Source organism: Semicossyphus pulcher, unplaced genomic scaffold (assembly GCF_022749685.1).
Source record: "Semicossyphus pulcher isolate SPU_LCO1_2020_fin unplaced genomic scaffold, fSemPul1.0.p SCAF_22, whole genome shotgun sequence".
In the NCBI taxonomy this organism is placed as follows: Eukaryota; Metazoa; Chordata; class Actinopteri; order Labriformes; family Labridae; genus Semicossyphus; species Semicossyphus pulcher.
In genome coordinates this window covers 13,076,420-13,147,406 of record NW_027211696.1, presented here as the reverse complement: position 1 = coordinate 13,147,406, position 70,987 = coordinate 13,076,420, and the positions used below count along the sequence as shown (strand labels likewise).

The 70,987-nt window shown below is 41.4% G+C and overlaps 4 protein-coding genes across 5 annotated transcripts; 2 read left to right on the top strand and 2 right to left on the bottom strand.

Annotated features, from left to right (window-relative positions):
• Positions 1-18,695: 18,695 nt before the first annotated feature.
• On the bottom strand, positions 18,696-27,537 carry dolpp1 (dolichyldiphosphatase 1). Its single transcript, XM_069673379.1, has 8 exons — positions 27,449-27,537; positions 26,643-26,743; positions 26,424-26,508; positions 25,299-25,398; positions 23,106-23,204; positions 22,349-22,477; positions 22,116-22,205; positions 18,696-20,076 (listed from the first exon to the last, which is right to left on the bottom strand). The coding sequence occupies exons 1-8, from the start codon at positions 27,522-27,524 to the stop codon at positions 20,040-20,042; spliced, it is 717 nt and encodes a 238-aa protein (XP_069529480.1). The 5' UTR covers positions 27,525-27,537; the 3' UTR covers positions 18,696-20,039.
• Positions 27,538-30,830: 3,293 nt separating this feature from the next.
• miga2 (mitoguardin 2) lies at positions 30,831-47,503 on the bottom strand. The gene is made up of 16 exons (XM_069673170.1): positions 47,468-47,503; positions 46,283-46,545; positions 45,781-45,991; positions 45,548-45,663; positions 45,317-45,437; positions 43,893-44,020; positions 42,370-42,487; positions 42,006-42,112; positions 41,779-41,891; positions 41,362-41,434; positions 38,922-39,008; positions 38,694-38,792; positions 37,101-37,235; positions 36,960-37,013; positions 36,763-36,879; positions 30,831-35,403 (listed from the first exon to the last, which is right to left on the bottom strand). Exons 2-16 carry the CDS (start codon positions 46,376-46,378, stop codon positions 35,185-35,187), a joined length of 1,794 nt encoding a protein of 597 aa, XP_069529271.1. The 5' UTR covers positions 46,379-46,545; positions 47,468-47,503; the 3' UTR covers positions 30,831-35,184.
• Positions 47,504-48,663: 1,160 nt separating this feature from the next.
• st6galnac4 (ST6 (alpha-N-acetyl-neuraminyl-2,3-beta-galactosyl-1,3)-N-acetylgalactosaminide alpha-2,6-sialyltransferase 4) lies at positions 48,664-55,907 on the top strand. The gene is made up of 5 exons (XM_069673171.1): positions 48,664-48,978; positions 49,097-49,243; positions 51,041-51,450; positions 52,026-52,133; positions 52,621-55,907. Exons 1-5 carry the CDS (start codon positions 48,967-48,969, stop codon positions 52,805-52,807), a joined length of 864 nt encoding a protein of 287 aa, XP_069529272.1. The 5' UTR covers positions 48,664-48,966; the 3' UTR covers positions 52,808-55,907.
• Positions 55,908-58,512: 2,605 nt separating this feature from the next.
• On the top strand, positions 58,513-66,205 carry LOC138602165 (alpha-N-acetylgalactosaminide alpha-2,6-sialyltransferase 6-like). Of its 2 annotated transcripts, none has more exons than XM_069673580.1 (6): positions 58,513-58,588; positions 59,009-59,087; positions 59,846-60,040; positions 62,418-62,830; positions 62,923-63,030; positions 63,737-66,205. In XM_069673580.1, the coding sequence occupies exons 2-6, from the start codon at positions 59,064-59,066 to the stop codon at positions 63,921-63,923; spliced, it is 927 nt and encodes a 308-aa protein (XP_069529681.1). In that variant the 5' UTR covers positions 58,513-58,588; positions 59,009-59,063; the 3' UTR covers positions 63,924-66,205. The 2 variants fall into 2 exon arrangements, with proteins under 2 accessions (XP_069529681.1, XP_069529682.1); XM_069673581.1 differs by having other exon boundaries at positions 58,552-58,739.
• Positions 66,206-70,987: the final 4,782 nt, after the last annotated feature.

Sequence of the window (70,987 nt, the reverse complement as noted above, 5' to 3'; positions counted from 1 at the left end):
TCCAAGCAGCGCTCAAGCATTGTTCCAAATTTGTCGGCGCTGAGTTTGATAAACAGACTGAATGAGTAATAGATACAATAAAGACCTAACCATCGTAACATGTTCACTGCTAACTAACCCTGTTCCCAGCGCGTTTGTGACGTCAGACGGTGACGCAGCAGTAGCAGTAAAGAGACCGACAGGAGTATACTTCACTGGCAATGGGAACAAAGACAATCAGAATCTACAAGTTGGTCTTTTTTCCGGGGTCTGAAAAACCTGCGTGAACAGGCTAAATTTAGGTTCGGAATGGGGTATTGGAGAGCGATACATAAAAAACATTACCATTCTGCTACCTCCACTTGTATGTGACTCTGTCCAATTTGCTCCTCTTCTTCTTCTGAAAGGCTTTCCGGTTCAAACATGTACGGCTAAATTACCCCAATGTTACCACTTGCCATTGTGTAGCATACAGAAGCTAACATAGCAGAATAAAAAAAACAAATCAAAATCCATAAAAATCAAAACAAGCATTCAGCTTTCTGAGTTTGACGGGAAGAGTCGAAGGTGAGCCACAGGTGCGCGACGGAGGGGGCTTCTGGAAATTTGCATAGTGGGCGGGGACTATGCAGATTCTGGAATTTTTAATGAGGGAGAAGGAGGAGATGCCTTGGGAGGATTTTTACACCCAAACATGACTGGAGCTGGTCCTTAATAGTGACAGTAAGGCTGAAACTTGACCCTCGGAAGTGGAAAGATATACAATGGTAAAAAGTGATATAGGATGGTTAGCGTCAGTATAGTGAAGTTGAATGATGTGTACCACCGCCTGTAGATATCCTGTTGCTGTTTTTTAAATCCTGCCATCGGGCCATGGTATTGATGAAGTAGAGCCAGGAGGTTCCCTCAGGACAGGGGAGCTATAGCTCTGCCAAATGTTCTCAGATCTGCAATGCAGTGTGTAAAATGCTAGACATAAATAAACCGGAAAATAATTTGTGTTAATAACGAACAGATGAAAAGGCACAAAAAAAAGGAGCCATTAAGACATTTGCCCTCAAACGTTAAAGGTTTGTTAGCTGAAGTAAAACAGATCTAACGAGGGACTCGTGAAGAGCAGGTGTATCCAATTATTCACATCATAAACAGAGCAATGTGGAGCAGATCTGTGTCTCATATTTTGCTCCACTTTGTCTTTCATTTCTCCGGCTGAGGAAGCGTTTTTTAGACTTCAGGTGCGGCGAATGAATCAAGTAGATTCAGGTACAATGGTGAGCACATTTAGGGAGCCTTCGCTAACATTTTTCACTGTTTTTTGGAAAATTGACATTTGACACTCTGTTTGCTTCCCAAACACACCTGAAGATGATTGATCTCGCTTTGTATTTACTGTAAATGCCTCTCTCTCTCCTCAAACAGACATGTGTTTATTTTCTACCACAAGGCTGAAAGAAATTGTTTTGAATTCTGAACTTGTTGGAGATGAGGGCGGACAGCTGGACACGCAGCTGTCACTCACCTGATCATGTCGGACCTTCCTGCTTTCATACAGCTTCTCTCAGGATGGAGACACCGTGCATGCAGCTTTGTGCTCTCTGTTACTAGCATGCTGTCAAGGTTTTCCCCTGTCTTTTACAGAAAGAGATTGATGCACCAGGACCATGGAATTTAAAAGCTCAATCAATACATCGGTCGCTCAGTACTATTGGGCCAATACTGGCCCATCACAGATCTATACCGGCGTATATTCCCTACTTATTATACTCCTTGAAGCTTACACCCTCAAATTTGAAGGCAAGACTGTTTTGTTGACTTTAGACATCGATATCTCATTAGTGACTGAAAAGATTTCCACCATTCAAACTGCATTTTAAACATCAATTTCCCCTTGTTTTGTTGCAGAAAAAGATAGCTCTTATTTATCTCTAATTATATATATATCTCTTTTTATAAATGGGACTCTGGGAACAAAAGGATGACCCCTCTCTTACAATGTGGACACACCGACCTTGCAAACACAGGCGAAACTAATCACTGAATTTCTGAATTTATTTAGCTGTGGCAGTTTGTATTGCTTTGATTGTTATCTGGTCAGTATGATGTGCTGGTTAAATATCCTGCCTTAAAGGGGCCATATCTTTTTGGTGCCGGTTTAGCTCAGCGGATAAATCGGCGTCCTCGCTGCTGCGGCCCTGGGTTCAACTCCCATCCTCTGCCCTTTGCCGTGCATCATTCCCACTCTCTCTTCCCCTGCTTCCAACAATATCCACCGTCCTCGCCCAATAAAGGCATGAAAGGCAAAAAAAAAAGTTATTTCTCATATATTCTCATATGTTGCATGGCTTTCATAATTCTGGGTGTTTATTGTTCGCAGTGAAAAAGTGAAAACTGCATAATTCTGTGTTTTTCCAGAATGACAAGAGATTCCGAGATTCCATACAAAGTCAATGCAGTGACGAAAATAGACGCAAATTTACGTCATTCGTGCCGCCCGACGCGATACGAATGAGGTGAATGATTGCGACGCAAATTTGCGTGAGTTGAAAAAATTTAACGTCCTCAGCGAATTTGCATCACGTGGTGTAGCGAAAGCCTATCAACATCGAGATTCTCCTGACGCTGTTGGTAACCATGGAGATAAGCCCCACTTCCTCTCCTCCATTCCTGAAGTGAAGGGCGAATATACGCCTGTTATTTAAACGAGAATTTTGATTTGGCGGTCAAACTCGTGCAAGTAACGCGAGGTGAATATTCGTTTCGCGTTCAGTGTGAACGCACAGTAAAAAGGTCGCCTCTGAAATGGGCCATTCAGAACAGCTGCAGGTTTCTACGTAGAACCTTGCTTTCGCTGAAATCGACCAATCGTCATTCACCGTCATTCACCTCAGGCTGCCTTCTTGCACTAGCTTGTAGTCAAGTTAGCTGAACCGGCGTTAGCATCAGTCTGTGTCCTGCGAGTGAGAAGACAAGTCGTTGTCAAGATTTCAACTTAACATTCCGATACCTCCTGGCGATTCTGGCTCGTACATATAAGGCCGAAAAACCGATCCAAGAGCAGCCATGTTTTTGGGCCGCTCCCCCACGGTGGATCGCACATGTGGGGGAGGGGCTACCCGGTCACTCCAAATACTGCCAGCCAATCGTGGCTAAGGTCTGACCTTTGAATGGCAAAACGGCTTGTCGGTTTCAGGAGGAAGGAGAGGCTCCGAAAAATAATTAAATTAAAATATGTACAATTTTTAAAACGAAACAAACTTTACCAACGTGATGAAATTGTGTTACATTAGACATTAGAATAGTAGACAATTGATTGCATAGCTAAAATATGTCACCTTTTAATTCTACACACCCTGTAGCGTTTGAGAAACAGGAGACATCCAAGATGAGAGAGAAAATAGTTGCAGTGAAGGATGTCAGTATGAGCAAATATTCATGACGCTGTCAGAAAGCTCAGGAAATCAGAAAAGCATGTGGACTAAGCTCCCCTGCAGCTCTCAGATGGATCACTGCTGTCCGTCACTGCACAGTTGATGACACGTTCCATCAGTTAAAACACAATGCATGACAAAGAGCTCCAGGAATAACTTACTGTTAAACTGCGACTGTAAAGTACTGCGTATAACCAGAGAAATCTGTGTCCAGTGAAAGACAATGTGTTGTGCATCTAGTGTCTTTTCTTTGTTTGATTTGACCAAATTGAAAAACCAGTCTTGTGAAAAGTTTTCTGGCTAGATGAGAACACGGAGAATATTGAAGCAGCCAGGATTTTTTTTCTAAGAGCTGAATGTCTGACCACAAATCAAGCGACAGGCAACAATGGACCCCGGTTGTGGAAGAGACTCAAGATCCAAGGACCTGTCTCGCTGAGCTACAGCGTTCCTTGGCCGCTACAAGAACATTTTCTGGAGAGACAACAGTCAGTGCAGCACTTCACAAATCTGGACTGTGTGGGAGAGTGGCCAGATGGCAGAAGACAGCAGCCTGGAGTTTGCAAAAAAAGAAAAAGAAAAAAGGCATTGAAAGACTCTAAGTGCATGATGCAAAAGACTGTGGTCTGATTACACGAACACGGATGACTCCAACTTTAATGCAAACTGATATGTTGAGTAAAAACAGGCATCAGCGTCATACGAGCGAAGCACTATCGCGCCAGCATCCTGTTCAGCAGTGGGGACAGGTGAACTTGCAAGGAAGCTCCCTTTGAGAAGCACAAGTGGAGTTCTGTTCTGACAGAGGACAAATCAATTTAAAAGAAATAACAATAACATGCAGATTAAACAGTCCACAAAGGCAACGTATTCCTCAACTAAAATATATGCAAGCAGCTACGGGTGGGAATCGAAGGGTAACTCATGACACGATATGATAGGTGATACGCGGCCCACAATAACGATAATATCGCGATTCTGCGATAATTGCTATATTGCAAGACAATCATATAATAATGCGTCAACATATCTGATTAACTGAAGAATACAAAATGCCCATAAGAAGTGCAGAATTAATGTTTCAAAGATTTTCACACAAATTGAGATAAACGGTGACTCAAAGTGGCAGGGAGCAGGGCGCTGGTTTAGCTCAGTCGGTAGAGCAGGCGCCCCATATACAGAGGCCACAGTCCTCGTCGCACTGATCGCAGGCTCGACTCCCGGTCTGCCGATCATTCGTGCATGTCAGCCCCCACGCTCTACTCCCCACATTTCCTGTCTCTCTTCAGCTTTCCTATCAAATAAAGGCAAAAAGCCAAAAAAATAATCTTTAAAAAAAAAGTGGCAGGGAGCGATGAATTTTTTTACATTTAAAATATTGATATTTGACGCCAGCAATACGATAATTGTCTCACACCAGTTGGGATGATGATATATTGCGATATCTTTATTTTGTCCCACTCCTTCAGAAAACAACTAGATTTAAAGCTGCACTGACAAATTTGTTAGCCGCATGAGGGAGCAAGAAGCTGGAAACACAATATTGACATATTACCTCTTGCAAATGTTTGAGCCAAAATGGGCCTATTTACACATTTAGAAGATGATTTGTTGGGTCTTTGGCCTCCTAGCAAATGTAAGTTCATTCTTTATTCGCTTTGAGCTCCGTTTTTGGTCTCCACCAACTCCAAAAGGAAATGTCTGGTTATTTAGTTGCTAAATGCTCCACTATGTTCACCAGCTAGTCCCTAACTTTGACTGTCTGCTCTGTGCTGCTGGACAGGTAGCAAACAGTCTATTTATGAACGCCTTGCTGCTGAAAACTTGACAGCTGCGCCATAGGATGAAAAAAGTGAGAGACAACCAAAACTCTTATATTTAAGGATTTAAAACGAAAACAATGAGCTGAATGATGGTTGACTGCTCTTAAAGAGCAGCTCCAGTCATGTTTTAAGGCATATAAAATGCTCTGCTTGAAATAATAAATTGTGTATGTTTTAGCCGAAAACTAAACAGGTGTCTGCCATCGTTTAGTGGCAACTTAGCTGAACTTAGCTAGCATGAAATTTAGTAATTAGTAACGCTAACGTTAGTAGTCAGTAGCGAGAAAAATTACGATGACGGTTACAGCTGGCTCACGCATCGGCAAAGTTGTTGCCATAGGTTGCACATAATGATATGCATAGCGTCACCCCGTCCATTAACGAGATTGGCTCCTTAGGTTTGTGACATCACAAACCCTGCCAATCTGAAAACGTGTTGCTCAGCCTGTCCTTGGTACACTGCAGTTTAAAAGCAGACAGGCCCAGCCATGGAGATGACTGCTTATGTTGTCCCTGATATGTCTTGTAGCACATGAAGAACACCACATGGAGATGTTTACAAGGTTAAACACTTGATTCTCACTGGAGGGGGGCTTTAAGAGATAATTCCATTAGTATTTTTTAATACAGGAAGCCAATTTAACTTTGTCAATTTGCTTTAACATACTCTGATAAAAAAAAATAATGGTAATGTATTTATAAGGACAGATAGTCTTTAACTCCACCTGCAAGATTTTTTAAGTATCTCTCCTCTGAATAAAAACTGAACCATGTATTTTTCCGTAGCTTGTCAAAATCCCTGATAATGCACACCTGTGGAAGATCACTTCACTGCAACGTATTTTCTACAGTCCACAAAGTAGGTTGTGCTCAGCCCCATCTTTAGCCGACCTCAGCTGTTTTATTTGACATTTTAATCATAGTGAATTAACAGAGCATGTTCGAGGGTAGATGATTTTCTCTCTCCATAATTTGTATTGCTTCCAAACACTTTCAGAATTAATTCCAACAAGCAGCAAAAATCAACTACTGGACAGGTGCAACTGATGACAATCGGATGAGTCCTAAATATTAAAGTGCTCTAATGTTTGTCATTCAGTCAAAACCCAATTTATATCACGGTCACTTTGGCATTAACAGAACCAGTGCAATAATATTTGGCTATGAATAAGGAAACACCGTTATCCCTATTAAGACAGAGCAGAAGTAGAAACAGGTGATAAAACACAAGAACATTAAGGAGGATCAGAAGCTATTCAAGGGGATTATGATGATGAGGGAGTCCCAGGAACACTGGCTGCTCCTGGCTGGGGTCCCGAGTCTGATCTGCTTCATGAGAGTGGAGTTTAGTCAGTAACACGTGTAAAGCACACAACAAACAGGCACAAAAACAGCTATGTAGAGAAAAAAGTTTGAATTCGGTTCACTAGAGGAGAAATGTAATGTGCACAACAGAGGTTTTATTTACATGAAAATCAATGACCAAGGTACCAGCTGATGCATTTTCACATACTGACTACTACGTTGGTTAAAGTGATAATCTTGAAGATTTTCATGTAAATAAATGTCTGTTAAGTCACTATCTATCGCTGAATGAGGTAACACAATGGTGACTGAGCCTATGGCCCACTGATGAAAGCCATTTGCAGTATTAGACTGGGTGTCTGTGGCAACTTCCGTGGAAAAAATTACAAGTGGCGCCCAGTTAGTGACGTGTTTTCCATCACCCAGCAGTGGTTGGTCTGCCAGAGAGGGTAGGCGGAGCTAAGCGGCTGCTTTTTCAGTCTCTGCAAGTGTTGTGAGTAAACCGTAATCTACTAAGACCGTTGAATCAACAAATTCGACGCTCAGATGAAGGCAAACAGTCTAAAAAGAAAAGTGAGGAAAATCAAGAGTTACAACACTGAATAAGGGAACCAACCGTAGACATCTGGTTAAACTGGTACGTGTGCGCCTGCAATTCTTTTTCATTGCCAAAGGTGCCGCCAAAGAGAATGACCTGAGAACTTATAGAGATTATATCTTTAAGTGATGGAATATTTCAAAAATCCCCATCGAAAAAACTGTTTCTGTGTTGGTGTGTGAACCAGCGCAAAACCAGTTCAAACATGTTGGTAGACACCCCACCAAATCTAGATTTATTTGTGTGTGACCCAACAAAGCGGGAGTAACCTGTTTGCATGTGTTCCCATAAAGAAGGAAAAGGGTGTGACTCCACACCGTTAGAAAAACCTTTCCTGTGCCAGAAACCTGCTTGTGTGTATGACTCCAAAGAGAAGATGTGCATATGCATGGTACCTGACAAAGCAGGTTTGTGTGTGTGACCTGACAGAGTTAAAGTACATTGTTTGCATGTGTCCAGAAAAAGAATGACAAACATGTTTCCGTAAGTGTCAGACCCCACAAAGACAGACAAACCTGCTTGTGTGTGTGTGACCCCAAACAGATAAAAACAGCTAATGTGCGTGTGTATAGTACCAGAAAAACGACCTCTTAGTGTGTCTGACCCGACAAGTTAAAGTAACCTTTTTTCATGCGTGTCCCCATAAAGACAGAAAAATCCGTTTGAGTGTGTGACCCCACAAAGTCAGAAAAACCTGCTTGTGTGTGTGTGACCCCAAACCGTTTTTGTGCATGTGAGGAATAACTAATGTTATTTAATGTATTTCTGCAGGGGAAATTAATTTCTGTATCAAATATATAATGACATCCAATTGTTTGGAGACATTACATTTAAAATAAAAAAATGGGGATCATGAAAGTTATCTAAATTCATCCTCTAGGGACCATGAATGTCTGTACTGTTAATGGCAATCCAACCAATGGTTGTTGTGATATTTCAGTCGGGCCAAAGTGGTGACCCTGACATCAAACCAACTGACAGACAACCATACCCTTCCTTGGAGCCACACAATCTCTTGGCTACAAAAATGTATGCATGCATGAGTTAGTGTGTGGGAGCGTTCAGGCAGCGTTGTTCATCAAAATGGTCTTAAGTCTCTATCAATATTTATTGAGAGATTTTGATTCTTTTGCATCATGAATGTAATAATTCTACAAATGTGAACCTCAACCTGATAGAAAATTGATAAAAGCTTCAAGAACTGATGCTGTTAAACGATCCCTCATGGCACAGTTTGATTAAATGTGACATATTTTAGCTCTGCAATCAATTTTCTATTATTCTAATGTGCTTTTGTTTCGTTTTTAAAAATGTATACAAATTTTAATTTTATTATTTTTCGGAGCCTCTCCTTCCTCCTGAAACCAACAAGCTGTTTTCCCATTCGAAGGTCAGACCTTAGCCACGATTGGCTGACAGTACTTGGAGTGACCGCATAGCCCCTCCCCCAAGTGTGTGATCCCACGAGGGGGAGCGGCTGCACTGCACTGTCCCTCCAGAGTTGGAGAAAACATGGCCGCTCTAGGATCGGTTATTCGGCCTGATATGTACGAGCCAGAATCACCAGGAGGTATCGGAGTGGTAAGTTGAAATCTTGACAACGAATTGACTACAAGCTCGTGCAAGAAGGCAGCCTGAGGTGAATGACTGTGAATGACGATAGATTTCAGCAAGGTTCTTTGTAAAAACCTGCAGCTTAACGGCCCATTTTAGAGGCGACCTTTTTAAAAATGTCATTCAACAATGAACACAAAAAGGTGAAACCTGTACAAAATATGAGAATATCCATTTAAAAGGTACGGGCTGGCTTTTCTTTCACTGTATCATTCAGTTCATGTAATGTATAGGTTGTATGATATTTAAAATCCATGCTGTCTAGTAGATATTTAAGCTATTTTCATTCCGTCACTTTTAAGACATCTTTTTTTTTTCCTACGATGTGGCGAGAGTAAGAGGTCCTTTTTCAAGAAAGTGCTCCTCACCTGTCCGCTGTGGTAACCCGGAGAGAGTTCAGGGTAGCGGCGAGGGCAGCAGACTAAAAGGTCTGGTTGTGAAACGGAGAGAGGAGAGACATGGTGAGGAAATAAAAGGTAGGGTGCTGAAGGAAAGTGACAGCCTGGGGCTGCAATGGAGATGTGTGTTGTCTAAGAAAACAGTTTAAAAAAATATATTTATTTAATATATCTTACAGACAAATATGTGCTAGCTAGCATATCATTTGATTGTAAGCAGCTATAAGAAGTGTTGTTTTAGTGATCTTAACTTCTCCTATGAAGAGTTATTTATAATTAAAAAACCTGTGCCTGCTTTAAACTATATTATATTGTTTTGCAAATGTTAGGAACGCTAAAGTGAAGAGTTCCAACATTTGAATAGGTTACTTTTCACATCTGAGTATTCAATTTCTTACAAGGTTAAAGAACAATTTGCTTTGCTCTCATCTTACTGTTACTGCGTGGTATAAAAAGTTTCCCCCTTTTGCTTCAATCATACCGCAGTGCAGATTTCACCCCCATCTTGCAGCACAAGTGTCCACTCGGTGTTTCTTTGAGATGACATTCTGGGACGTGAAAGTGACTCATAAATTAGAGTACAACTTGTGGCAATTAGATCAACTCCGAAGCCGTACGAGACAGCGCAGCAGGGATCTCACAAAGGCAGGTGTACAGTAGCAGATGTTCTGCTTCATGGACACAATATTTGGTATAAATAGTGCCAGGCTGCAGCTTGAGGAATATTTCTGTGTTGTTGTTTATTTGTTTTATGCTGTGATTTTAAAATTAGAGCAACAGAAGCACCATATTGTGTAAAAATAGAACAACATGTTCACCAGCTGGCCCTGGAGCAGGACCTTACAGAGACTCTGTCGACTGTTTCCCTCACTGTTCTCTCAGGGTCTAAATAAAGACTAACACTGCTGAGGGTGAGAGGCCAGAACAAAAAACATACCAAGCTTTTAAAGAATCCTGGACGTTTGCCTGATATGGGATTTATATATATATCTATGTCAAGATTATAACAAATGTATTGCAGTTATCAGTCGTCAAAGACAGGACAAGACTTAAAGTAACAGTTAAAAATGTCAGCTATAAATATCAGTTATAATAAGGATAGTGACTTCTCTGGGTCGTTCTAAATAATAATTTTATATCACAAATGTATACTGAATACTTTTGACCTTCAGATGTCTGTTTTGTCCTTGAACCAGCCCATGTTCCCACAAGGAAACTTCTACCTCCCGTAACAGACTTCAGGTCAGTGTGTGTCGCCCCCAAGTGGCCAGATGTGATAAACCAAAGACATCACACAGGGGTGTTCAGGCAGCAGAGGCCTTGAGATTACCTGAAAATTATATTAAGGTTATAGTGAGTATAATTTATACCTAAAAGTCATAGAAATAATCAAACTTGGTGCCTTGTATTGTTACATTCAGATGTAGAAAGTACTTTTACACACACTGTGCTTATATTTTGAGGTACTTTATTGTTTCCATTTTCTGTTCATTTTTCTAAACAACATTCATATTTCTTATATATATATATATTATCTTGGAGTTTTACTAGATAGTAAATTCAATAAGATGCATTTAAACACTGCAAAAAAAATATCAAAGTTTTTTTGGGGGGTTTTGTTTGTTTAAAAGTTAAAGACAAGCTCCAGTCATGTTTTTAGACAAAATCCTCCCAAGGCATCTCCTCCATCTCCCTCATTAGAAATTCCCAAGTCCCCCTCCCAGAATGCATATTTCCAACAGGCCCCTCCATCGCTAAAACAAAACACGTCTCTGCCACCGTTTAGTGGTAACTTGATGAAACTTAGCTAGCTTGAAATGTAGTAATTAGTAGTAACGTTAACGTTAGTAGTCAGTCGTGAGTTTGCAAGAATTACGATGACAATTACAGCTGGCTCATGCATCGCCAAAGTGGTTGCCATAGGTTGCTCATAATGATATGCATAGCGTCACCCTATCCATTAACAGGATTGGCTCCTGAGGTTTGTGACGTCTGAAAACGTGTTGAAATCTAGCTTCACTTTGATCAGTTGTAATGGTGAATTTCTACCTCCTAAGGAATGATCTAATAATATACTCTGTATAACTCTACAGTACAGAAGAATTTCAGATAGGCTAGTAGCCTTCTTCTTTACTTGTACTTATGCTTTTGAATGGAGGATTTTGATTTGTTGTACAGTGTAATTATTCATTAATCGTAACATGACTGACCATGTATACCAGCACGTTGGACCATATTTTCATGCCACATGTTAAAGTCGAGCTGAAACGGCATTTCGAGAGTATCTAGCTTCCGTACCGAGTGAAACAGGAAGTGCAGGCAGACATATCATTAGAGGGATTTGATTTGATCGTCGAGCAGTGGGCGTAGACAGACGTTCTCCACAGCGCAGTAGCTAGCTAACTGACCGAGCGTTCTTGGTGCTCTGCGGCTAAATGTTGCAGATTGATTGGTTGAAATTGTTTGGTGCTGAAATTTAGTTTTACCGGAAGAAAAAATGATCAGATTTTGATATAAGAATTCGAAGAAATGGATTTTCTGTATTTTTGTTGGCCTATATTGTCAAATAGATGCACAATATTACCAGGGATGTGATCTACACGGATTAAAATGACATTTTTAATTTCACCTCGACTTTAAAGGGAAGACTTTAAAATTACCAGATCAATAATGTTGCCATCTGCAGCTCCTAGCTGGAATACTTGAGCTAGCTAGCTGTCCAAAAAGCTAGAGACAGCTAATGTTACACTATGCTAACGTTACATCAAGCTAACGTTATCTTAGCTTGGTCAAAAAGCAACATAGTCACGTTATCTAACATTACACAGACAAAGATATTTTTGTTCGTATGTGACTTAAGAAGGTGTAAAAGTTTACACAAACCTTTATAGGCTTTTATGTTTAAATGTGGTGGATTTTATTGTGAAATTGAAAATGCGAAGCACCCTTTTGTCCCTCTGCATAAAAAAGCAGCTGCAGACAGGCTCAGCAGATGTTTGCTCAGATAGAAGTAGGCAGTCTATGATTTTTTTTAGGTTTTTCCAAGTTGGTGGATCAACAGGCTGTGTATGCTATTTACGACTTTGAATCAGATTAAGACAATCATTTGGCTCATGAAATAAACTCCAAAAATATTTAAAAAATATGATTTCAAAGCCAACTAAAAAGACATCAGCGTGGGGAAGTGAATTAATGTGATAATTTGTAAAACCTACTTATACTTAAATTTAAGATCAAGCAGGTTGATTGTGGTCGTTTCAATCCGAGAGACAAAAACAGGAATGTGAGGGCAGCAGTTTGAAGGCGCCTTATGCCACTTCTCAACGCTCATACATTAGTTAAAACAATAGTGTTTTCTGTTCAGACACTTAGTGGAGGAGATAATGGGTCTCCTGCCATTAATTATAATTACTAAAGTCTCTTCAGTGTTTCAAAATGAGTTGGCAGAGTGGATGTAAAACTCAGATTTCCTGATTCCTCTATCAGTGAACTTTTATCCTAAAGGGACGATCTATTCATTTAACAGTCAGACGTTTGCGGGTGTTAATTTAAATCATTCTGTTCAGTTAAACTAAAAAAATAATTAAAGTATGCAGTATAAATGATTAACTTAAAGTGGACATATTTTAGCTCTCCAATAAATGGTTTTTTGAATCATGTTGGTAAAGTTTGTTTCGTTTTAAAAATTTTCAGAGCCTCTTCTGACTCCTGAAACCAATAAGCCGTTTTGCCATTCAAAGGTCAGACCTTAGCCACGATTGGCTGATGGTATTTGGAGTGACCGCGTAGCCCCTCCCCCACTTGTGCCGCACTGCACTGTCCCTCCAAAGTTGTAGAAAACACGGCTGCTCTAGGATCAGTTATTTGGCCTTGTATGTACGAGCCAGAATCGTCAGGAGGTATCGGAATGGTAAGTTGAAATCTTGACAACGACTTGACTACGAGCTCGTGCAAGAAGGCAGCTTGAGGTGAACGACGCTGAGTGATGATTGGTCGATTTCAGCCAAAGCAAGGTTCTACGTAGAAACCTGCAGCTGTTCTGAACGGCCCATTTCAGAGGCGACCTTTTTTAAAAATGTCTTTCTGGAAAAACACTTAATTATGCAGATTTAACTTTTTCACTGTGAACAATAAACACACAAACATGTGAAACCCATGCAGAATATGAGAATATCCATTTAAAAGATATGGCCCCTTTAACTGCGAGTGTCAGTTGAAGATGAGTAACACAAACTTTTAACGATATTGCAATTAAAAATATCACTAAAAGGATTAAAGTCAGTTTAATAAATCTCTGATCTGCTTATGTTGTTTGGTTATATGAGTTAAAGTAAACCTTGAGTGTTAACAAATCTGTTCTTATCTCAGTACAGTCTTTTCTGTAGCTGTAATGTGGCTGCCATCTAGTGGCTCTGGTTCAACAATGTAAGGAATGTACAGTAAAACATACAACCAGACATATAATGACTATTTACCTGCATTTTGTACGTCTTTGCTTCGGGAAAATATGATTTTATCTTAATTATCTTTATAAAATGAATAAATGTTACTTAGAACATAGAGCTGTAGATAGACCTAAAACACACCTTTACTGCAAATCCATTTTAAATTCCAACATTCTTGATATAACTGCCACAGTTTGACCACCTGTAAGTCCTCTCTCATAAACAGTGTGTGTGTGTTTTCATCAAGCTGTACACTGAACATACCCTGAAAGAGAGAAAGAGATGTTGAACAGCTTCCATTTCTCAGAGTGAAACATTTCTCAAAGCTGCTGCTGATATCCTCTGATATTACACCCTGAGATTTTTGCCAACGTCTGCTGGCAGACAAATGACTTGCTGTTCAGCAACATTAGCCAACAAATACAGTAAAAAGACATCTTCAGTGTTTGTTGCAATAAAAGTCTTTAAATATTTGTTTCAAGGACCTGAATCCACGATTTGAGGCGGGTTGGGCCAAACTTTGCAGGAGAGCCAAAGCAGCAAGGAACACAATATTACACACTTTAACATGTGAGATTGCACACATGGGGGAGGGGCTATGTGGTCACACATAATACTGTCAGCCAATCATGGCTAAGGTCTAACCTTTGAATGGCAAAATGTAAAAAAACATGTATAAAATTTTTAAAACGAAATATGTCCCCTTTAAAGGAGCAGTTCGCCCCTGGACAAAGCAGCTGTCAGTCAAAGCTGGTGTTCTATGTTCTCGACAGAATCAATAATATTTGAAATTGGCGCCATAGCTGTGGAGAAAGTTGCACAAACAGCTCGTGGTTTTCGCCCATTCTACATTCCTACAACACCCAGAGTGCATTGCGCCCCTCCCTCTGAAAGGAACGGCTCAGTGAGAGACGCTGGAGTGAAATACTACTGTTGCTGCAGGCAATGGGTCAGAGCGCTACAGAATCCGAAATACAACGAGAATATACCGGTGGATCGTCTAAAAAAATCTTCAGGTCTGCAGTCTACATTTCAAACCTGATGATTTTGATCGAGACATGACATCGGAGGCGGCGTCCTAGATTGACGAAGTGTAGTTTAGCGAGCTCCCTGGCCTCCGCCAGATGACGGGTTTTACGTCGTCTGGCGTAGAGCGTCCTCCAAATTGCATATTTTTTCTGGCTCCCCATAATAGCATGATAGGACTGAGGTTGAAAATCGGCGAACTGGCCCTTTAAGTAATTCACATTGTACACAACAGTGCAATAACAAGTTTCATCCAGCTGATGTCAGTGCTCCTGTATTTTAAACATAAATGGGCATTGCTGGTATCGGATGGCTTTTGGAACTGAAGGTTGTAACATACATCTATATCTACTGTAGACATACGTATAGTTGGCAAATGTAAGGAAAGGTTAACAAAAAGTGTTTTAATTAGGTTACCAGAACAGATGTAATACTGGTTGATATTGTTTCTACGCGTCTCTGTACTCTACTGGTGGGATGAAACACCAGTCTTACAAAAGATATTCCCTTATTAACTTTATTTTTAAAAACACATTAAGTAACCAAGCTACCAGTTGTCAGTCTCTTTATTAGATAAGAACAGTATGTCCCATCAAGTCCAGTACTCATCTCCCTCTTCTATCCCGGTTTGGACTGTGTGGAGTTTCCATGTTCTCCCCGTGCATGGAGTGTCAGTGTCAAAGCTTGTCTGTCTCTATGTGTCAGCCCTGTGATTGACTGGCCATCAGAGAGACACTTAACTTAATAACAAAGTGTAATTTACTTTTGGTCCAGTTATTTTTTTAGGGTTTGATTTGGTGTTTAGATGATGGTGGGGGAAAATGTATTCGAGCACATTTGTCCAAAACGTCAGTGACCCCTTGTGCCCTTTGGATGGGGGCATTGTCATCCTGGAAGAGAGCACTCCCATCAGGGCAGCAACGTTTCATCACTGGATAAATATGATATTTTCCAGGCCATTAAGGGAACACAGGGACCCCAGCCATGCCAAAGAAATGCCCCCGCAACATAACACATCCATCAGCTCCCCACTCACAAGGGGTCAGGCATTCAGGATTTTTCAAATCACAATAAAACACTGTGCACTCTCTTTTAACCGACTGCAACATGGACGCCCCTCACAAAGGCTTGATTCTGAAACACCTCAGAGTTTGGAGGTCTACATGGTTCACATCCTAAACACAAGGTTTCCACAGAAGTGAAACAGTACAGGTCAGAGAAAATAGCTCGGAGAAACAAAAATAGGTCGAGGTCTTCCTCATTTCGTATCTAGGCTGTGCCCGTTCCCGGAGGTGTTTGGGGATAGCCTGAGGTTAGGCCTGCAAAGTGGATCCAAAATGGAATGAGTCCTTTAAATAGGGCAGATTGTCCTTTCTGTGTCTGCAAGTCATATTAAGGAAAGACGGGTTTTCTCAAGCAGTGTTTGGCAGTGATGTTGGGGAAGAGAGTACAGAGGGAAACTCCCTCCACTAAACAAGGAGATTTTTCATTAAAAGAGGACTATTTTTCATTTGCCGCATCCAAAATGGTCTCAGGCAAAAACCCAAATGATTTATTAATTGTTACACATTTTTTTTAAGATTTGTCTATTTAAGAAAATAAGGGTTTCACAATTTCTTTGAAGCATGTAACCATGTAAAAAGATGCTTTCTGTGCATCACCTCCTGGCATAAGTATAGCCCTCATAGCATAACTGCTGAATTCCTTAAGGCAGACAAATCCACATGGCAGCCCGTGGTATGAATCTGGCCCTTCAACAATCTCAATCCTGCCCTTCAATTATTTAGTGGAGAAATATTTATTTCCTGAAAAAACTTAAACTTAACGGGCTGTTAGAGCAGAGAGAATTTAGGTGAGCCCAGTTGAATAAAACAAAGTTAAATGACAACCTACTTCTCATTTAAAGCCCCCTCCAGTGAGAATCAAGTGTTTAACCTTGTAAACATCTCCATGTGGTGTTCTTCATGTGCTACAAGACATATCAGGGCAACATAAGCAGTCATCTCCATGGCTGGGCCTGTCTGCTTTTAAACTGCAGTGTACCAAGGACAGGCTGAACAACACGTTTTCAGGTTGGCAGGTTTGAGACGTCACAAACCTAAGGAGCCAATCCCGTTAGTGGACGGGGTGACGCTATGCATATCATTATGTGCAACCTATGGCAACCACTTTGGCGATGCGCGAGCCAGCTGTAACCATCATCAGAATTTTTGCAAACTCACTACTGACAACTAACGTTAACGTTTCTAATACCATTTACTCCATTTTAAGCTAGCTAAGTTTCCACTAAATGATGGCAGAGACGTGTTTTGTTTTTAGCAGTAATTTTACGAAAGGAAAAGCAGGAGATGCTTTGGGAGAAGTTTTACAAGGTAATTAAACGTATTTTACAGAAAAAAACATATTAGACACAATTTATTATTTCAAGCAGAGCATTTTATGTCTTAAAACTAGGGACGCACGATATAATCGGCACGTTATCGGTATCTGCAGACAATGGCTCGAAAATGTCATGTCGGCATCGACAGATGTGCCATTTTTCTGCTGATATTTTCCACTTTAATTCTGCCTAAATGCTTGATGATTCCCTAAAAAAACTTGATGTAATGCCACGACATTAACTGCCTGTACCACGCCTCTTCCATGAAGCGTGAAGAAGGGTGCAAGATGTCTGGTTCTGCTCGAGGTTTCTGCCTGTTAAAAGCAATATTCAGCACATTGGCAGAAAAACTTCCTAAGTGCTACTCATGGGGATTCATGTTGGGCCTCTCTTTAAATAACATAACAAAGAGTCGGTCTGGACCTGCTCTTTTTGTAAAGAGTCTTGAGATGAGTCTGGTTATGATTTGGCGCTATACAAATAAAATTTGATTTGATTTGATTTGATGTCTGCAGTACGGCAGTTTTTCAAAGTTTCCGAAACAGAAAACGAGGTTGATTTTTTTTCATGTATTTGTCCTGTGCAAAAGGTCAAGTTAGCCTTAGTTGTGGCTGTTGTCAGGATTGTCTCAGGGAGAGCATCATCCAAGCCTGTCTAAACTGTATGAATATTACAATTTTATTTGAAAGAAATGTTACATTTAAATAAATACACTTTGTACATAAGTTTAAGTACTTGTCTTATATTGCCCAGTGAATGTGTACATTTTAAAAAGCACTGTATTATGTTATTTCTGCATCTGCCAGTGGGCCACTACAATAAGAGGAGACATGATATCAATTCCACCACAGGGGAGACTTGATGTTTTGATGCATTTAGGTGGAAAAAAAATATGTGAATAATATATTGGTATTGAAATCGGCAAAATGGGTTGGAAAATATCGGCATATCGGATATCAGCAAAATAACTACCTACCTACTTAAAACATGACTGGAGATGCTCTTTAAGATTAAAGAGTGCAGTGTTCAGACATTTAAATTTCTAGATTTACAAGTCAGATACAGGAAATGGAAATATCTGGCCCCTTGACATGTTGCTGTTTTCAAATTTGACCTTTCCAGAAAGTAATTGAATAGGCTGTAATGTCTTCACAATATAGCGTACTGCAGAGATCGTCAAGATTTGATTTGGAAATGTTAAATAAAAGCATTAAAAAAGCACTAACTGGATCATCAAGTCTGTTCAACTATTAAAAAACAAATTTTTTGGTCCTCATTCAAATTTAGTAGCTACTTTGTAGGCCACACCTCTGTGAACTACAGGCTGATGGGTGTTCATTTTTGCCAATAAAGATTGGAATTAATCACTTTATTGTTTTGGTGTACGTGTGTGCGGGCTAGGGGGGGCTCAGCCTCTCTTAGATACAAGCGGGGGGGCTGCAAGGAACAAAGGTTAGGAACCACTGTCCTACTGTACTTCACCATGCAAATCTTTTTACCAGCATTCTGTCACATTTTATCTTCCTCCTCCGTTTAGGATTCTGTGACTCATCAGGACAAATGAGCTGAGGTACCGTAGCTGCAATCAAACCACAACCCCACACTGACTACAGAGTAAAGCAGACAGACGATCAGTAAATCTGAATAAGGAGTGATACATGTGAAACTGTGTTTCAAAGCACGACGCTTGAACCATCTCTTGTACATAAACACATTTTATTCAGCCTGATATAGGTTACACATGGAAAAAAATTAAATTCTAAGAGAACTACTTCCCTTTGTGGAGCTAATGATATGACAGTTTTAAATCAGCTTCAGATCCCCACCTGACAGCTTTAAACAGGAGCTGCCGTGGGCTGTGAGGATATTAAGCATAATCGCATGCTACAACTGACCTGAGGCTTTTTTTTTTTTTATTCCTTTCAAAAATAATACAAAAAGAAAACGCGTCCCCTCGGCAGTCATTACGTATGTTCTCTCACTAAGTGATATGGAATGTTATTTTGGAAATGCAGGTTTAAAAAAAAAGGAAAGAGAAACGGTCCTCTGCGACGGCAGAAAACAAGAGAAGAAGAAACGGAATGGAAAAAAAAAAGGAAGGAAAATGGATCCCCAGAATTCGGTTCCCAGGCTGCTACTGTGAGTGGGGCGTTCAGGAGAAACACCTCGGTCCAAAGTGTTCAACAAGAAAAACAACCAAACCTGCTGCTGCCATTCAGTCTCACAATCCTCACGTGTGGATATGAAGAGAAACCACGACCTCGATGCTCAATAGTACAGAAGGTACATTAAATTTACACTGCTCGCAGATCAGCTTTGGAGTCTAATATATTAGGACTGACAGTCATAGATACAAAGCAAAGACTGATGAGGGAAAACATGGGGGAGGGTCTTAACATTTAACTAGTGTTAGTCGTCTTTTTTCTTTTTTCACAAAGTGCAAATTTTCCTTTATATTACATCATAACCAATTTTTTTTTTTTTTTTTTAGAAATTGTTCTTTTTCTATTATATAACAATGAAAAATGGAATAAACCTAGCCATAACCACCCCCCTCCCCACCCACTCCCACCAGCTATCCATCAGAGTAGTTAAAAAAAGGAATCACTAAATACATGCTGCAATGACGCCCACCAATATGTCCGACCAAAGCCTCCTTTATAGGCTCCTCCCATCTCTTACAGTACACTGTTACTGTCAGCGTGCGTTTATAGTTAAAATATATATATTAATCTATCATTAAATAGTATGCCTCTTGCACAGTCTTGCATGCACTGAAGAGCATTGTGGGCAAGCTGTACGAGGAGGAGAGGCGTGTGGACGGACTTGCTCAGGCTGTAGGCTCCGGGCCGGGTCCAGGCACTCTATCGCCACCTGTAAACGGTTTCTGCCCTTTTCTCCTTGCAACCACGTCAGTCCATAAGATGGTTCTCCAGTGTGTTTTTGTTGAGTGAGCATTTGTTTGTGTGTGTGTACATGAGTGTGTGTGTGTGTGTGGGGTGTATGTGGTCCTAAACTCAGTTTCACAAAAGTAATGTGCAGATCACTGAAGTTTTGTTCCAAGCTTTCGCTGTCTGTTCCTGGAAGGACAAAAAACAAATGTGTCACTCAAACATACTTAAAGCCTGTCCACACCTGCATTTATAAACACTGTAAGGTCAGTCGATTATATGGCTACAGCTTGCAAATATTTTCAGAGAGATTACATGGCATACAATTTTTTTTCTCCAATTTATCGATAGGTTGTTTGGTTAAAGTGATAATCTCGAAGATCTCAGTTTTGTTCTCTTTGGCGGCACGTTATGGCGATAAACGGTAATTGCGGGAGCACACTTCGCAGATATCCAGACAGTGTTGCATGTGTGACGTCCACGGTTGGCTCTCGCTGCCGGTGGCTTTCCTTTTTAGTCTGTTTGCCTTCATCTGAGCGTCGAATTTGTTTCTTTTTCTTTGGATTTTCACTAACTGTAAAATCCAGAAAATAAGTCGCAGTCTTTTATTGGGGGTATCCCAGAGGGAAAAGGTTTTCTAAAGCTTTTTATTAATAAACAATGTGTATATAAGTTATTTCAAAACTTTAACAATTTATTTTCATTTAAAACACATTCAAAACACACAAATTATAGCCTACCATCTGTTTGCAATCCTGCTAGCTACCAGTGCTGTAGCTAGCGGCAGCTGGCAGCCTACGGTAACGTTGTTTGTTGTGAGGGTGGCGGCTGCAATCGCGATCATGCTGGTGCGTGTCCGTGACGAAGCAATAGCAACAATCAAGTTAGTCCTCGCTTAAAACAGCAAGGAAAGCGGCTTTGCGGTATATTGGAAATAGGAGGCGCTGTAGCGGCTTGGACACGGAAACAGTTTAATGCAGAGATGTGACGTCACCACTCAACAACCGATTGCGCCATAGACTGTATAAAAAGATGGACGACATGACAGCTCCCTAAAAGTGAAGCCAAAACATTTGGAGCCCCCCCTGCTGACCGGCTGCAGTATAGGTCATAAAGCCCGCCTCCTCCATGTTAACAGATGGGACAAGAGTCAAACTATAAAATCAAAATACACGTCAAATAAATTTTTCTCAAACACGGTTTCTGTCATTATAGTTAGTTCTTATCATGCTGATTTATGTCAAAGTGTTCATTTGTCTGACAAGTTTGTTTTTAATTAGTTATTTGATGCTGTAAAAAGGATGATTGACAGCTCTGTTGGCCGAATACGGCTCCTGCAGCTGATCTGTTCCGGATTAGCAGAGTGGAGGAGGATCGGCGAGAGGAGACGTAACAAAAACAATCACTACAGTCATTGAAGTTTCCATATCTGTGAACGTCGGCTTCAGACCAACACGAGAAGCTGTTCTGCTGTTAAACACGCCAGGATCCTTGCTGTTTTACAGTAAATTAAGTGTGTGTTTTGGTTAGCGGAAGTGGCTACAGCGGCTCCACACGCTGATCTGTACTGCGCAGACTCTGGCTCCAAATGATCTAACCATCACAAGATGCCAGCTCCTATCACGGGGGCTATTTTGGCATCAATTCCGTACAATGAGAGCAGATGGAGATGTGTCGTCTATCTACATATACAGTCATTGAATAGCGCCACTGTCTGGGTAAAATACCTCTGTCTAAATTTAATACTGGTATATTTGTCGCACTGGTATATAGGACGCAGCCCACTTTTTAGATGAAAAAAAAAAGTATTAAAAGTGCGTCCTATGCACCAAATTTTACGGTAATAGATTATAAGTTAACTAATAGTTGTTGTAGTTGTTAATTATGTTTCTTTTCGTCTAACAGTTTTAGCTTCAGGGGAGGCATTACAGGAGACAGAATAGATCAATGCCCTTACTACGTTCCACAACATCATCGAACAGCAAATTTTAAGAGTTGCCTTATTTTTTAAAGCTGCTTTAGCCATGTTGCCTAATTCACTTTCTTTCTTCTCTAGTTTAGTATAAAGTGCTCTTTCACAACTCGCTAACTGGAAGAGCAATCCTTGTTATTGTAACAATGGTTCCTGCATTGTCCCTGACATACAAAACATTTAAGAAGCTGAATGAGAGGGGGGAGTAGACACAGTGTAGCGGGTGATTTAATTTGTGTCCAAGGCTGTAACTTACCTTGCCTCTGATCTGGTCACTGTATACTCAAACCATAAGATGTTGGGGATCAGGCTTGTGTCTCGCACCAGGAAGTACTCTGATATTGGCCTATAAGTTGAACAAAGGATAGCAAGAGAACAAGTTATTAGAGCAGCCGTAATGGAGCCGTTTTAGACACTTATTCAGGCTGAGGAGTCGTTGTCTTCCCCTGTGACACCAGAAGGAAGCGGAGAAATGAGGGCACTACTTACCACGCTGCTATTTTTGGGAATAATGGTGTCAGCACCTCTTGTGTGAAAAAGAACCAGATTACGCCAATCGTGCAACCGGCCACTCCGCCATAGAAAACCTGGCTCCAGGTGTGATATATCAGATACACCCTGACAATCAGATGAAGAGAAAAAAAAGAGTATTAAGGAAACAAAGTCCAGCAGTATCACACTTTAATGCCTGATGTTATAATATAATCACTTAAAATATAGACTTTTACGTATATAATAAAATATAAATCATCACTTATGGGCCTCTATATATGTGTGTTGGTGAGTGTGTGTGCAGACCCTTGTGAGACCCTTCCCTCTGCATCTACTCTGTTGTTTTGCTTTGCGCGGGACGTTTTCATGAGGAGCACTGTTGTGGTTCCCTGAGCCAATCACAGCGTACAGGTGAGTGTGGGAGTGGTTCACATTAGCAACTGGGCCCCATTCAGACCGGTGAACATTGCAGAAGAGCAATGCAGAGTTGGCCTTCTTTCTGTTGGACAGGTAGGTGCCTCAAATCGGGTAGGACAAGCTAACTGGCGGTTAGCATGCTAGCGCAACGGTAACCGTGATGCTGTCGGTGTTAGCTCGGCGGGGTGGGCGTGTTCTCGCACGGGAGAGTGAGAGTGAGCTTCTGGTGGCGAAGAGCCCAGGAGGAGGGGCGCAGTTTGAATGTGTTGTTGACAAAATGCAAGGAAAAAATCCTACCTAAGATTTTAGGATTGAAAGGATTGGGTCGGCCACTTACCTGCTGTATGAGACTGATAAGGCCGTGCCCAACAGGATGATGGACAGTATGTGTCTCCACAGCAGGTCCACACATCGAGCGTTGTTCGTTTGATGCATTCTGACCCAAAAAAAAAAAAAGAGAGATCAGCATGAGTTCACAACATGATATCTACCTCATGTTAAGGAGGAATGAAAGCATCTAATGTGTCATAAACAGTCATGTAATTCATGTGAAAATTACAGATATGCTCTGGAATAAAGTAAGTTAACAATGCGTACAATCCAGGGCTGTCACTTTTCAACGTGATATGGAATTCATTCACATTAAATCGAACACTAACGTCACCCCCACCACCATAAGTGCGTGAGTGTGGGTGGTAGAGCGAGTGAGAGAGAACGGAAGTGTGTGTGCACGAGTTACGTGAAGTGTCGGCGACTTGAGCAGCGGAAGAGCAGAGAAAAGAGTGATCGGTAGCTGTATAAACAACAGAACTAGTGTACAGCTTAGGCTGTGTGTGTTAATAACAGGTTTATGTCAAATATCTGCATTTATTTTGCTTAAAAACAAATGATAGGCAGGCTACATCAAGGGCGTAGAATTGGGTAGGGAAATTACTGAATTGTCCCTACAATAATTTTGTGTCGCACTTTCACCCTGCAGGGAGGCTGTGCACATGAGACAGCCATCACTGCCTGTCACTGTAAACAAGGGCTCCAGTCTACAGTTCAGTTCAGACACATCACTGTATATGTATACAGCTGAATAAGATGTCTCATTCTCAAATGACCACTTTCTGCGCCACGTCCGCGCTGTCCATACGCATGCGCTCTCTAGCCCTTTTTACACTGCGGTTCCACCTCAGCACCGTAACGAAGCTCCGTCCTCATGCCACCTTTGTCAATCTACACTGGACCACGCAACACTGGCGTAAAGCGCGAGGTGTAAACAAACAGCACGTGCTTCAAATACATACACACGGCGCTGTTCTGCCCTGCCGGCTCTGCAGTTTACGCAGACGCCGTTTCGCCTCTGTTACTACCTCCGATGCCGGCTCAGAGGCAGAACAACTTCGCCCCACCATTCCGCCTCCGTGCATTTTACATAGACGACGAAGGCGTAATAATCCCGCCTTCAACTGGCAGTGTAAAAAGGGCTTCTCTCTCTCTCTCTCTATCTATCTCTTGCTGAGGGAGTGCAGTTCGTTATCCATACTTATATTAATTAATGAAGCATATATTAATCCGGATATATTTCACTGAAATCCCTGGAGAAATTCAAGCATCTGGTGCGCTTGTGGCATCGATGAGAGGGGCTGTGGCTGGTGCTGCTGACGCGTCCTTGCCGGTAAAACCTTGGCCAAAGTGACCAATAACAGTTCAGATGGCTGGTTTAGCATATTCCTGAAGCGCTGAGGGGACCGAGTTATAATGAATCAGCTATATTTTTTTTACCGGTAAAAAAACGGCAACTACCCGATAACGGAAATCCTGGAACATAATAGAGCCTACGACTCAAGACTCAAGCTGCGCTCCCGTGTCTTCCTTGCTGCTGGCATATTAAAGTAACGGGAGTTAGCCCTAAAGCTAGCTACAGCTTCAGCCCGGAGCAGAACAACAATAAGTCTCCCCTGTGCTTTCTGACTACGGTCGGGACGCTGAAGCAGGAAAGGTTAACAGCGGCTTGGCTCGTTAGTTTCCTCCACTGGTTTGTAGCAGGCAGCGTATTATCGCCTTCTGTTGGAATAAAAGGCACACTACTTTAAACGTGAGAGCATTCTGGGACTCTGGAAAACTGATTACTAATGCGTTCGTGGGCGAGTGTTTTCTGCTGTGCTTTCATTTTGAATTCGATCACATTATTACAGTTTGAATTATTAATATTTCACCAGGTTCGTACGAGATATCGAATTTCGATGGAAAGTGACAGCCCTAATGCAAACATGAAAAATATATCCTCTTCTTCTTCTTCTTCTACTGAAGAGGTGCATGAGTGGTGACACAGTAAATCAACAGTGCTGGAGAAAATGTTTACTCCCTTTTGTCATTTCATATACAAACATGACTGTTATTAAGATCTACTGCCACATTGTAAAAATGAACAAAAACACTATTTGATTACTGGATATTAAACTTTAGCTAGTTGTTGTTCTTGTTAGAGTTTCACAGTTGCATGTTTCCACCCTGAAACCTCTCCAAACACCAACAAGCTTACCTTAAATAAAGGAAAAGAAAGAAGTAAACAACAAAGAACCAGATGAGCTGGGAGTGACTGGAGGGCATCCCATAGTCTGTGTGCAGGGTGCCGTGAGTCCCTGCAGAGACACAAAAGAATCTCATAAACATTTGCAAAATGTTGACGTACATCTTCTAAAGAATACAGCCGCAGTTGGTCTGAATAAAGGCTGCATGACAACATGATATAATCCATTTGAAAATGATTTGTATATTTGTTTCAATTTGAATGATTTTGAATGCCACTTGTGTATGTAAATAGCTGGCTGTCTATGCTCGATACCAACGCCCGATGTTTTGTTCTGAGCCACTGGTCTCTGTTGAAAGAGAGATCTTCATCCCAGTCAGACCACCATACAAAAACAACTTTACTTATATATTAAGATAAGATAAGATCCTTTATTCATCCCACTGCAGGGACATTTACAGTGTTACAGCAGCAAAGTAGATACGGCAACATTACAATAAAGGGCATATAAAAATAAGCAACTTAACAAGTGTATCTTAAAAAATTCAGTCTAATAAATATGCACAGAGCTAATAAGGTAATATGCAATAATATAAGAGAAGTATTGCACGTGTTGAGAAGTGAGCTAGTGATATTGCACATTAATAAAATAAATATTGCACATGTAGATTATGGAGAGCTGCAGCACTCTTAACAGGAGTGTTAGCATACAACTGACAATGAGGTAGTGCCTGTAATATCTTTCTCTTATGGCAGTTTTTAAAAAAAAAAGTTCGATGATAGAATTCTTTGATTTGTCATGTATTTAATTAAGATGAGCTAAAATATATCCCGGTGCTGAATGTCATTTGTTGTGTCTGTTGTAGGTACTACTTTAGACTACTTTCTATTCAGCAGCCTGCTGATACGTGATTGGTCAATATTACTCGGACTACAAGCATACTACAAACGGAAACCAGAACACTTGCCGTCCCTAAAATCCACGTCCCTGCCTCCAGATTCTACATTTCTATGAAGAATCTGTAAATAGAGATAACTGAACTGATAATACGATTGATATCAGAGGCAGATATTCCTGCTATTATGTTGCTTTTGCAAAGTTGCCCAACCCTGTTATCAACTTGTGGCGTCACTTACCTGCACATGGGCGCGGCTCTCTGAGAATGTGCTTCAGCAGCCAGTTCACCCCTTCATTCAGGATGAGCCCACCGAAGAAGGAAATCTGTTTGAAACAAAAACAAAACAGGAGCACTTACAAACATGTGACCTCTTTGAAACCACAATTAACAGTGATGCTCTTTTTAAAAGTGATGCACTTTCTGCAAACACTACTAAAAGTACATGTGCAGAACTCACCGTGTGCAGCTCCCGTTTAAACACTATGAGTGTTACAAAACCCACAAGAATTGCTATGGGTAGGAGGCTGATGTAGGCCAGCAAATGTCCCGTCAGATCACCTAAAACATAGTGACACATTACTAAAGTTAAGGCATTTCATAAACCCCTGTGCAGTCACCTAGCAGTGGTGGGAGTGACACTTTGTGGGACACAGTAAACCCGGATGGTTAAAATATTCAACTCTGAGAACAAGTAGGAAGCTGCTGTTTAGAGGAAGCTAAGCCATTATTTATGTAAACTAACAGACCACACAATTAGGTTTTATGAATTCAAACAGCTTCGTGCAGAGTGGTTTATGCTGGTTAATATTAAACAGCATCAGATCAGGGAGCTAGCTGCAACGTTAGCCACAGCCACGGCTACTGTCCTGTAAGACGAAATAGCTATTAATTTCCACCACGGTCAAAATCACTCTTGTCCGTTAAGAGTGCTTGAATTTTGTCGAATATTTCTTGCAGGACTCGGCATATTCACATATTCCCATGAGAAAATATCAATAGCGATATTAAAATAGCTAACAGGCTAACTAGCCTTCATTGTGGACGTTGTCGCCAACTACGCATGCGCCGCTGTCTCACAATTTGGCAGTCCGGGTTTACATTCCCCGCTGCGCTCGAGCATTTACAGCAGCTCACTATTTGGCAGTAGCACGAGCGGCCGTGTCCATTCAGTAGCACACAAACACACGCACTCTTCGAAAATTACAAAGCGAATGTCGGCTACAAGATCGTTAACAGTTACAGAAATATGTTTAGTTTACTTACCCTCGGGGAACTCTACGTGTGTCAAAGATATGGACCGCCATCGAGGTGGTGCCGAGCACTGCTCTTCCAACGCCATCTTACCCGGACACAACCGGGCTGTCCCAGTGAAACGCCCCAGACACGTGTCTAACCAATGGTGAACGGAGCTCTGTGTTGAAGCGGGCCCCGGCAGCGGAGGGGCCGTCCAATCCCAGCCGCACAACGAAGATGAGATATTTAGCCCATAGAGAAGAATTATTGAATGAAACAACACAAAGGTCCAGCACTTCACATTAAAGCAGTAAACTGAACTCATTGAAAAAAACAAAATGTTTTTATTTTTATTTTATTTTACTTTTCTTTTAATTATTTTTCAGGGGTAAACAAAACAGACATAACATAACATATACATAATATGGACATGTAACGTAAGGAGAAATTAAATAAATAAATAAATACAAACAAAAATAAAACTGAGAATAATTAAATACTGAACATTAAAACAGATGTATCAAGGGCAGCAAATACAAAAATCAATCAAGTGAGACAAAATAGTTAATTATAGATGTAATAATAGTAATAATATCACATAATAAAAAACAATAATAAAGAATAAAAACAAAATACATCAGCATATTGCAAGGTGAGGTTAAAGACAATTATATTCAGAACAGTATTACCTTCTTAAAGGGAGGATTTATTGTAAGGATTGTAGCATAAGACTGCGTTAGCTATGTGTCCCTTAGGCTATAATCCTCTACCTGCAAAGTAAATTTAGACTAACCATACTTTACACAGCATACATTGTGTGTTTTTTATGCATGGGAAGGCCAGCCTAAAACAAATATTGTGTAACTGTCAATATGTCAAGTTTTGTCATGTCATGCTTTGAGTCGGCCTCTCTGCCCTGGATTAGTGTTAGCTGCAGCCTGCAACATCAACATGAGTTAAAAATGGACTGGTCTGAGATATATAGTAAATACTCACACGGCAGACAAACTCAACAACGTCTTCCAACTGACATAAAGTCAGCAGTGAATAACAGATGCACACTAATGGTCAAAACGGGACACAGAAGGTGAACAGCAACAACCAGAACCAGGGCTAATTTCTATTCTCTATAGAAAGGCCAACTGTAAAGCAAAATAACAGAGGAAGCACAGAGAGGATAAGCAGGTGGTAGATATGTACGACCTTTATGTCACTGTGTGTAGTCTCCTGAAGGCTGTGATATAACCACGTCCAGAAAAACAGAAGCTTGAAAACTATGCTAAAAGTTTTGGTAAAGCAGAAATGTTTAAAATGGGGTGTAGTGATTATGTCTCCTCTCTGTTTTTGTTAGTCATTTTTGAGGTTGAGTTACTTTAATTTGAGGAAATACTACGTCCTTAAACTAAAACTGCCTTTCTGCAGAGATAGGAGATAGGTTTCTATACTTCAAATATTACAATAGGTGTGGTGCACCCTCCTCTGGCCTAATGCTGAATCACTACGGTGCTGCCTCCAACCGACCAAGTTAAATAGGTTCCAATAAATGGGAGGTCTGCAGTTCATTTCACACTTATTTAACAGGCCATTTCATATCATAGAGTCCTTCTATGATTCTATAGTTTGGGGACAGTCAAACAAAAAAGAAAATTGTGATAGAGACAGAAAAAAAACTCATGTATGAACAACATAGTCAACTTGTACTTGAGCCCAGGGATGATTTTAGCTAAATGCTAATGTCAGCTAACATTCTGGGCTTTGTTTATATACCCAAACATCCTCACTATTAAAGTGGAAATATTTTAGCTATGCAATCAATTTTCTATTATTTTAATGTGTTTTTGAATCACATTGATAACATTTGTTTCGTTTTGAAAATTGTCTGCTAATTTTAATGTAATTATTTTTCGGAGCCTCTCCTTCCTCCTGAAACGAACAAGCCGTTTTGCCATTCAAAGGTCAGACCTTAGACACGATTGGCTGACAGTATTTGGAGTGACCGCGTAGCCACACTGCACTGTCACTCCAAAGTTGTAGAAAAAAAACATGGCTGCTCTAGGAATGGTTATTTGGCCTTATATGTACGAGCCAGAATCACCAGGAGGTATCAGAATGGTTAAGTTGAAATCTGGATGACTTGTCTTACTCGCAGGACACACACTGATGCTAATGCTGTTGGTGGTTCGGCTAACTTGACTACAAGCTAGTGCAAGAAGGCAGCCTGAGGTGAATGGCCATTGGTCGGTTTCAGCGAAAGCAAGGTTCTACATCAGGGGTGGCCAACCCTGCTCATGGAGAGCTACCTTCCTGCATGTTTTAGGTTTCTCCATACTCTAACACACCTGATTTGAATGTTCATTATCAATGCCCTGAGAGGCTTCAGTTGGTTGATAACGAGCAGATCATTCAAATCAGGTGTGTTAGAGTGCAGAGAAACCTAAAACATGCAGGAAGGTAGCTCTCCAGGAGCAGGGTTGGCCACCCCTGTTCTACGTAGAAACCATAGCCTGTATAAAATCGGACGACATGACAGCTCCCTAAAAGTGAAGCCAAGCCCTCTCTATCGCCCCCTGCTGACTGGCTGCAGTATAGGTCATAAAGCCCGCCTCCTCAATGTTAACAGATGGGACATGAGTCAAACTATAAAATCAAAATACACGTCAAATACATTTTTCTCAAACATGGTTTGTCATTATAGTAAGTTCTTATCATGCTGATTTACATCTAAGTGTTCATTTTTCTGACAAGTTTATTTTTGATTAGTCATTTGATGCTGTAAAAAGGATGATTGACAGCTCTGTTGACAAGTACGTCTCCTGCAACTGATCAGTTCCGGATTAGCAGATCAAAGGAGGAACGGCAAGAGGAGAAGTAACCAAAACAATCACTACAGTCATTGAAGTTTACACATCTGTGAACGTCTGCTTCAGAACAACACAAAGAAGCTGTTCTGCTGTTCTGTTGTTTCCGGTAAGTTGAGGGTGTGTTTTGATTAGCGGAAGTGGCTACGGCGGCTCCACCTGCCAATCTCTACTGCGCAGTCTCTGGCTCCAAATGACGTCACTATCACAACATGGCAGTGCCTATCACGGGGGCTATTTTGGCTTCAATTGGTACAATGAGAGCAGATGGAAACGCGTTGTCCAAGTATATATATACAGTCATTGGTAGAAACCTGCAGCTATTCTGAACGGCCCATTCAGAGGCTACCTTTTTAAAAATGTAATTCTGGAAAAACACGGAATTATGCAGTTTTCACTGTGAACAATAAACACCCAAAAATGTGAAACGCATGCAATGTATGAGAATATCCTTTAAAATTCCTGACTCCTGAAAGGTAGAGCGACAGTTTAGAGAGAAATGTTGATTCCTGGTGGAAGATGAAAAACAATGGAGCAGTCATCAGTTGGGAAAAGGCATCATAAACATATTGTTTAATAACAAAAAATAACATTTAATATGGAGAATCAAAATCAATTTACAGTTTGTGCTGACATGTAATCGAACAATAGAAAAGACAAAAGGCATGAAGAGGACACTTGTAATGTACGGCAGTGATTGCAAAAAAATAAAGTCATCATTCTTTCCATATTTTGGCCTTCTGAGAATCCTATCATCTATTAAATATACGCTAAGTAGGAGAGTCCATGCCTAATTTGTGACTTTTAAATGATTACATGTTCCTAAACATTGTCTTTAGTCTTATGTCTATTTGGGATTTTCAAAACTAACAACTAGAGCTGACTTTGTGTCTAAATGTTGCAAGGAGACACTGTTCACATGCAAAGGCTGTTGGAGGAATTCATCTCTAACCATAAACTGTCAAGACACAGAAAAAGCAGAAAAATATGCGAACACAAGACTAAACATTAGCATAACTGCATTCACCTGCACGATGCATACTGTTGCACATACACTTGATACACTACAACAACAGGGGAGGACGTTTTTTAAAGCATTTTGTCGGGGATTGGAGCACACGCAGTCAAACGTTAAACTTTGAACGTTTCAAAGATGAAAACTAAAACTTTGGATAGAATGAAATGTGTTTCCATAATACATGTTTGTGGAAAAGATACTTTCTCTACTGTACAGTTTTTATGCTCTCTAGTTTATCAGTCATATGATGCAATAAATAATTCAATATGTTTGTTAAACTCTTAAACTGGTTATACATAAAGGGCTGTTGGACATTCCTGTATCTTCCTGCTTCTCTGATAAAGTGCAAAATGCTTAAAAACACAAAGCTGCACGTCTGTCAAACAAAGAATTATACTATATTCTGTAAAAAGCTCTATTTACAGACACAAACAGAAAGAATCCCACAGTGTCGACCCCTTACAAAGCGAGAACAGTTTAAAAGGAGATTACAGAGGGTCTGTATTGCGATGTGTTCGAGCAAAATGAACCTCTCTGTGCGCTGAGTGTCAGAGGTGTGCTGCAAACTAGAGCAGGATTTGGATTATCGAGACAACATAGCACTTGTATGATTATGAACGACAAAGAGCTGCTGTTTTGTATTTTAAAACTATTGAAATCAAAGTACTTTAAAGTGATAACCTGGAAGATTTTCATTTAAATAAATGTCTGTCACTAAACCACTGATGAAAGCCTTTGTGTTTGCAATATTACAGACTGGGTGTCTGTAAGCGGCGCCCAGTTAGTGACGCGTTTTCCATCAGCCAGCAGTGGTTGGTCTGCCAGAGAGGGTAGGCGGAGCTAAGCGGCTGCTTTTCCGGTCTCTGCAAGTGTTGCGAGTAAACAGTAATCTACTATGGCTGAACAAACAAAGAACAGATCGATGACTACAGATACAACTTCAACAATAAGTGAAAATCTAAAGAAAAAGAAACAAACTCGACGCTCAGATGAAGCAAACAGTCTAAAAAGGAAAGCGACCGTCAGCGTGGAAAATCAAGAGTTACAACCGGAGCCAACCGTGGACGTCACACATGCGACACCGTCTGGATATCTGGGAAGTGTGCTCCCGCAATTACCGCTTAACGCCATAAGGTGCCGCCAAAGAGACAAAACTGAAATCTTCAAGGTTATCACTTTAAAATGTGTAACACCCAAAATGATTTGACAGAAATTCATCCCTTATCTCATTCATGCAGGCAACAATAAGCATACATTCTGTTCTTCTAATGCCGTTATTAATAAATAATCTTTTCATGAAAATAAGTCAGTATTTCTGAAACAGTCATAACACAGATCTGCTTTTACAGTAGTGGAGATTTTAAGATGGCAGAGAAAAAGGGCAACTAAGTGCCCCTTCTGCGTCTCTGTGCTCGGACAGTATTTCACAAAGAGCTGCTCCGATAGCAGCACCAGTATCGGTAAGACCTCTGACAATGCCTAATATGCAGTAGGCATTTTAGTCTGGTGTAAGCAGAGAGTGTAATTGTAGGCAAAGCTAGCAAAATATAAGCAATCACCCATGTTATGTATATTTTTTGTATCACACCAGTATTGGAGGGGTAGTGGTATCGGCCAGCACTCGAGTCTGTGTGTCGGGAAGGAAAAATGTGACGATTCTAGTTTCACATATTGGGAGAAAACACAAGCAGTCGGGGGTTATAATCAGTGCACTTGGTATGTAGGTTACAGTCTGACTGTACAATGCCAAGCTCTTCATTATACGTCTCCATGAAATCAGAAACAAATCAACATCCTAGTCTAGTAGATGGCACTGATTGTGTGTGCACTTTGTTGCAGCCATGAACACAGCAGCAGGCCCTTTCTTCTCGGTGGACATTGTGATGTTAAAGAGAGCAGAAGTGTGAATAATACATTAACTAATGGTTGTTTAGCTGAGCCGCCGTTATTGTTTTAGATAACGCCTGGGCTTTTCTTTCTGTGACGAGTCAACATGCCAGCTGACAAAGCAGCAGATTTTTTCTGCTTTTAGATCCGACTTTTTTAGAGGTACTCTTTTTATACTGAATGTGCTGAATATTATTTTATCATAACGTGTGTTTGATCCTATTTCTGATAAAATGAAACCATTTAATCTAATTGTCTAGTCTGGGAATTAAAGCTTAGCAAGTCGCATTAGTTAGGCCCAAATGTTTGGAAGAAATTCAAGTGTCTCAACCACTTAAAAAATAAATTAACTGCAAGAACGCCTGCACAAAAAACATAAAGCACTGCATTACCTTACATTGATTTCAAGCTATATTGTTGGTTATTACTTCCTGAGAGCACCTTCACAAACAGAAGAATGTGACTACTAATAAAACATGTCTTATTTGTGCCTCTGTTTTAGATAAAACCACAGACTGTATAGAAAGATGGACGACATGACAGCTCCCTTAAAGTGAAGCCAAAACCTGCTGACTGGCTGCAGTATAGGTCATAAAGCCCGCCTCCTCCATGTTAACAGATGGGACATGAGTCAAACTATAAAATCAAAATACACGCCAAATAAATGTTTCTCAAACACGGTTTCTGTCATTATAGTTAGTTCTTATAATGCTGATTCGTCCAAGAGTTAATTTTTCTGACAAGTTTAGTTTTAATTTGATGCTGTCAAAAGGATGATTGACAGCTCTGTTGCCAAAAATCCGGCTCCTGCAGCCGATCTGTTCCTGATTAGCAGAGTAGAGGAGGAACGGAGAGAGGAGACGTAACTAAAACAATCACTACAGTCACTTAAGTTTCCACATCTGTGAATGTTCACTTCAGACCAACACAAGAAGCTGTTTTGCTGTTAAACACGCCTACGTGCGGGATCCTTGCTGTTTTTTTTTCAGTAAGTTAAGTGTGTGTTTTGGTTAGAGGAAGTGGCTACGGTGGCTCCGCCTGCCAATCTCTATGGCTCCACTCTGGTTCCAAATGACGTCACCATCGCAAGATGGCAGCGCCCGTCACAGGGGCTATTTTGGCTTCAATTTAGTACAATGAGAGCAGATGGAGACCTGCGTCCATCTTTATATACAGTCATTGGATAAACTGATATTTATGTAATGTTGTGTCAGATTATATCTGAGGGATCACTGTGACTCCGACATGAAAAACATGTCAGCACCCTACGCTAATTTTATATGATGTCTTCTCGCATTTAACAAAGTCTATTGGATGTATCGTAGTGTGTACGATCAAACCGAATTGGAATAAACACTTGTTCAGATATAAGAGTATTTAGGAACAACTAGTGATGAGACATAATGTTTAAGTCCTTCATCACGCAGCACCAGCCTTCATCCGGCCAAGCCTGGATTTACCACGGTTTTAACAAATATCCTCTCAAATTTAGTTTAAAAAAAAGATACAAATGCACAATATTGACGGACTCTGACACCATTTGTGTTCACATCATAATGAAGATGTCAAACCGAAGTCCATGTGGAGTAGTACTGGTATAGAAGGCCAAGTCTTTGTGTCGGGAGCTCTTCTGTCAGGTATGTTATGGAGAAGTGTCCATGTCACCCACCAAGGCAGAGACAAGTCCTCACATGTCTCAGATCACATGCCTACAGTAGGTATCTTGATACGCGACAGCAGCTGATGACAAGAGAGAAATTGAATCGTATTATCCAACAGTCTCCTTCGTTAGCTCGAGGGCCGGTGGTGCTGTAGATCTGGTGAAAATATATCCTCTTACAGTAGCTGTGTTTGATGACCACACATGAACGAACAAAAAAATGGAGGGTCTTTTGATTCAGTCCAGTCCTAATGGAGACACAGATTAAGTGTGGAGCTGCGAGTACTTCCCGTTCCATACTGGTCAGCGCTCACTTACGGTCTGTACGGGCGCAGTAAGGCCCTCAGTGAGCGTAGTCGTCTTTGTTGGGCCCTGCAGAGCATTCTGTGTCTCTGGGCAGGGCGCCGTTGAGCTCCATGAGGCTATCGATTCCCAGGTAGCCCAGCAAGATCTCACTCCTGCGATGGGAAAGGTTCAGGATGTCCTCAGCCAAGCACTGAGCGGAGGTGAAGCGGACCTTGTCGTGATCGAACATGTCCTTAAGGTACTGCACGATTTGTTGCTGTTTAGGAAAGCAGTGGAAAGAATCACAAGGTCATTCACTCATCATGTCAATGTGGGTTTGGAGATAACAAATATATTACAGAAAGTACAGAGATTGTGTGGGGAGTCTGACAGCGACTGAGTTGCATTTTGGGAAGTGAAGGAGCTAGAGGTCCAGGGACGTGACGCGTTATAGGGAGTAAAGATCTGGTTATCATGTTTCCAAATGAGTATTCTTCTTTTTATGTATCTTTCAGAAGCCTCTTAACTTTGTGAAATTCCATACTACACTCTACTAAATTACTGTGTATATTAGTAACACAGTTATTTGAGTTATTACAGTCCAAAGTGGTGGACCCACTTAGGTCCCGATCAGACAGAGCGTGTTTTAGCAGCTGGGGGCGGCTTTTTGGTAGAGAGGGACGTTTTTGCGTGCTGCTTTTGTTGCCGAGTGCCTCACGTTTTTCCGTTCTCTCCGCCTCGTGTTGAAAAAACTTCAACTCAAAGCAGAAAAGAGTGGTCCAATCGGATAAATGGAAAGGCGGGGCTTCAGTGGGGGTGAGTTTACCGAGGTTACCGTTGTGATTGACAGGAGATTGTCAGACTGACCCTGACTCATCCTAAAATCATCACTGAAACAGTCATCATCCAGGCGAAGCTCTTGGGCCAGCTGGTGGTACTCGCCGTGATCTTTCCTCTTTCCAAGGGTCTCATGTACCCACACGGATCTCTAGTTTCCCTGCGTTTAATGTATTTGGGAACAGCCTCTCATCCTCAGTCAAAGACAGAACAAGCGCCCTCCACCTGCACATTCTTAAATGCAGATATGACTAATCTATTGAACACAAAGTCAAGTGTTTTAGCTAGCCAAAATAAAAGGGAACAGCTATGTCAGTTTACAAAATAACAGTAAGGTTAATGACAGCTGATGATTTGGTGGTTGCCTTGACGACAGTAAAAAAAAAAAAGGTGCAGCAAGCTGCTCTTTTTTAACCGTAGGCTTCAACAGAAAAGGCAGTGCAGGACTTTAGATATCCTGATTTTAAGCCCTAGCAGAAGTCGTATCCCAAAAGCCCTGGATCCTCTCCTTCCCAGAAATGTAACTTCACACTGACTTTAACAAGGCCGTACCTGTCTTTTAAACACTACAACCAGTGTGTAAAACTTTGAACTATAAAACTGAAGTCTCAAGCCAAAATTGAGCTTCCCCTGATGCTGCCAACAATGTTATTTACACAGACTTTGTAAATGCCCCTAAAGCCACAGAAGGATTTATACACCTGTTTTGTAGGCCTTATGGTGCTCCTTAAGGTCACTAAATTAAACCTTATGTGATTCAAAAGAGACAGTTTGCAAAGTGTGACGTGTGAGCTCTCACCTTGAAGATTGTGCACACTTCACTCAGGTGTTGCCTGGGTCCCAAAAACCCGAAAGCTAAAACTGGGCTCACGTGTTCTGATATGGCGTAGAAGTGGGAGATAAAACCATCAGGAACCTATAGGGAGGAGTAAGAGAGCATGCTGTCAGAATCTAAAATATACACAACTGTACGTTTTCAAACTGGCTTACACTCACCATAAGAAGACGCCTTTTCGCTTTTAGGACAGACCAGCATGCTGTCGCCAGAGCCTAAGAGGAAAACACAACTCTGTTATTGACGCAACTCGTAAATATCATTGACATTATCGAGGGATTTGTGTGTGCGCGTAAATCTACCGTCTCTTTAAAGCTGTCGGAGAGCCAGCGGTTCCTCAGCACGGCTACCACAGAGGAGGGAGGGCTCTCCAGGTCTTCAAATGCATCCATCAGGATGAAGTCCAACACGATGTCGAAAAAGTTCATACACACCACCTGCAGAGGCATGACAGTGATTGCATTTAAGTTGCACCTATTATTACAATATATAAAAGCGAGTGATAAATGTAGAAGTGCTGTGGGACAATGTTTTTAAGAGCAGGTTGTGTTTGTAATTGACCCTTCGCTTAAGTCCCGCCCCCCTTGGTTACTGTTGCTACGTCTGTCAAGCTTTCGCACTGGCATGTAAATAGTATGGCGTTTTCAGCTGTAATAGTGAGAGATGTTCCAAGGGAAATAGTAGCACAATTCTGGAAAAATCGTTCCCACATGTCAGAGAGAAGTCGACAGAAAGGACTTGGACAGTGGCCAAGGGAGGGGCTTAGTGAAGGGTCAATTCAGGAGACATGATACAGAGCCTTGCTGATGGTTTCATGCTATTCTAGTTGGTGGTAGTATACATTGAGGACTAGATGGATAAGAATTATGCTTAAAAAAAGTGAAAAGTGGGGCGCTGGTTTAGCTCAAATCCTCCCAAATCATCTCCTCCTTCTCCCTCATTAAAAATGCCTGTATCTGCAGAGTCCCCGCCCACTAAAATTACAGCCGAAAACTTAACACGTCTCTGCCATCGTTTAGTGGCAACTTCTTGAAACTTAGCTAGCTAATATGAAGGTTAACGTTAGTAGTCGGTGAGTTTGGAAAAATTACGATGACTGTTACAGCTGGCTCGCCCATCACCGAAGTGGTTGCCATAGGTTACACATAATGATATGCGTAGGGTCACGACGACCAATAAAGGGATTGGTTTACAAGGTTAAACAATGGATTTTCACTGGAGGGGCAAAATAAATAGAGATTTTTTAAAATTAAATAAATGAAAAGCGATTAAATGTTTTATATTATGTCTTATTCATATACTTAAAATACCTCATATCAAATGAATAAATAGGCAATTCAATAAATTAAATATGTCTTATTAAATATTTTCCCAATTGGATAAAAAAATTGTATTACCAAAACACTTAGAACATAGAACAATAACCATATTATATTATCATTTTATGTCAATGTTTTCTAATGTTCTCTAAATTTATTTCACTATTTTTTTTCTACTTGGAAGCTTTTATTCCAACTTATTATATGGATTAAGTAAAAATAACAACTATTTTAACATATTATACAAAATGAATCTTTTATCTAAAAACGGATTGTTTGCCATTTACACAACCACCGTCAGTGTGACCCTAAAGGCAGCTTCACACTGAGCAAAGAGACTGAGCAGAGAGTGTCTTGCCTGTTGCTGCCCGTACTTCAGTTAAAGTTTAATTCAGGTTAGTCCCAGAGTATCTCAAGTTCATGTAATCTGCCTGAGTATCCCTGTTCCCATGAATAAACCAATTAACAACAAACCAAAACCGACAACAAATAAAAGTTCAAACAAAAGTGTCAACAGTAAAAAGTTAAATGTCATTGAGCCACTTGAGAGCATGACAGAACGGCAGTGTTACTCACCCCTCTGCCCTCCAGCTCCATCGTAGTGATGAGCCACGTTTCCTCCCTCTGGGTGTAAAGCAGCATGTCCTCGTAGCTCTCCAGGAAGGCTTTAGGGCTCTGCATTCAAAACAACACAGGAACTGTTTAGTTACAGCAGCGCAAATATGGCCGCTGAAGCAGGAGCTTGTCCTGCTAATCCAATTAGGACAAGTGAATAAGTGAGGATCCATATAAGTAGTGTTTTACCTTGTTTGCCTTCACCATTAACCCTGTAATCATTTGCTTGCCGGTCTCCATGAAAAACGTGCGGTGAGTTTCATCTAACAACAGGACCTGAAAGAAAAAAGCGTATTATCCATGGTAACTTGTTCAACAATATATTTGTGTTCAGGTGTCACAAAGGTTAAGGCCGCAGTGCTAAGAATCTAAAGTCGTAGAGACGCGACCACAGTTTCATCTATTTTTCTGAATGTAAGACACATCGTGAGTCACCCATCCTGAATTCAGCTGCTGTCTTTCTAGTCTTTCTTTTTGACCTTGAAGCTTCAGTCTGTTTGCCACCTGAGCCGAAGAAACCTGACTCACTGCCTGTGGGTGCTAAGACCGCACCTGCACAGAGGCAGCACATACAGAGTCGTTGTGAGCAGAAAGGTTTCTGCTTGGGTGTCATGAGTCCAGAGATGATGATTCCAGCACAAAGATATCTATGCACTGTATGATGACCTGCTCACGGCTGAATTTTAAAGCCACGACATAAAAAAATAGAAACTTTTCTCAATATTTAGCCACTGGACGTGCGATTTATGGCTTGAAAAGAAGCATTTTATCATTACCAAAACAGCCTTTCTGACAGCGACATCAGACAACAGAGTATGACAAACTTTGCTTTCTCTGAGTGCTTTCAGAGTTGAGTTTATTTTCCCTCTTGCCTAAAAGCTACTTGAGACTTTTACAGAACAAGAATAACCATGTTGATTAGGGCTGCACGATATATCGTATGTACATTCCACATTCCTACAACACCCAGAGTGCATTGCGGGCCTCCCTCTGAAAGGAGCGGCCCAGCGAGAAACGCTGGAATGAAATACTACCGTTTTCGCTGCAGGCAACGGCTCAGAGCGATACAGAATCTGAAATACGATGAGAATATACCGGTGGATCGTCTAAAAAATCTTCAGGTCTGCAGTCTACATTTCAAACCTGACGATTTTGAACGAGACATGACATTGGAGGCGGGCGTCCTAGATTGAGGAAGTGTAGTTTAGCGAGCTCCCTGGCCTCCGCCAGATGACGTGTTTTACGTAGTCTGGTGGAGGTTTTCCAGGGCTCATTGGAGAAGTGGATAGCGTCCTCCAAAAGGCACAGAGCAGAATTGTTAGGATGATAGGACTGAGGTTGAAAATCGGCGAACTTGCCCTTTAACAGCGGCAATTAGTCTTGGTGCTGGTTAATGCTGTGGCTACACAAACCGACCGTTCACAGAGCGGATGGGCCGCAGAGTGTTTGCTTTTAGCGGCTACACCTGCAGCACACACACGGCATGAGGTTGTGTGTGGACAGAAAGCAAAAAAATTACCGGCACGCTGATTAAACATACATCTGAACAGTGTTAATGGTATGATGACGTAACACAACTGCTGCCAGCAAGTCTGTTTGTATAATAAAGAAACACATCGCTCCACTTGAACCCTCTGTACTTTTTCATGCAGGTGTCAGAGTCTGAACCGAGAGTGATAACAGGAGAGTTTTAAAAGTCCCAAATAATAAAAAGCATGATTGTTTAATTGTTTATATAAACATGAAAACACACGTCGTTTTTCTGGTATAATTTCCTGTATTTTAAAAAATTGCAATAAATATTGCAGAACAAAGAGATATCGCAATTAGGAATGCACGATATTGGATTTTTTGCCGATATCCGATATGCCGATATTTTACAACTCATTTAGCCGATTACCGATACCGATATTATTTCCCCGCACACCTTATTGCAGAGATCATCAACTCTCTTCTGTATTGGAATTAGCGTACAGTATAATGGTGATACTCTTATCACATTTGGTACAACGGTCGGGGTGACGGGTCCTGAGATGGTTAATCAAGTTTGTAGTGTTGAAAGACTTTGCCTTGGCTCCTCCTCGCATCACCGAAGCTGAGCAGTCATTGCAAATAGCAGTTTTGCGATCTATTTCGGACACTTTGAAAAACTTCCACACCACGGACATTTTGGCTTCTAACTCTCTCATGCTGCAGGTAGACACACGTGACGTCATCACGCTGCGCCGCGCAGGTCTTCTTCGCACCGGGGACATTGCGCCAAGGTCGGGCATTTAATCAAGTATGCAGCAGCCCATTATTTTATCGGTTAATTATATCGGCGGATATCGGCGTGTTGGCTTTCATTTTTAAGCCATTATCGGCCGATACCGATAACGTGCCGATAATAACGTGCATCCCTAATCGCAATGTATGTTTTTTCCAGTATCGTGCGGCTCTAATGATGCCCTTTATTTCTAATCCAAATTGTTACCATTACAAGTCACCAAGAGTAGTGCTATAGAGCAATGATACATGATGAGGTTTCAGGGTTAAAAAATGTCTCAGAAAGGCGAAACACTGCAAGAAATAACATCATCATCCAAACAAAGAGAAAGATCTATGTTCATATGTTTGAGCTCAGACTGACCTGGAACGCTTGTCTCACACAGTGAAGCTTTGCAAGGAAGTCTTGGTCACCAAAACATTCAAGTAATTCAGTCCTGGTAAAAAAAGAAGAGAGAGAGAGTAATGAAGCTTAATGAAGCCGTATTCTTCTGTCAGCCACTTTACATATAAAGCAGAATTTGGTTTCCCTTTTGGTCTCTTCCTATTCTTTGGGGAAACATGGAGCTCTTTAGCTGATAAATGCCAACAACTAACCACTGCAAAAACCAAAACAAAAAGCTGACGGACACCAAACCGCACCGCAGAGCTGAGGCCTGCCGCAGAGCTGAGGCCTGCCGCAGACTCGGGGGATTATTCTTCCAGGGTTTTTCACTCGGAGCGACTCATGTTGATTAGCGCAGCTTTAAGTATTTAGGTACAGATGATACACTTTAGTTACCTCAGAGACCTATAAGCCACTTTGCTCTCCCGGACCAGAGACAGGGCTTCTTCATAGAGAGCTGCCGGCTTAAGTGGCTGGTAGACGTCTTCCAGACACATGGCGTCAAAAAGCTGCACAGAGAAAAGCACACATACCTCAGGGTACACTCCATGCATGCTAAATATAGAAGAGCAGCAGACATAAGAATGTGTACTTTATACAAAGGCAGAGGAAGGGGGGCTCACCTCTGCAGCCGAGAAAAAGGAGTCGTCAGAGGTAACCGTAGTAGCGTCATCGTCTCGCAGCCTGTGGAAACTCTCCACTGTCGGCAAGGTCAGAGTTCCTTCGCTCTCTGCCAAGGAAACAAGACAAATACTAACTAACAGGGAAAGAATTAAAACACAGATGTGTTAAAGAGAGACTTTAAAAAAACATTAGTTTGAATACAGCCCAAGAATCTGGATCAGTCCTAATCCTCCCTGCAGAAGTACAACCTTGTATTTGTCACCCTCCTGAACCATAACAAGCTCTCTTGTTTATTCTTCCAACTTGAGTCCAAACGTTCTCTCCTTAATGAATAACATTTTAAAGGCTCAACATGACTCTCACCAAAGTCTGCCAGCACGCTGTCTGTTGGGATACTGCTGCCAAAATCCTCCTGTAGGTGGTACGCCCTGTGCAGTAACGTCTCCAGCTTCTCAGCAAACACTTTATTACGGACTTCAACCTTCGATGAAAAGGAAAAAAGCATAAGACTTAACATAAGAGCTTAACTCCAGGATTCATTTCATTTCATTCAACTGCACTGCGTTTGTACTGTGTCAACATCTCAAGTACCCCTTTCCCACCATAATTGACGCAGATTTTTCAGACCCGGGAAGACCCGCTTATAAATGCCTATTGTCTCTTTTCCCATTGCCAGTGAAGTATACTACAAACGCACCGGAGACAGGGTTAGTAAACAAAAGTCGCCCTGTCGCCTTATTTCTTCTTCCCCTCAGATCAGAAGAAGCTCTCTCACCTCGCTGTCTTGCCGGTGTTGCTGCATCTTGCACGAAAGAAAGAACATATTCGCTGTTGTATGTTCGTCTGTATTTACGCGACAGCGGCCGGAACTTCAATGCGTGTCATAGCATCACGCCGGAAAGGGGGCGGAGATGAGGATGTCGAACCGGGTTCGGTGTTCCCATCAATTCCGAACGGAGCTGAGACGATAATTACCCGGGTTTACTGCAGAGTCATTTGATCCGGGTCTGAATGCCGATTGTAGCCTTTCCCACTAAGCAAAAAAGGCGAGTGTTAGCGGGTTTTTTGACAAGTGGGAAAGTGGCTAAGGAGAGTTAGTGGAATCCCAACGCCGCCTGAAACTACAATACTGTACACAAAATGGAAAGTAATCCAACCATGTTCAAGACTTACAAGCAGTCTGAGTTTGCAATTATTTGTTTGAAGGCAATCTCAGATCCCATCAGCTACAGTCTGACGACGATAAAGCCTCTGGGGACAACATGCCGGGCGTGTAGCCAGCGGTTAGCGATAAACAACTTCCGGTCAAGACTTCCTTTTCTGCGTGCTGCATTGTTTACAGAAAAATAACCTGTTTTTCTTGTGATTTACTTTAATTAAAGGGTCTTGCCTGTGCTGAAATTTCAACATCATGATGTAGATTTGTAAAAAGTAAAAATGAAGCTTTGTCAGGTCTGTCCTATAGAAGAGGAGACAACTACTTTTAAAAAGCTCGTTAGTGAACGGAGGTCGGTTCGATCTGATGAATTCGAGGAAGTCGGGAAATCTGACTGCTGAACGGCTTTCGTGACACAGCGTCCAGGGAATTTATTTCAAGTTAAATTTTAGATCTAGAACAGATTGTTAGCTGTTAGCATGCAGATGTTTGTTCATAGAGATTAATAAGAAGCTAAATCGTTGCCATAACGACGCATTACATTCCGCCTGCTTTAGCTCTCCACATGGGCTGTTTTTCCTGCATACACCGCAGCCTGCTGATACATGATTGGTCAATATTACTCAGACTACGAGCGTGGAACACTTGCCATCCCTAAAATCCACGTCCCTGCCTACAGATTTGACATTTCTATGTAGAATCTGTAAATAGAGAATAGTTTGATGGTTACCACAGGAAAGTCTGCACACGCTGCCCCCTGCAGAGCGAGGCTGTTGTTGCTGGAGGTCGAGTGTGTGTGATGGCGAATATTCAGGGCCTGTTCCCACTTTTGTAGCGCTTCCTCAAACAGCTCCATCCCTGGCAAAAACAGAGCATGAAGACTTAACCAAACTCAAAAAACATGGAGTTAAACATTGCTATAAGCGAATATGTTGCTGCTGACTTTGGAATTATTTCTTTCAACACAGGTCACTTCTGTTAGTGTGACACTGTTTGTGTGACCTGAGTCGGTTCATGCCAGATCGGTGAAAAAAAGTGACCGGCAAATGGTTGAATTCCAGTAGCAGGATAATCCAAATGCCAAACACCCCTTTGGGTCCAAGAGTCCAACATTTAGCTGATTATACGTTAGCTTTTCCCACAACATGTGAAGGCAGCTTTTATCTTGGTAGAGGAAGTCAGAAAAATCTGTGTTACAACCAGTGTTGGGGTTGCGTTACAAAGTAAGCAGAGTACTTTTTTTGTTGTAACGAGAACGTGTTAGTTCTGCATTTCGAGTTATCTGTTATTTAGTTACTTTTTCATAAAAAGTAATCTGTTACTGGGAAATAAATAGCTGTATTTCCTTTTTCCTTTTGTTGCCACAAAAAAAGAAAACCCTGAAGCACTGTTTCTGTTTCTCTCCTACTTCTCGTCAAGGAGCTGTGTAACATTCAAACGTAAACACAGTTGTGTCAGTGCGCATGCTTAGCTGGCAAAGTCGACGAGCGAGGTGGCAGAGAGGACAGCGTTTACTTTGTGGAAATATTCACATTTTGAATTTGTGGGCGAAAGGGACGAGAACAACAAGACGATGAAATGTAAGTTGTTCCTGGAGGATAAGAGCTTGTCAGCTGCGAAGAGCTCTACTTCAAATGTGAAGAAGCACACTGGTGACGACAAGTGTGTTGTATTGTTTTCACTGAAACAGCTGTGCATAATACTGTATGCCTCTGCCCAGTTCACTGTAATTGCGTCTGTCAGTCCTGTTATTAGGCTGCAGAGTTACAGATTATGGGCCGTAAGCGAGGTTATGCAATGACGGTAGCATTAATACAGCCAAAGGTAGACGTACAGTAGGCTACACGCCATCCTGACAATATAACTGACATGTGTAAAGAGTCGCAAAGGGGGTTTAATTTTTGGTAACGCAAAAGTAATCTAACTTTTCTCTCAGGCGGTAACACATTAACGTAACAAGTTACCTTTTTAATGGCAGTAATCTTATAATGTAACAGGTTACTTTTAAAAGTAATGTTACCCAACACTGGTTATAAAGCTGTAATATAACTATGTTGACAATACAAAGCAGAATAACTTTCACATGATTCTCAAGATGAAAAAGATGCTGCGAGTTCCATTTCTCTAAAGCTTATACTAATAGAAAATACCTACCCATTATATAGAGATTTTCTGCATTTGCATCCTCCGCTGCCCCGGACTCCTCCACCACCGGCTCTGCTTCCCAGGGGGTGGACGGATTAGCAGACTGATTTGGAGAGCTTGGGACCCGCATCTTTGCCAGAAACAGACACACACACACACACGGAGACAGATAAAAAATGGTTTACGAGGGAAATGTTAAGTAAAACTGACGTCAAATTAGTTGTAATGTGTAATACTAACAGATGCCAGGCTGTGAGAGGAACTCGAGTGCTTGCTGGGGGCCAGCGAAGAAATTCCACTCATGGTGTCATTGCTCCGAGTGCTGGGACTCATCATCTGTCGGCCAGTAAACTGACCTGTACAGACAAAAACAGTCTCTTGTCTGCATATTTCTCAGCTAGTAGACACACTCTTAACCACATAGAAAATGTATAGTTGAAAATGCTCCCCCCCCCCCTCTATATCCTGCATACCTCTCTTTAATGACGACGGTCTTCCCGTCTTCATCAGCGCCTCCGGTATTCCCACAGTCTTCTGGCCGTCCTTCCCCTGTGTTGCCTGCTTCCGTTTCCTCCCCCGCCTCTTCAGCTGATGAGCGGTGAGAGCCAGAGCGACGCTGCCCAGCGCCGTGGCAAACAGCACCTTCTTCAAGTTCGGGGTGAGCTTCAGCTGAGAGAATATGGACTGAAGGCAGAGGAGAAAAACATTAACACCGGGCGGCTGTGGCTCAGTGGTAGAGTCGGTCGTCTCTCAATCGGAAGGTTGGGGGTTCGAGCCGTGACTGCTACAGCCACATGTCAAAGTGTCCTTAGGCAATACATTGAACCTTAAATTGCTCTTGCCATCAGGTATGAATGGGCATAGATACAGCGCTACATAAGTACAGTCAATCTACCATTAACTGTCTACACCTGAGAATAAAAAGTTATTCTGTATACATATGCAAAACATTACTGATAATGCAAAGTGCTTTACCTGCCCAAATGTGGAATAGAGAAACACCGGTATCTCTGCCACAGTCATGGCCAAAGCCTGGGCGATGGACATCCCGTCTGGTTGTTTGACTGACATCTCAGATATCGAAATGCCTTCAGGCCACCACTATCTGAAGCTTCCTCACTTTCACCCTAAACGAGGGCTCCTCTTTGCTCTGAGATCAGCCAGCTCAGGGCTTCTTGTTGAAGCGTCTGTCGTCATCCACTCCTCGGCTCCACGCTGGTACTGTTGATTAATTTACCCTACAAGAGATAAGACATGAGTTGTGAGTGGGAGTGTAACAGCCTTCTACTTTAAGCTTGTAGGTATGAAGACTGGGGCTTTGAGAAAATATCAACACATATCTATAGCTCATAATATTTTAATAATTTGAATTGTACGCTTGTATCATGTTAAGCATCATCTTTCCAGATTCTTGCCTATACAGAGCCCAAATACCTACATAACATCAATAGGCACAATTGTCACCAAAGAGCAAAACTCTCCAGACTCAGACAAATCAGAATTAACTTGCAGGGTTCATGGTTCAAGCTGGGAAAATAAAGCTCACATTAACTGTTAAGCAGCAGAGTAGCTTGACAGCCTGCCAGCTACTTACCTATCTACACTCTCTGGTATGCAGCCAGTGGACCAGACTGCCCTTACACCTCCTTTACGTGACAGACAGAAGGTGCTGCTGGCTTTTACTCGCTCTTTGAAGCTGACTACTTTATAAAACACATACTTATACACAAAATAAACGGCCATGTTGCGGTCAGAGGGGACACATGTTTGATAATAGAGAGGCTGCTAGCTGAAAAGACTGACTACAGCAAGCTAGTCAGTTAGCACGTCCCCCGGCGGCTGAGACAATGAATGAACCAAAACTCTGAATTGAAATTGTATGTAAAATGAAACGCAAGTCTTAACTTACGTCTGAAAAAAGATGAATTAATGACAAGCCAAAATCCGCATAAGAAAGCAGACAGCAGCCCCACAGGAGAGCATGCTAACGATAACTAGCATACATAGCTAGCATAGCTCATCTGTCACTTCAAATCACAGCATCATCTGGTAAACCACTGACTGTCGGGCTTTGAGCTGACATCTAAGAGGCTTCAGCAGGTCCGTGTACAGCTCACCAGCTGCATAATTAATACCATAATCCGTCTCATAGGTACATACCGTGAGCATCCAAGTCGGCAGGGAAGGACATTCCTGTGTCACAGACAGGGAAAGCCGCACACTAGCTTACTGTTGGGGGCGGGGCTTTTTAGAAACGCACTAACACTGACAAATCCACCAGCCAATGGAACGAGGTATACGGAGCTTTGCTTCTTTTTCTTGACCAATCGCATAGAAGGTGAGAGGGGCAAAAACTTATACTACCCAATCAGGTCGTAGATCAGATAGCATCGTCTTTACGTGAGCAAAAATCGAAATGAAAAGGCTATTACAAAGTTTCCTGTGGCGCATTTAACAGTAAAAAAATTCAATTAAATTGACACAAAATAAATAAGTATGAGTTATGTTCAAATCTGATAAACTATTAAGTAATTACATACATACAAGCTATTTAATAATGCAGACTCTCGTCTCCTGGACATAAAATTATATTTTATTCTGACATTCATATTTAAATCACCATATAGCCAATTTATCTGCATTTTTATATTTATATTTTATCTTTATGTCTTATAATTGTATATATACTGTATGTACTGTACATACTTGACACATTTCTTTCTTCTATTTATATTTCCTATATTTCTTCATGCTTCTCTTTGTGTCAGAGCAACTTTAACGCCGGAATTTCCCCCCGGATATAAATAAAGTATTTCTAATTCTGAATTGGCTTACAGCTCAGTCATGATATGGTTTATCATATATCCAGCTGCCTTTGTTATATTCAATCTTGTATAATGCCAACCGAAAATATTGTAAATAACGTTTTTGTATACAGCTGGCTGGCTTTTTAGTGCAGTTATTTCTGCGACCTCGAATTGTGGAATAGTACATTTACGAACGGCACATGAATGCAGCATTACGAAGGTGCCAGGTAAGTTAAGTTCAACACATTAATCAAACTGCTTCCGGATATGGCAGCTACCTTTCAGAATAAAAGCATGAGCAAGTAAATATAGGTTTGTAAGTATTGCGTTGTGCTATATTTCTCATGCAGTAACCTAAACCTAAACCTTCAATCTACTGTTTGTAAGACAACAATATTCAAGACCAGGTTTTTCTGTAAGTATATATGTGATTCTTATGTTGTAGGTATCCAGGTGAGACTTTTGTTGCGGACCGGAAGCCTTGTTTTTGGTAGAGGAACACAGTGTGATTTTAAAACAATATTTAGTAGGCTACTGTGTCAACTCATGTCGACCGCACAGCTTTAAGATTATAGTTAATACCGACATCTTGTAGACTGGGAAAGATTATTGGAACTGTGGTCTGCCAGGCGATAAAGGACAAATGTTACACCGAAAAGAAGAGGATTCTGGATTTGAGAACACTTATTAGAGTTGACCGAGAGCAGCCATTAAAATGTGTATGATACCTTTTGATCGTAATTCGTCCATGCCTCGGCTTGTCTTTCTCGCCACTCCTCCCTGGAGTTAAATCGGCTGGAAAGATGAGTTTTGTGAGACTCTCTGGGTCAGGGCTTCCCCAAAGGGCTTGATATGAAATCTCTGGTAAGACCTGTCATTTAATGCAATGTGTGCTCTCTATATTAGCCAGATGTTCATGTTCAGTACATGTGTACCAGTTCAACACTAAACCCCTCTGCTTCACTCCTCTGATCGCATACAGATGCTCCGCGGGCTCTGTCTTCTCAGCCTGAGCCTCCCTCTGTTGTTCTGGTTTGGACATGTGATCACGCGGGACGATCTGACCCTCGCTGAGAAAAGCTCCGATATCAAGGGCTACATGAGGATCGGCCCAGCCAGGATTGATCAGGTTAGAGGCAGGGCGTGGGTCAGCTTCCCCAGATGTGCGTTTAAAGCTTATTGGTTATAAATGAACCTAAAAATTGTTTTGGATGCTACACATTTTTATTATGAAACGTTGCTTTTAAAGCTCCTGTGAGGAGTTTTCCGATGGTTGTGAAACCATGATTTAAGTTGTGACTTAAATTAACACTGAAGCTTCTAAATGAGCTACAAAAGCAAACAAGGCCAACAGCTACAAGATCGATTATTTCTTTATAGTTGTTTATAATCATCAGGCATTTAGTCGTAAATAAAGCGTTGTTTTATCAGCGGAAAGTATCGGCAGAAAAATGACATATTGACCAATGCCGGTCATTTTAAAGCCATAATCAGCAGATACTGAAAATCAGCTAAGACATAAAAGGGACCACTCTGTCCACACAAACCAAAAGTTCCTCGTAGGAGCTTTACGATGTCCAGACATAGTGTGTGAATATCACACTGTAGGCAGATACTGGTGAGGAATAGGGATAGAAATCATCATTATTTTACCATTAAAATTTACTGCCAATGCCCAATTTTCCAATGAATTGATTAATTACTTTGTCTATGCAATGTAAAAAGTGATAAATAGTTAAAGATATAATCTAATCTAAGATTTTCATTTAAATCAATGTCTGTTAAGTCACTATCTATCGCTGAATGAGGTAACACAATGGTGATTGAGCCTATGGCCCACTGATGAAAGCCTTTGCATTCGCAGTATTACAGACTGGGCGTCTGTACCGACTTTCGCGGAAAAAATCACAAGCGGCGCCCAGTTAGTGACGCGTTTTCCATCACCCAGCAGTGGTTGGTCTGCCAGAGAGGCTGCTTTTCCGGTCTCTGCAAGTGTTGCGAGTAAACAGTAATCTACTATGGCTGAACAAACAAAGAAAAGATCGATGACTACAGATACAACTTCAACAATAAGTGAAAATTCTAGGAAAAAGAAACAAATTTGACGCTCAGATGAAGGAAAACAGTCTGAAAAGGAAAGCGACTGTCAGCGAGGAAAATCAAGAGTTACAACCGTTACAAAGGGAGCCAACCGTGGACGTGGTTATCTAGGACGTATGCGCCCGCAATTGCCTTTTATAAGGTGGCGCCAAATAGAACGAAACTGAGAACTTTGTGATTAGTACTTTAATGTCCTAATTTCCCAAAGCTCAATATGACTTTATCAGAATTCTTGTTCTGATCAACAAATAGTTCAACCCAAAGAAGCTTTAAAGCTGGAACTGGAAAATGTAAGGCAGATTTTGCAGTTAATAATATAATTCCTTTCAATTAATTTCTCATTTTTACAGAGCTCTAGTGGGGAGTTTTGCCCCAGTGTAGTTTGTGACTTATTGCTTAAGTGACTTGGACCGTGGAGGGTAAATAAATTACACCTAAAGCTGTAACTCTCCAGCAGGTTTTGCAGAGTAGTCAGCACTGCAGATAGGAATTGTTTTTTGAAGCTTTTGTATTTTATGGACAAATCGTTGACTTGTATAATTGTTTATGTTTTGTTTGCATTGCTTCAGACCTCTGACCTTTCCAAATCCTTATGTGTAACCTACATAAAAAAGTGTAGGTGCCCCTGACCTAGAGCACTGGTATTATTAAAGTCCAGCTTATGCTTGACAAGAACTTCAAGGGCATTCCATAGAAGCAAACACAAAACAGGTCAGGGATCCATTTAACATTAATACACACAGTACAGGTGATACTGAGCTCAAAGAAACTGTGAAAAACAAATGAAAACCTTGCATCTTCCTCACCCTGCTCTCTTTCTCAACAGTTCTTGGACATGCACTGCAGCCGATGTGCCCTGGTCTCCAGCTCAGGCCAGATGCTCGGAGCCGGCGCCGGAGAAGACATAGACGAGATCGGATGCGTGATCCGGATGAACGATGCGCCCACACGGGGGTTTGAGAAAGACGTAGGTGGCCGCACCAGTCTTCGGGTTGTGTCTCACACCAGCGTTCCCCGGTTGGTTAAAGACGAGAGCTACTATTTCCAGCAATCGGCCGACACCATGTACGTGTTCTGGGGTCCTGAGAGGAACATGCGGCAAGACGGGAAGGGACGGATCTTCAATGCGCTCCTGAAAATAGCACAAAAGTATCCAAACGTCAGAATGTACGCTGTGACCAGAGAGCAGATTCAACACTGCGATAGTGTCTTTCAGAATGAAACAGGGAAAAACAGGTACAGTACAGAAGAGCTGAAGCAAAGTAAATATACAGAATCAAAGACATTAAAGTCACAGTTCGGATGTTTGGACATTAAGATAGCAGTGTAGTGGATGCAAAGCTTTTAGCTTACTCACAGAGTCCCATTGTCGGAGTTCTGTCCGGTTCTGATTGTAGAATAAGTAGTTCCGGTGAGATGCCAAGGTCATGAAGCCAAAAAGTTTTACCCTAAAAAAACAACACGCAGGCGATGGTGATCCACTTTCAACACAAAAGCATCAGCAGCTTTTTTGGCACTATTTTCTCTCTTAACAAATCCAGTATCACTACGCCCGCGGCAGGCCGGTTTCAGTTTGTATTTCATACAACTTGGTGTCCAAAAATCCGAACTATCACTTTAAATTAATTTGTATCTCTGCTACGTTAATAAATACGGACATAAGTACATTGAAGGTCAAATAACTGTCTCCAAACTCTGACTAATATTATTTAACTCTTTGAGTTTTTAATGTTACCTTGACCGTTACATTTCGTCTTAGGCTTTTATTTTGAAAGAGCTTTAAATATGTATGTTTGGCGTCTCTCACTCAGAATGCAGACGGGGGCGTTTCTCAGCACCGGATTCTTCACAATGATTCTGGCTATGGAAATCTGCGACAGCATCAGTGTTTATGGAATGATCGATGATAACTACTGCAGGTGAGACCTGATTTTAGGATCCATACAAAGATTGTATAAAGGAAGTGGATATAGCCACCTTGAAGTCTCCTTCTGGTCTTTGACGGGCTGTTTTGAAGCCTAGAGTTTGGCACTTTGGTGGGGCTTTTTGGTCAGTCACAGGTAGCCATGCTCTGAACCAAACCTTCCTTTGTCATCTATTTAACTGTAATTGGGAGCAGCATTTTTCAAGCTGTGTTGGAGAAGTCTTGGAACTAGCAATTGAAACCATAAACTCATATTTAAAATGTTTACTGAGATAATAAACCATACAAGCAGTGTCATCTCCCCCTGCTGGCCATTAGGCAGAATTGCCAGAAAGGTATTCAGCATTGGTTTCACTTGCGAAACCAAGAGGCTACATCCTCTTCTGTTACACAGTCTATGAGCTCTACTTTATCTCCGTGTTTTTGTCACATCATTTTACATCATGAACTATCCTAACTTGGTGCTTTACTCCTCCTAACAGCAGAGCCAATCAAAGCTCTGTGCCTTACCACTACTATGAGAAGAGCAGGATCGATGAGTGCAGGATGTACAAGTTTCACGAGAACACTCGACATGGGGGTCATCGATTTATCACCGAGAAGGCCATCTATGCCAAGTGGGCAACGCGGCACGTGATTGAGTTTAAACACCCCTCATGGAGCCCCTAGAGAAGGACGCAGAAGATGTTCCATTTTTGTACAGTGGTATTCTCTTTTGATGGCTTTTGTTCCTCTTTGTTGTTACCTGAGCATGAACTTTATCAAATACACTACATTATTACAAGTCGATTTAAGTAGTAAAGGGCCACATTTGATAGTGACTCATAGTGGATGAAATGATCTACATCCATCCATCCATTATGTATACCACCTATGCTGTCCAGGGTCACAGGCGGGCTGGAGCCTATCCCAGCTGTTATTGGGCAAGAGGCGGGATACACCCTGGACTGATCGCCAGTCAATCACAGGGTTGAAACATAAGCCCTTTTTTACACTGCCAGTTCAAGTCGGGATTATTACTCCTCTTCGTTACGGCGCTGAGGCGGAACTGCAGTGTAAAGAAGGCTATAGAGACAGACAACCTTTCACACTCACACTCACATTAAAGGAGCAGTTCTCCCCTGGAAAAAGCCGCTGTCAGTCAAAGCTGGTGTTCTCTGTAATCGATAGAAGCAATTATATTTGAAATTGGCGGCATAGCTGTGGAGAAAGTTGTACAAACAGCTCGTGGTTTCGCCCATTCTACATTCCTACTACACCCAGCGTGCATTGCGCCGCTCCCTCTGAAAGGAACGGCCCAGCGAGAGACGCTGGAGTGAAATAATACCGTTTTCGCTGAAGGCAATGACTCAGAGCGGCACAGAATCCAAATACAACGAGAATATACCGGTGGATAGTCTAAAAAATCTTCAGGTCCGCAGTCTACATTTCAAACCTGACGATTTTGATCGAGACATGACATCGGAGGGGAGCGTCCTAGATTGAGGTAGGGTAGTTTAGCGAGCTCCCTGGCCTCCGCCAGATGACTCGTTTAGTGCCACACAAAGTGTGGCGTAGGTTTTCCAGGGCCCATTGGAGAAGCGGATAGCGTCCTCCAAAGGCAAAGAGAGAAATTGCATTTTTTTTCCTACTGTAATGCCATTAGCTCCCCATAATAGCATGATAGGATCGAGGTTGAAAGAGGTGAACTGGCCCTTTAATAATCACACATTCAATACCCAGATAGAACCCTCACAAACATGCAAACTCTAAACAGAAAGACCAAGACAAGAACCTTCTAAGTAACTGTGTCGCCCTCATCTTCAACCATAAATATAAAATAGTAAATGAGCTGCTAACAGGTGGTGAGCACCATCCTCAGTATTACTGAATATGTCTGCGATGTAAAGCCATATATCAGAGTTGATGTTGATGAAGAATATTAAGCCACTAAACTACAAACTAAAACCAGTTTATACCAAAGCTTACAAACTGTCATTTCTTTATACCGGTGCCTTGATGTTTTGTCGGATTCCACACAATGTTTTATTTCATGCTGCAGCTACAATAAGCACTACTTTCTCATGTAATCGTTTGGTAAACAAACTTATCAGACAAATGTTAAAGAAAGGTTGATCACAGTTTAACAGAACTCATAAATGACGTTGAAAAGTTATCCACTTTACAATCATGATAACCAGCAAATAATGTTTGCATTTTTACATAAAGAATGATGACTGATTGCCAAGACATTTTAGGATTAATTTTCTGTCTATCAAACAAACAGTATTGTTCTCACCAGGTAACATGTACAGTATTTTGCCTTAAGATATGACGCTGCTTTAGATGACAGGAAGTTGATACAGAATTGTCATGTCTGTTTCATGACGTCTTCCTGCGAGTCATGCTCAAAGCTAAGAAAGTCATCATCGCTCAACAGTTTGCTTCTGTAAAGTTTGATGTTGAAGCTTTACCCTGATGTCTTACACTAACTGCAAAAAGCTACACTGTGTAAATGCTTGAAGTAGCAGTACTAAGCTTGTGATGTAACACAATCATTCTATGTGCACATGTCGACGTGATTCAGCAGTTATTCTACAGTGGTGAAACATGAGCGACATGCAGTATGTTTATTTGATGACGTGTATACCGACCCTAAAACTGACAATACTAAATGTAATTTCAGAGACTTTAAAGTGATAATCTCAGTTTCTTTGTCTCTGGCGGCACCCGAAGGCGATAGACAGTAATTGCGGGAGCACACTTCCCAGATATCCAGGCAGTGTTGCGTGTGTGACGTCCACGGTTGGCTCCCGTTGTAACTTGATTTTCCTCGCTGACGGTCGCTTTTCTTTTTAGACTGTTTGCCTTCATCTGAGCGTCGAATTTGTTTCTTTTTCTTGAAGTTGTATCTGTAGTCATTGATCTTTTCTTTGTTTGTTTAGCCATAGTAGATTACTGTTTACTCACAACACTTGCAGTAACAAACAGCCGCTTAGCTCTGGCAGACCAACCACTGCTGGGTGTGCAAATTTCAAGCTTCATACTTAACTCTGTGATACCTGTGGAGTAGCTTAGCATAATTTACAGTTTAAAAAACTCAGTCAGCTCTGTACCTTTAAGAAACACAGCCCTTTTACACATGCTTTCTTCTGATAAGTCAGCTCTCTGAAGCATGCGCTGGCTGCACTTGATGACGTCACAAACCTGTGTGAAACCTGCTGTTCACAGCAGCCTGCAGACTGAGCTGAGAAGCCTGGGGATTACTCCAACATACTTTTACCTACAGATTTGAAACTTCACCCACGTTTAGTCTGTACATCCAACATTGTAACTTTATATATATGTCTTAAAATGTGAAACAGCATAATACCCCCTCTTTAAAGGAAAATCTTTGAGATTATCACTTTAAGTGTCTGCCACTTCCTGTTTCAGAAGCACTGACGGCATTCCTCTAATATTCAGCCCACAGGCGATCTATGGCTGACTAACACACTGTTGAATACAAAATGAGTTACTTGTCTTCTAAAATAAAATAAAAATGGTTTACCCTTTTTATTTTACTGCCTGTTTACAATGGAAAAATACTGCGCTGCCTTTTTATTGCATTATAATTATTTAGTGACTAATTCCAAAGATTATTAGTATTTGCACTACTGCGCAAACTACTGTGTCAAAGTATTTCACTGTAAGGTATATTTCAAACATAAACTGTTACCTGTATAAAGTAAAAACTTGAATGTGAACATGACCACTTTTCAGTGCAGATGGTTGTAAACATGAATAAACCTGCCGTTAAATACAATCTGCTTGTGTGTGAGATTCACTACTGAAACCTTTTCTACAGCCTCTGTCTCGGTTAGAGCACTTCACCTACACATGTGAATTCAGTTAGAGGCTAAGCACCGCCTTTGTCCATCCACATGTGCGTTGTATAGATTAGATACAGTGTCTTCTCAGGACTAGTCTTCCTACAGAACTAGAATTACACCCTCTAGAAGGGACTACACTTTTATTTCCAAACACATTTTTATGTCATTTACATAAATACACACCATTACTTTTAACTTGAAATCCTATACATGTACCCATTATAAGAATATGATTAAATTACTCAATTTTCTATTTAAAGAGATGGTAAATGGATTAATTATGTGACTCATTTAAGTTTATGCAGACAGCCTATGAAGAAACCTTTCATTTATCAATTAATTTAGAGTTCAAAAGTAGGCCTCATAAGATATGAATCTACATAATTACCCAGAATGTTATGTAGTACATTGAAAACATATTTTTAAACTTAGACACTTTAAAAAAGGGGAAACGCAGCATGCTAGGGAAAGGGGAGACAACATACAGCAGAGTGTATAGGAAAATAAAAATTGTTTACTTAAAGTAATTTGGATTCCAAACCAAAACCTCTGTGGCAAAGAATCAATAAAAAAATAGCTTTATACATCTGTAGAAACTGTTGTTCAAGACTTTCAAACTTCCCGAGGAACCCCTGTGAAGATCTTCCTTTTACACATTTGTTTAGCAATGACCACGTTGTCCTTGCATTTTGTCAACAACACATTCAAACTGGGCCCCTCCTCCTGGACTCTTCACCACCATAAGCTCACTCTCGCTCTCCCGTGCGACAACACGCCGGGCTAACGACAGCATCACGGTTACCTTTGCACTACCATGCTAACCGCCAGTTACCATTGCGCTAGCATGCTAACCGCCGGTTAGCTTGTCCTACCCAGTTTGAGGGACCTACCTGTCCAACAGAAAGAAGGCCGACTCTGCATCGCTCTTCCGCCATGATCGCCGCTCTGAATGGGGCCCAGTTGCTAATTTGAACCACTCCCACACTCACCTATACGTTGTGATTGGCTCAGAGAACCACAACAGCGCTCCTCATGAAAACGTCCCGTGCAAAGCAAAACAACAGAAGAGATGCAGAGGGAAGGGTCTCAGAAGGGTCTGCACACACACTCACCAACACACGTGTATAGAGGTCCATAAGTGATGATTTATATTACATTATATTTGTAAAAGTCTATATTTTATATGTCTCGGAAAATCCTACTTATTATACCCTTAAGACCACTATATATGTTTCAAGAAGCTTCAGAATGACGATGTATCTTCTCTCATGTTGGTTGTGTGTTGCCTGTTGTACAAACCACAGTTATTGTAGTTTTGTAATTTTCATTAGTTTTTATTTTTTATTTTTTCAGTTTAGTTTTAGTTTTACGAGTTCATAAGTCGTTTTATTTTTATTTTGAGGACTTGACTAGTTTTAGTTTAGTTTAGTTAGTTAGTTAGTTTGTTTTAACTTTTCAGGTATTTAGAGGAAAGCCTTGATTTAAAGAAGCTGAAAAGGGTCGGATGAATGAATGCATGGTATCAAATATGATTTTCATTAGGCCTTTTTATTAGGCCAGTGTCTCTTGTGAATTCAAACAGAGCAGGACAAAGTGGTAGCTATAGCAACCACAGTGTGAATCGAGGGGGGAAACGATAACTGATCTGATTTTACTGATCTGATTCTATTTAGTTTTAGGCCATGTCTACACGTACACGAGTTTTTGCCTCCTTCGATTAAAAAAATAAATCCTGTCCAAACAAGCACGGTTATAAAAAATCCTAGACGAGTAACTGTACATGTGTAAACGTGTAAAAAGGTCCTGTTCATCACTGTTTTTGTCACGTCCGTCATTTTGCAAGGAATGTCGCCTCATTAGTGACGCGTCACCATGGAGATAATGGCGCCAGACGTCACGAGCCAGATCGCTGTTTACCCCGTCTACACGTCTCTGTGGAAGAGTTTCTAAAAGTCTTCACCCTGGCCGGAGTTTTACAGAAGATCTGTTTTCAGTGACCTTAAAAGGCGTTTTGTAGTTTTTATTTTTATGCGAAACATTTTTTTTTACAGCTAATTTTAGTCTTAGTCTTAGTTTTTTGTGAGGAACTTTTGGTTTGTGTTTATTTTGCCGCCCCCTGTGGACCACGCCGCACCTCTTATCTCTTTACTGATTTCGTCCTGTACAAAAAATCTCATCCTGCTTTCTTTAACAGTCACATGTATCACTCACTTTAAATGTTTGCCCTGGAAAACATAAACAAAGGCAGCATGCAGTTAATCGCTGCATCTGACACCTACCCCAAAGGTTTCAGGCATTAAAAATAACTAAATAGAAATCATCAATCTTGTTGCTGATGGCCTGGTTTGCTTCTGTAGGTCATACAGAGCAATCAGAATTAATTTCAGTCTGTTTCATAACCAGATAAAAGTCCTTATAGCACCTTTAACTGTAACAACCCCGGTACTACTGAAGTTGGTCAGCCCCCTACACAACTCATCTCGGTGCTGCAGTGGGAGACGTGATGATGACGTCAGAAGTGGTGCAGGAAAATGGGGTGCGCGCTGCGCGAGAGATGAGGGAGACGTCAACAGAGCAGAACCGCAAAGGCCATGAAACGGTAAAGCGGATTAACAATCACTGGCGTTAATACCAACACGTTTGATATGACACCTTAGTTAATGCCTTAATCACATTGCCGGGATTTCGTTTTAAAAAAGATTTTCAGTAAAGGGACGTCAACAATAGGCGGCGAATGGCAGCGTAACACGGTATTTGTCTGTCAAAACAATCACATTTTATAGCTTGTTGTTTATTAGATAATTATTAGCATGCCTTTCTGCGAGACTAATTAGCATGTTTCTATTTAGATGAATTACTTTGAATAACGGTAACGTTGCTTAGCGTGTTGTTGCTGTTTTATTATCTACTAAAACTGATCTTCATATTTGATGTCACATAGCCTACTGTAAAAAGACGCTGCATAAAAATAGCAGAGATAGATTTGGATGTTGACGCTCGTTCGTTCTCTTCTTGCCAGGTATGATGAGAGATAGTAACAGTCAGTGTGTTGGTTCACTGCCTGATCAGAAAGCATGGGGCTCAGGCTCAACGGCAAGGTAAGCCTTTCTAATACTGTTATTATTGTCAGTATGAGCATTTTAAAGCGTTTTACATCCATGCATGATTGTCATTGTCTTTTAATGTCTACAAGTTCACTTTTTCTTCTCGCGTTTTCGTTGTATTTGTTGTCTTGCACATCAGTATAATGACAAGAAAGCTTTGTAGTCGTAAGTGTTATTCAGATTCGTTTGAACATCTCAGTGTATAAAATACTAGTCCTGGATTGAACATGTTTAGATACAGAATAAAATGCTTTAGGTACCTAAAGTGAAAGTACTCTCTTTGTAGCTCTGTGATTTATAGCCTATTGTTAAATTGTATAGATTGCATTAGACCCAGCCCAGCCCACAACAATTGTTGAGAAGAGAAAGAGAAAGAGCCTGCTGGTGCAATGTAACAATGCAAATATCAATAATAGGATAGGCACAGTATGTATATTAAATGATAAATCACCTTTTTCTTGACTGTTGAATTACTTGTCCAATGGTTTCAGCTTTAGTCTTATAAAACATTGGGTTGTTTTACTTTTTAATGAGGAATTACATTTTATCAGGTCATTGCATGCAAAATCTAAAATTTGAAAGAAACTGTAGCTCATGAGTGAAGTTCTGGAGTGAATAGAACCATAATTCCTTCTAAAAAGGAGTGGAGAAGGAGTATGAAGTGGCTGAGTAAAGTGCATTACTTGAGTAAATCTATCTATCTATCTATCTATCTATCTATCTATCTATCACCACTGTTGCTTACATTGCAGGGACAACAGAGCCACAGGATGGTGATCTTGGCGGCCATCTTTGTCTTGATGACACTCCTCATCCTGTATGGCTCTAACAATGTTAGCGATGACGTCTACGCTCCCTTCCACGTGGCCACAAATCATGCCCTAATGACCACAGATCTGAAGAAGTGGGCTGGCAGAGAAGGATATGTGCCAGTAAGTGGGAACAAGGTATGTTAATGGTCTGTACGCAAACAGAAGTGATTCTATTGCAGTGAGATAAGGTTAAAACAACACTAGTATGCTGCATGTCATGTGACTTGAGGAGGGGTAAGGGATGCAGCAGAAGTGAAGTGTATTTATCCCTGCTGCTCTGGACATGTGTGTGTTTAGAAACAGTGTAAAACTATTTTCAATACTTCAAATGTAGCAAGGATGAAAGTAAACTGCACAAAACAAAGTGCTATCCCTTTACAAAACATATTGTTATTAACAGTGAAAGGAAATCAACAGTTACCTCCACATCACAAGAGGAGGCAGCTGTAGCCTTTGTTAGACATATCAGGGAATTATTTAAAATGTACCGCAAGAGATCAGTCATCTCCAGAACAGAAACTGAAAATGTAGGTGAACTGCTTCCTGAGGATTTCCCACATCTCCTTATTCTGGATCTGAGCTTTCTCTCTGCCTGTTAGCGCAGTATTTGTTCATCATAGTCATAGCCATCTAAGCACTACTCACTATTTCCAGAAGTGTGAGGTTGTTGTTGCCATGAGCCTTTTATATTTGCAACATCTCCTGAACCTGGTTATGTAAACTTTATATAACTACACAAAGAGTATAGAGCCATGCTGGCGTTTCTGTGGTGCTTCGAAGGTAAATGCTAAGCAGGTTTTTCCACCTTCCTCATCTTGGTTGAGGATGTTGGTATTTTCTAATTAGAGAAACACAATTAGAGCTGATGCTGATTGATGTCATTAGTTTAGAAATTAACCAAAGTAATTGCTAACTCATAAAGCGATTGCAGATGCTCAACTGTTTCTTATTAAAACACACCTTTGGTAAGCGTCGGGTGACTTTAGGGTTCAGGGTTTGGCTTCTTGGTGCAGTGGTTAGCGTAGTTGCCTCACAGCTAGAAGGTTCGTGGTTCAAACCCCGGTTCAGACGAAGTTTGCATGTTCTCCCCGTGCATGCGTGGGCTCCCTCCAGGTACTTCCTCCCACAGTCCAAAGACATGCTCGTTAGGTTCATTGGTGATGCTAAATTGTCCTAAGTGTGAGCGTTAAAGGCTGTCTGTCTCTATGTGTCAACCCTGTGACTGACTGGCCTCCCATCCAATGACAGCTGGTATAGGCTCCCCCGCCCCCGCGACCCGCGACCCTGAACAGGATAAGCGGTATAAATAATGAATGGATGGGTTTGGCTTCTCAGATTCGTGTGCAACACAGCTGCCCCTGAACAAAAGAATGACCTTATTATGGTGCTGGATGAAATGTTAAAATATCTTACCTTAGTAATTACAACTCACCCTGTGGGGATGACACATGAACTTGTGTACCAAATATAACGGCAATGCAGCCAATAAATGAAGAGACCCGTCAAATACCATTTCATTGTGACACTATTTGACTAATAGTGATTCTGCGTAATCCATCCAACAGTTGATATTTGACTATGTGCTTGACCAACATCTCTGCAGACTTTTACCGTGTTAGAGAAGTTAATATTTTTAGCAGTTGTGAAAAACTTCCCTGAGGACAGTGTGGTACTTCTCATCCTCATTAGTTATAACAAATACAGTCCTGCTTCCTGTTTACTGAGTAACACATTACTCACTGTGAACGTTTGCCTTGGACATTGTGAACAAAGGCTTTTTAGGTCTGCGTCATGTACATGGTCTGAATCTGGTCTCGGTGGCAGCAGCGACAGGCAACAGGGCTTGTAGGGGCATGGTTTCTTAAAAGGTCGGAGCTGACTGAGTGGGTCTACCCGGAGGGTAGGCGGAGCTAAGAGGCTGCTTTTCCGGTCTCTGCAAGTGTTGCGAGTAAACAGTAATCTACTATACAGATACAACTTCAACGAGACTAGGTCAAAACCTAGTATGTGGCTGACCGCATCAGGTCAATGTGCACTTTTGTGGGCAATTTGTTACAAGGACTGTCCTTATGAGGCTGATGACAACGTGTTTGAAAGCAGGTGTTCGCTGCGGATGTAGGTGAGGACAGCGGACGGGCAGCGGAGGAGCAGCCCCGCCTACTCCCCGAACAAAGTATCCAGAGCCGTATAGACAGAGAGTCGCGTCAGTGGAGGTCCAATATGCTCCATGATCCGCCATTGCGATGTCGCAACTCTCTCTCTCTACGGCTGTGGAAGTTTCGTCACTTAGTCAGTTAGTCATATACAAACCTGTGTGTATGTATGTAAATGATGCTAAGCTACTCCACAGGTATCACAGAGTGAAATATGAAGCTTGAAATTAGCATAATACCCCCCCTTTAAAGGATGCTGAAACTGGTTTTAGCCCCTAGTTTTCTTTCTAGTCAATAGTCAACACACTATTAATAATGGATATTACATTGAAAAGTGTATTGTTGTCTTTACCTTTCAGAATATGTCCCTGCGCTGTCATACCTGTGTGCTGGTGACGAGCTCCAGCCACATCTTGGGCACTGGAGCAGGAGAAGAGATCGACCGTACGGAGTGTGTGATCCGTATGAATGATGCCCCCACGATGGGGTACGAGACTGACGTGGGGAACCGCACCACTCTGAGGGTCGTAGCCCACTCCAGTGTGTTCAGGGTGGTTCGCAGGCCTAATGAGTTCCTGCAACGGACAGACGGCAACCCTATGATCATCTTCTGGGGACCCCCGAACAAGATAGGGAAGGATGCTAAAGGGACCTTGTATAGATTGATTCAGAGGGTCAGTACGACCTACAGCAACTTGTCTTGTTTCAGTGTCACGCCCAGCAAGATGCGCAGATTTGATAATCTGTTTCATAGGGAGACGGGACGAGACAGGTGAGAAGATAAGGTTGTGTAAATTCAATGTATTTGTGTTTCAGCCCCACACTTTCACTAACACTGTTTTCCATTTGGTTTCTTTTGCTCAGACAAAAATCTCACTCATGGTTGAGCACAGGCTGGTTCACCATGGTCATGGCCATTGAGATTTGTGATAATATCAAAGTTTACGGGATGGTTCCACCCAATCACTGCGTGTGAGTATAGTGATGACACTACTCCAAAGATGTTGGCATTTAGGGCTGATTTAGGGCAATCACTCCTCTAACTCTCTCCTTCCGAGCAGTAGAAGAACCTAAAAGTGACTGGAAACTAAAATATGAGATGATATGTTTGTCCGTTCCGGGGTACCGTAGAAACCATAAACTGTATTTGGGAATGGAAGTCGCTAGTTTTAAAAGTGATGCTAATGCAGAAGAGACATAACCAGGTGGGAAAATGAGCCTCCGTCTCAGATGTTCCTAATAATTAAATGGTTTCAAGTCTTCTTCAATACAGCATGATGTTCTTTTTTTAAATGATGATTTCATTTAGAGGAAATTAGAGTATGCTTTAGGGCCTGGCTGCCTTTGATTGATAAGTCAGTGTTGAGATAGAATCTGTAAATACAGATTAATGTTGAGGCAACCTCTCAACCAGGTTAGAGACGTAGCAACGCATATCCAACCTCCATTCAAACAGGGTTATCTCTAAATGCCAAACTCAAGGCTATTTAAACGGTTAAACATTTGGTGGCAGTAGGTGGCTGTGTCCACTTCTGTAATACAGTCTATGGTGGGAACATTGTGGAGCATTGCCTCTGTAGTTAAAGAGCTCATTCTAAGATTAAAAAATAATGTTGCCAGATTATAATAATCCCAGATAATCTTGTTGTTATACTGATTAAAACACTTCTTTTTCTAGAAAAAAACCTGGATCGAAGAAGATGCCCTACCACTACTACAAGCCCAGGGGGCCTGATGAATGTTTAACCTACCTGCAGAACGAGAGCGGCCGCAGAGGGAACCACCACCGCTTTATCACAGAGAAACAGGTGTTTGCACGCTGGGCTAAGCAGTACAACATCACTTTCACTCACCCCAAATGGTGAAAAGACTTTTATAAAAGAGATCTCTCTGCGCGCTTTGAGTGGGATTTCTTTGTAACTTCACCTAAAATGAGATTTAAATAGACACACGAGGATTGACGGCTATTTTAAGGACTCGAAGAGAGAACGAAGGAGCTGCGTGGAAAAATAAGCTATTATTGGACCAAAAGACGGAGGGGATGTCCGGGAGTGTCAAAGAGCGCAGAGTCTCAGTTTTGAGAGGTATATTCCCTGTGGATAAAAGTGTTTTTGTAAATAGAGCAGAATATGAATTTAAAGAAGATTTTTTTACATGTTTATAATACTTTTGTTATTATGTATTGAAATTGCACTTGTGTTTCCCAGGTTTCGGGGATTATATCAAACAGAGTTCTCATTGGGTATGACTAAGTGGCCTACCAAAATACTACACTATATTAGCTGTCCATTAGCTCCGAGCTCTGTGGCATGTGTACTGTTACAAATTTGACATCAACAGTTCTAACATCTGTTTTTTGGTTAGCTTGAATAATATTTTTTTATGCAACAGTGTTTAAAGTGATAATCTTGAAGATTTCAGTTTCATTCTCTTTGGCGGCACCTTATGGTGATAAACGGTAATTACAGTACATTCCCCAGATATCCAGACGTCCACGGTTGGCTCCGGTTGTAACTCTTGATTTTCCTCCTCGTTTGCCTTCATCTGAGCGTCAAATTCGATTAGTTTTCTTTGGAATTTCACTTATTTTTGGCTGACTGCCGGGGTCAGCCCTACACACGGGTCTGTATGTGACTGACTGACTGACTGACTGACTGACTGAGTGAGTGAGTGAGTGAGTGAGTGAGTGAGTGAGTGACTGTACTTTCACAGCTGTAGAGAGAGAGAGTTGCGACATCGCAATGGCGGATCATGAAGCATATTGGACCTCCGCTGATGCGACTCTCTGTCTATACGGCTCTGGATACTTTGTTCGGGGAGTAGACGGGGCTGCTCCTCCGCTGGTCGTCCGCGTTCCTCACCTACGTCCACAGCGCGCACCTGCTTTCAAACATGTCGTCATCAGCCTCATAAGGACAGTCCTTGTAACACATTGCCCACAAAAGCGCACATTGACCTGATGCGGTCAGCCACATACTAGGTTTTGACCTAGTCTTGTTAAAGTTGTATCTGTAGTCATCGATCTTTTCTTTGTTTGTTCAGCCATAGTAGATTACTGTTTACTCGCAACACTTGCAGAGACCGGAAAAGCAGCCGCTTAGCTCCGCCTACCCTCTCTGTCAGACCAACCACTACTGGGTGATTGAAAACGCATCACTAACTGGGCGCCATTTGTGATTTTTTCTGCGAATGTCACCACATAATAATACTATATACTGCAAATGCAAAGGCTTTCATCAGTGGGCCATAGGCTCAATCACCATTGTGTTATCTCATTCAGCGATAGATAGTGACTTAACATTTATTTAAATGAAAACCTTCCAGATTATCACTTTAAAGTCTTAAACCAAAGCATCCATACAACTGCTATATAAAAGACCAATATTGGCATTGCAAACTGAAAAGGACACTTGGTGCTACAGACGGTTCGACCAGTATTCAGAAAGATATACTTTGAAGCTCAGAATCCTCTTCACAGAGATTATAATGAGGATGAAGCATGTAGATTCCTTCAGATTCAGGGATTTATTTGTGTTGTTTCAACAGCAAGAAACTGTCACAACAGAGTTCGTAAGTGATTCTTGTTTGCAATAACTGAACATTCAGATTGCAGAGATTATACAGCACCAAGAGTATTCTAGAGAAACAGTCACTTTATACAGAGGGATTTTCAAGTCTGCTCACCTCAGACGCTTGTTACACCCTCAATTTGAAGCTATTAGTAGTGATTACATTTTTGCCTCGGGTGTATTCCAGTGCATGCAGAGTCATTTCAAAAAGTCCACAGAATGCATTTTAGTGGTATGTATCAATATTTTTGATATGAGGACTGCACGATTAAATTACAATTTTGATTGTGGAAGCAGAAAACGGTGCAGTTTCTTAAATTATGTTGCTTTTGGCTAGAATATTCATTTAATAGCGGCCTTTACCTATATGCACGCTATGTGCTTGATTAGTGATGATTAGACACCTGTATTATTTCATTTTTAAAAAGTCAGTCAACAGTATTAAATTATATAGAGTGCACTGACTGTTGTACTACATAATTAAGAATAAATTGCCTGCTAAATTTATTGATATTCGCCTGAAATTTCCAGTATTTTCTGTATATGATTTAAGCTTATTAAATAATTGATTTGTATAATTTATAAACATTTATTTCACAGTGAACTAAGGACCATAAATAACACTGTCAATATCTACCACACAGAAGCTCTAATTTTATGGACATGACACACTCAGTCTGTAATCGTTAATCCACCACAGTTATAAACACCACTGAATAAATCTTGAAAGCAGCGTCACAAACTACAGGCTTCAAAATGACCTAAAAGGTTTAGTTAATACCTCTATAACAGTTTAAACCTAATTACATTCATGCAGGAAGGATTATTTACAGGCCTGTTGTATCAGATTTTTTCCAGAGCGCATATCAAACTTCTCCACAACTAACTCTAACAAAATTCTAATATAAAGAGGAATACTGATGCATGCAGCATGCATTGAGAGAACACAGTCTAAGAGCTGTCAAGGCCTCTAGTGGTGTGCTACAATAAGATGGTTGACTCTCTCTTACTGCAGGCTTGTGTTTAATCTCCTCCCTCATAAAGCCAACTGTGTGACATTTGTTCATCTAAATTGTGCTGTGATTTGTTGAGTCATTCAGAAACTGAGGCCGAGTCTTCATGTACATGGGTATTATTGAAAACAGAGTTTTTGCCTGCTTCGTTTTAAAAAAAACCCTCGTCCACACAGGCACGGTTATTAAAAAATCCCCGTCCAAACGAAAATGCAAAAACACAACAGAAACACTGTCATGGGAATTCCACACCAACAGGTGCCGATATAACCCGGTCATGCAAAGGTCACGCCTTTGTTCCTCAATTTATTAGACGAGTAACTGTACATATATTTGTAAACATGTAAAAAGGCCTGTTCAGCATCACTGTTTGTGTTAGGTCCGTAATTTTGCAAGGCGTGTCGCTTCATTAGTAATGCGTCACCATGGAGATAACGGCGCACAGCCTGACATCGCCAGCCAAAAACACTGTTTACCCCGTCTGCACGTCTCCGCGGTTTCTAAAAGTCTTCACCCTGGCCGGAGTTTTACAAAAGATCCGTTTTCAGTGACCTAAAACGCGTGGACGAAAGGCCAAAACGCAGAGAAAAAGCTACTTTATGAAAAATACCCGTGTACGTGTGGACGTGGCCTCAGACACGCTGAACTATGACTAACATTACAAGAGAGCTGTGACACTTTTCTCGCACCATCTGCAGTCGTTACGCTTCTGTGTGTGATGTTTGAGGTGAAAGCTGTTTGAGCAGTCAGAAATGCTAACTCCAATTATGAAAATGAAACACATGTTGAATACAAGTTAATGTCTGCCAGCATGTCTTTGTTTACTGTCCTCCATCACTAACTCTTTAATAAACCATTGGAAACATCTGTAACGGCAGCTGTGATCTTCTGTCTCAGCCCCGCCATGGAAACAGTGTTGCCAGATCTGATTGACAGTTTCCAGCCCAATTACAACTCAAAACAATTCAATAAAATAAAAAACAGCCTGAATCATAACCTTGCCAGAACCCCGTGTAAACCGTAAAACATTTACATGGGCAATAGAAAACAGATCATAAGCATATAAAGTTTCATATCTGCATCAAATAACCAAAGACAAAATGTTAGATAAATATGCTATCGCAACCCGAAGAGAGTGCAGTTAGACAACCAAATACAAATTGCCATTGTGGTGGCGTCTGGCATCGTGGCCAAACCACAATAAAGTGATCAAATACAGCCATGAAATGTGACACCAAAATCCAAGCTGTTTAAAAACTATAGGATTATGGAGGAATGAAACTGCCCAAATCAAATATAAATAAATTACATTTTAATTGAATATTAAAATAAGGCATAATTTAGGCATTGATTAGTAATAAAATGTGACTTAAATTGATATTTCTGATTTAAGAAATGTAAAAAGAAACTGTTTGCCCCATTGTCAATGATAATGACGTCAAAGTAAATAGGTCCTCCTTTATTCACAGAATTGAATACAACTCATGTCAATCAAATCTGTAAACAATGAGTGAGTGGAAAACTCGAGATCTTTGTTTTTCCACCATAAAATGAAAGCTTGTTTGGTGTTCAAAAACCCGCCAAATGTTGACAGAAGCAGCCCAAAATTCATCTGCCAGCCCAACGCTGTTTTCCCCAGCCCAAGGTAATCAAAAGAAGCCCAATTACGCCCAATCTGGCAACACTGCATGGAAACTAAGATGGCCTCCTGTTGAGAAGAAAATAGGACGAAGTGATGCGCACAGGATGCAAGTTAAACCATTTCGTAATACAAAGTTTAACTTTTATACATTCTTAAGGGGAATTGAACTACGGCCGTTGATAGCACCATAAATTGCGCATCATTTGCCCCCGCTATCTGCTCCGTCTCAAGGTCCGATTCACAAAGCAAATTGCACTCATCATATTCAAGCGCAAAAACGGCCATAAAGTTTCGCAGATCCGTGCAGTTTGCTTTTGTTTTGTGTCTGATTATGGAGAGAAGCTGCACCTCCACTCTCTGCTGCGTGGTGCTGCGCTCTCAGGCGTCAGTTGAGCACACAGTGACGGATCTCAACTCCATCCACAGTTCAATGATGAGCAGGGAGAGGAGGGGGCAGCTTTTTTAACAGTTTATTATAAAGTCCAGACTCGATGGAGTTTCACCGTCTGTAACGCAGCTTCATTTTTCCATATAATAGTCCCTGTCATGCGTAACGGCTCCCGACAGTCTGCCCTTGTCTGTGCCCATGTGCCGGCTTTGAGCCTCGCACAGCCCCGGATTGAATGATCTCAAGATTATAATAATTATAATGCAGTCAGCTTGGGTAAGACAAAATTGCTTTAAATTCATATTGGAAGTGGTCGTTGTCAGGCTTTGTTACGGCTGAGCACTTGAGTTTCACTCTCTGAGCATTAATAGGTGAGGTCAGCTGACGAGACTCACATCCTCTATTCCTATCTGTTGTAGAATCAAGCAGGGGCGGGTTCAGCCGTGGCACGTCCTGGTTCAACTGCAGCACTTCCTGGTATTTAAACACACAGGCTTAGCTGTAGTGTCAGCCCAATTTGGCAAAAGACCAACGAGTCTACCTGCGCCAGTCCACCGAGCAAGTCACCGGCTGGTCAGGTCCTTTCCTCCTCATTTTCTTTGTTGTCTACCTAAGGCAACATGTGCTACAAACAAATTCCTGTCATTCATGGTTAGAGAAAAACGCATCTTTCACAGACAATGCAACAACCTCTTCTCACTCAGAAAAGTCTCTTCTACGCACAGGAGCATATGGAGGAGCTACTCCAAGCTTCTGCAAGACAAAAAAAAAAACACCATCAACCCAAACCAGTTTGAAAACAACAGACCAGTCTCACTTCCCTTCCTGTCAAAAATATGCACAGTCGTTAATCAAGTCACTGACTTCCTGTCCAAGAACAATCTGTTGGACCCAAATCAGTCTGGCTTTAAGCGGGGCCACTCTACCGAAAGGACACTACTGTCAGTAACAGAATCACTGCGTCTGGCTAAAGCTGCTGGACAGTCCTCTAGCAGCTCTATGGCTGCTAGATCTGTCAGCCGCCTTTGACACAGTGAACCACCAAATCCTCCTCTCTACTCTCTCTGAGCTTGGTATCTCAGGATCTGCCCTCCTCTGGTTCATGTCCTACCTCTCAGGGAGATCTTTTAGAGTATCTTGGAAAAGAGAAGTGTCCAAACCCCACAGCTTATCCACAGGGGTGCCTCAGGGGTCAGTGCTCGGTCCCCTTCTTTTATCAATATATACCACCTCACTTGGTGCAATCATCCGCTCCCATGGTTTCTCATACCATTGCTATGCGGACGATACCCAGCTCTTCCTGTCATTCCCAACAGATGACACTAGAGTCTCGGTATGTATCTTGTCATGCCTTGCCGATATCTCTAAATGGATGAAAGTAGCCACCTTCAGCTCAACCCATCCAAGACTGAGCGCCTTGTCATCCCAGCCAGTCCCTCTATGCAACCACAGATCAATATCCAGCTTGGACAAACTGAACTCATACCCACTAAGTCTGCCCGGAACCTGGGCGTCACAATTGATGACCAGCTAACCTTTAAGGTTCATGTGGCCTCGATTGCTCAGTCATGTCGATTTGCCCTGTACAACATCAGGAAGATCAGACCCGACCTTTCAGAGCATGCAACACAACTGCTGGTATAGGCTCTCGTGATATCACGCATTGATTACTGCAACTCCCTACTGGCAGGCCTTCCTGCATGCACATTCAAACCTCTGCAGATGATCCAGAACGCAGCAGTGCGACAATCAACCCAAAACAGCACGTCACTCAACTGTTCATATCCTTCCACTGGCTCCCAGTTGCCACTACACTACACTCCGTCCCGCCCACTACGCTCTGCCAATGAAAGGCGCCTGGTACTCCCATCACAACAGGGCCCTAAGTCGCTAACTAGACTCTTCTCCTCGGTAGTCCCCAGGTGGTGGAAGAAGCTACCAACCTCCATTCGGTCTACAGAGTCCCTTTCCACCTTTAAGGAGAAGCTAAAGACCCAGCTCTTTCATGAACACCTCTGCACTTAATGAGTGATGCTATTGAAGATGATGACATTGAGGATGTAGTTTATGCTGACAAGGATTTTCATGATGATGATGTTACCGCCTGGCTCAGGGCCGGTAACAAAAAGGGAGGCCACACACAGATAAAGCAATTAGATACAGCTTTTATTTAACTTAAAGTAGCAAACATATCAGATAACTAATGTGACATGAGAATATGTGAGTAATCAGTCATGTCTGAAGTGCTTTGGACAAAAAAACATTGTAATAATGACAATATATTATTGACAGACTGTATTTCCAGTAAAAATACATT

What these genes read in the sequence shown, in the direction of transcription:
- dolpp1 (XM_069673379.1), bottom strand. Translation starts at nt 27,524, where the DNA reads ATGGCGTTGGAAGAGCAGTGCTCGGCACCACCTCGATGGCGGTCCATA. An exon ending in TTTCTTTTCCTTTATTTAAG is followed by an intron (nt 23,205 to 25,298) that starts GTAAGCTTGTTG and finishes TTTTTGGGTCAG; the next exon opens with AATGCATCAAACGAACAACG. An exon ending in TTCCCAAAAATAGCAGCGTG is followed by an intron (nt 22,206 to 22,348) that starts GTAAGTAGTGCC and finishes TTCAACTTATAG; the next exon opens with GCCAATATCAGAGTACTTCC.
- miga2 (XM_069673170.1), bottom strand. Translation starts at nt 46,378, where the DNA reads ATGTCAGTCAAACAACCAGACGGGATGTCCATCGCCCAGGCTTTGGCC. An exon ending in CGTGTGCAGACTTTCCTGTG is followed by an intron (nt 42,488 to 43,892) that starts GTAACCATCAAA and finishes TTTTCATCGAAG; the next exon opens with GTTGAAGTCCGTAATAAAGT. An exon ending in AAGTGTGCACAATCTTCAAG is followed by an intron (nt 35,404 to 36,762) that starts GTGAGAGCTCAC and finishes TTTCCTAAACAG; the next exon opens with CAACAAATCGTGCAGTACCT.
- st6galnac4 (XM_069673171.1), top strand. An exon ending in GCCCAGCCAGGATTGATCAG is followed by an intron (nt 49,244 to 51,040) that starts GTTAGAGGCAGG and finishes CTTTCTCAACAG; the next exon opens with TTCTTGGACATGCACTGCAG. An exon ending in AATGAAACAGGGAAAAACAG is followed by an intron (nt 51,451 to 52,025) that starts GTACAGTACAGA and finishes TCTCTCACTCAG; the next exon opens with AATGCAGACGGGGGCGTTTC.
- LOC138602165 (XM_069673580.1), top strand. Translation starts at nt 59,064, where the DNA reads ATGGGGCTCAGGCTCAACGGCAAG. An exon ending in GGCTCAGGCTCAACGGCAAG is followed by an intron (nt 59,088 to 59,845) that starts GTAAGCCTTTCT and finishes CTTACATTGCAG; the next exon opens with GGACAACAGAGCCACAGGAT. An exon ending in AGGGAGACGGGACGAGACAG is followed by an intron (nt 62,831 to 62,922) that starts GTGAGAAGATAA and finishes TCTTTTGCTCAG; the next exon opens with ACAAAAATCTCACTCATGGT.